The 60,948-nt window shown below is 44.7% G+C and overlaps 1 protein-coding gene across 3 annotated transcripts; it reads right to left on the bottom strand.

The window, feature by feature from the left end:
- Positions 1–10,585: 10,585 nt before the first annotated feature.
- On the bottom strand, positions 10,586–40,752 carry mocs1 (molybdenum cofactor synthesis 1). 3 transcript variants are annotated; one of them, XM_068027777.1, is made up of 11 exons: positions 40,525–40,752; positions 37,512–37,644; positions 36,565–36,732; positions 32,381–32,545; positions 28,436–28,497; positions 26,668–26,779; positions 25,112–25,224; positions 20,806–20,916; positions 19,348–19,468; positions 18,363–18,410; positions 10,586–14,492 (listed from the first exon to the last, which is right to left on the bottom strand). In XM_068027777.1, the coding sequence occupies exons 1-11, from the start codon at positions 40,696–40,698 to the stop codon at positions 13,582–13,584; spliced, it is 2,118 nt and encodes a 705-aa protein (XP_067883878.1). In that variant the 5' UTR covers positions 40,699–40,752; the 3' UTR covers positions 10,586–13,581. The 3 variants fall into 3 exon arrangements, with proteins under 3 accessions (XP_067883878.1, XP_067883879.1, XP_067883880.1); XM_068027779.1 differs by having other exon boundaries at positions 14,403–14,492; positions 18,348–18,410; XM_068027778.1 differs by lacking the exon at positions 18,363–18,410.
- Between the last annotated feature and the right edge of the window lie 20,196 nt (positions 40,753–60,948).

Here is a 60,948-nt window from a genome sequence, read left to right as displayed (position 1 = left end):
CCTTTCAGATGTTAACGCCTCTGCCTCAATAGTGCCAGTAGTAAAAGATTTCATGTTCCAAAAACACTATGTGAAATATATTTCTTTGAACCTTCATTCCTCAATGTACTCCTCAGTCTGTGCCCCTTATTACTGATTCAACAACCAGTGGAAACATCCTGTAGGATCTCTAGATACAGGAATCATAGAATCGCCTCCTTCTTTGCTGTAACTATTCGGCCCATCATGTCCATACCAGCTCTCTGCAAGAGCAACTCAGCTAGTCCCACTCCCCTGCCCTTTCCCCATAGCCCTGACTTTTTTTTCCTTCAGGTGTTTATCCAATTCCCTTTTGAAAGCCATGATTGAATCTGCTTCCATCACACTCTCAGGCCGCACATTCCAGATCCTAACCACTCACTGCGTAAAAGTTCTGCCTCATGGCGCCGTTGGAATAGGTCATTTAGTCCCTCAGGTCAGCTCGGCCACTCAATTAGATCATAGCTGATCTGGAACTCCACATCATTTACCCGCCCTAGCTTCATTTCACATGATGAAGGTTCTGATGAAGGGTCAGTGACCAGAAACGTTAACTCTGCTTCTCTTTCCACAGATGCTGCCAGACCTGCTGAGTATTTCCGGCGTTTCTTGTTTTTATTTCATTCCGCTTTGATATCTTTACCCAACAAAAACATATCGATTTCAGTTTTGAAAGCTCCAATTGTACCAGGATCCACAGACATCTGGGGTGACAATTCCAGATTTCTTCAAGGTTTTCTGCAGTAAACTGCTTCCTGACTTTCCTCCTGAATGGCTTAGCTCAAAAGTTAAGATACTGGCTGCTCGTTATTGATTCCCCACCAGAGTATCTACCCTATAGAATCCTTCTATCATTTTAAACACCTCAATCAGATCACCCCTCAATCTGCTAAACTCAAGTGAATACAGGTCATGTTTACCATCACAGTATACCTTCCGATAGCTTGTATCAACTGCTCCTGAACTTTTGAAGTAAAAATTAGTCTTCAGTTGTAATGCAAAATGGGTGGATTTGCATTGATCGCCAAAAGTACACCCCACCTGAGATTCTACCGAAAGATTCAGTCGACTAGGCCTATGTTCCCTAGAGTTAAGAAGAATGAGAGGTTATGCCATTGAAACTTGTCATTGTTTCCTCTAGCTGGGGAATCTAGAACTAGGGATCACAGTCTCAGACCAAGGAGGTCGGCCATTTAGAACCTAAATAAGGAGGAATCTCTTCACTCAGAGGGTTATGAACTTTTGGAATTCTCTACCACAGAGGGCTGTGGTAGTCATTTGTTGAGTATATTCAAGACAGAAGTTGACAGATACTTGGATACTAAGGGAATCTTGTGATATGGGGATAATGTGGGAAGGTGGAGTTGAAGTAGGAGGTCAGCCATAATCTTATTGAATGGTGGAGCAGGTTCAAAGGGCTTAGTGGCCAGCTACTGGTCTTATTATTCTTATGTGGATGGAGCCAGTGCAAGCACTACCCCTGGCATTCATGCAGAGCAGTGCAAGATGTTATACTGGGTTACACAACAGAGCCAGTGCAAGTGCTGTGTGCAATTACCACCATACTAAACGGGATTGATTTCGAACAGATCTAGCAGCTCAAAACAGGGCATCTATGAGGCGCTGTGGGCCATCAGCAGCAGCAGAATTGTATTCAAGTCCAATCTGTAACCTCATGACCTAACCTATCCCTCACTCTTAAATTACCACCAAGCCAGGGAATCAATGAAAGCAAAATACTGCAGATGCTGGAAATCTGAAATAAAAACAGAAAGTGCTGGAAATAAACAACAGGTCTGGCAGCATGTTTGGAGAAAGAACACAGTTAATGTCTCAGATCTGTGACCTTTAGACCTGGAATGTTAACTCTGCTTCTCTCTCCACACGAGCTACCAGACCTACTGTGTATTTCCAGCACTTCCTGTTTTTTAAGCCAGAAGATCAACCCTGTTTCAATGAGGAGTGTAGAAGAGCATTCCAGGAACAGCACCAGGCATACTTAAAAGTAAGGTACCAACCAGATGAAGACATCAGAAACAACATGCTATAGCCAGAGCTAAGCAATCCCACAACCAATGGATCAGATCAAAGCTCTGCAGTTGCCACATCCAGTTGTGAATGCTGGTGGATAATTAAGCAACTAACCAGAGGAGGAGACGACTCATAAGCATCACCTCCTCAATGGTGGGGGAGCCCAGCAAGTTAGTGAGAGAGACACGGCTGAAGCATTTGCAACCATCTTCAGCCAGAAGTCCCGAGTGGATGATCCATCTCGGCCTCCTCCTGAGGTCCCCAGCATCACAGGTAACAGTCTTTAGACAATTCAATTCACTGCAAGTGGCATCAAGAACGTCTGGAGCAAGACGTGGAAAACATTCAGGTTTGGGATTATAAATGGTAAATAACACTCATTCCACAAGTGCAAGGCAATGCCTATCTTCAACAAGTGAGAATCTAACCATCTCCCCTTGATGTTCAATGGCATTACCATCATTGAATCCCCATCAACATCCTGGAGGTTACCACTGACCAGAAGCTGAACTGGACCAGCCATACAAATACTGTAGCGACAAGAGCAGGTCAGAGGCTGGAAATTCTGTGGTAAATAACTCACCTCCAGACTTCCCAAAGCCTGTCCACCATATATAAGGCACAAGTCAGTAGTGTGATGGAATACTCTCCACTTCCCTGGATGAGTGCAGCCCCAACAACACTCAAAAAACTTGTCACCATCCAGGATAAAGCAACCTGTTTGATTGGCACCCCACCCACCAACTTAAATGTTCACTCCATCCCCCACTGGGGGCATAAGATTTAAACCTATAGTGGTCGCCACACTACCAGAAGGACGTGGAGGCTTTGGAGAGGGTATAGAGGAGGTTTACCAGGATGTTGCCTGGTCTGGAGGGCATTAGCTATGAGGAGAGGTTGGAAAAACTCAGATTGTTTTCACTGGAACGACGGAGGTGGAGGGGCGACATGATAGAGGTTTACAAAGTTATGAGCGGCATAGACAGAGTGGATAGTCAGAAGCTTTTTCCCAGGGTGGAAGAGTCAGTTACTAGGGAACATAGGTTTAAGGTGCGATGGGCAAAGTTTAGAGGGGATGTGCGAGGCAAGTTTTTTTACACAGAGGGTGATGAGTGCATGGAACTTGTTGCCAGGGTAGGAGGTGGAAGCAGATACGATAGCGACGTTTAAGAGACATCTTGACAAATATATGAATAGGAAGGGAATAGAGGGATACGGGCCCCGGAAGTGCAGAAGGTGTTAGTTTAGGCAGGCATCAAGATCGGCGAAGGCTTGGAGGGCTGAATGGCCTGTTCCTGTGCTGTACTGTTCTTTGTTCTATTACATACTGTGATTGATCAGTTCGTCTAAGTATAGTGTGTGACAGAGACAAACCTTTCTCCTGTCAGATACAATTATGAGTTGTCCCCTCAAAACAGGTATAGGATGGTGTCAACAAACAAGAGGAAGAATTCATTGGGGGAAAAAAAAGGAATAGTACCGATCCCCAACACCAAAATTTGCTGGAAACTATTCTCAGCAATGCTGGAAGATGCCAGTCCACAGTGATCAGACATAGACAAGCTCACAATCGGCTCCACTTGCCTCACTTTAGATTGCTCACAACTCAAGGCCCCAGAAAGAGTTAAACCAAAATCTGCAAGCACAATAATTGCATTGAAATTGTGGACTGCTATAGGTTTCATTTTTACTTTTTTGCCTTTTTACTTTTGTGTATGCTGAGACAGTTTGACCTCATGATATAATCCCTTCCCTTCATTCAATGGCCAGATGAGGGAACAGTGCTGAATTCTTGGTCTGGTGATACCTTGCGGAACAATCCATGGAGACTTGGAGAAACAGATTTACTGAAGGGGTTAAGAGAGGGCAAAGCTGGGTTATGAGTATCTGCAGATACCAGTCAATACAGTTGAGCCTTTTCCCTTTAAACACTGATAGAAACATTTCTCCCAAACCAACACCTTGCTTAAATATCTTGCCTGATCTTAATGGCCATTCCTTATGTATCTTGGCTCTTGCTCCTCAATAACTAACTCAACATCAACTACCCAGGTCCCAAGAAACATATCACAAGCCTGCAAGTGTAGAGTCCACAGGGAGAGGGTTTCCACCAGATGATAGAGCGTAATGAAATTTCACTGCCATCTTTCAATTCATCAAGCTGTCTCCAATGGGATTTTATTGCAGAAAAGCTGCAATATCAGCAATAAACTATCTTCAGAACCTCTTTAAAGGATTTCAACAAAGTGAGGGAACAGTTCTGCATTGCCTGGTTTGCCAATGTACAAAAGACATGCATTCATATAGCAGCTATCGTGACCTCAGGATGTCCTAAAGTGCTCTACATCCAACTCCACTTTTGAAGTGGAGTCACTGTTGTAATATAGGAAACACAGCAACCAATTTGCACATTGCAAGGCCCAACAAACAATGACGGGAGGATGACCAAATTATCTGTTTTTAACAATGTTGGTTGAGGGATAAATATTGGCCAGGATACCGGGGAGAAGTTTCCTGCTCTGCTTTGAAAGAGTGCCATGGGATCTTTTACATCCAGCCAAGAGGGCCACGGAGCCCCAGTTTAACATCTCATCTGAAAGATGGCACCTCCAGCAGTGCAGCATTCCCTCAATACTGTACTGGTGTATCAAAAAGAAAGTTTATAGTGCAGAAGGCCATTTACTTTATCGGTGCTAGTTCTTTGCTGCACCAATCCCAAATAAATTCCACTGACCTGCTCTCTCCCCACAGCACTGTGCATTCCACCCCTTTTACAGTTACAGAGCTTAGAGCTGGCAGCACGCAGCCAGGTAAAGCAGGAGGTGCAGGAAACAGATCCACTGATGGTCAGAGGTGAGGGAAAGCTGATTCACAAGTGGTCCGCAGGCTATACAGACTATCTATGTGGACAGTAACAAAACAGATTGCAGGTTTCAAAGCTTGGATAGGCCAGGAAGTCATAGTTTAGCTTCAGTTTTCTTAAGGTACGAGGTATCACATTGTCCATCCATTGACTATATTACGGGGCCTATAATGAGTGATCTATGCCACACCACCCATCTGGTGATACCATCCAAGACAATCTTCTAACTCCTGGAATCTAAAGTAGCTCTTGGCAAAGCAGACTAAGACCGAGAGAGATTGGAGCAAGTGTAAAGAAATCTACAAGGATGATACCAGAAGTGAGAGGTAATATCTATCAGGAAACGAGGACCCCTCTCTCAAGAAAAGGTTAAGTTAAGAGACGGACTGATAAGAGATCCTTACAATTAAAAAAAAAACATAGAAGTGTTTCCGCATGTAGGGGAATTTAAAACTAGGACTATATAAAACTATAAATCCAAAAATAGATATATTAGTAAGTATTTTATATAATCAGGAATTGAGGAGAAATTTAATCAGAGTGGTAAGAATATAGAACTCGCTCCCACATGCAGCAGTTGAGGCAAATAGTACAAATGCATTTAAAGGGAATCTCGCTAGGTGTATAGGGAAGATAGAACCAGCATATGTTGATAGAGTGTGATGAAGTAGGGTAAGAGGATGTTCGTTCAGAGCACAAAAACAAGCACAGATCAGTTGAGCTGAACTGTCTGTTTGGATACTATAAATACTATGTAATAGTGCAATAAATGATTTCTAAAGGGCAGATCGTGCTTGATCTATAATATTCTTTGTAGAAATAACAGAGGGTAGGCAAAGTGGATGCAGTTTATATGAATTTTCATAAAGAGATCAAAATCAAAAAAGATGCCACATAAGAGACTTCTAGCAGAGATAATCACACTCTGAATTATGGGGTTAGAATCATAGAAAGTTTAAGGCACAGAAAAAGGCCACTTGGGTTCTGAGAACCAGCACTGGAAAACCACCAGTAATGGGACAGACGGCCCAACCTTGGTGGGAAGAGGGGTGGAATTCCTAAACCAGGAATTTGCTTGGTTTCAGCCTATGGCATCTTGGGAAGCCATTATAGGAGGACGAACAAGGCCCAGCTCAGCAGCATTAGTGGGGCCCAATCATGTAGCAGCAGAGACATGGAGGAACAGATTGGGAGGCAGATTTTGGAAAGGTGCAGAAGTAACAGGGTTGTTGTCATGGGTAACTTCAACTTCCCTAATATTGATTGGAACCTCCTTAATGCAAATAGTTTGGATGGAGCAGTTTTTGTCAGGTGTGTCCAGGAAGGTTTTCTGACTCAATATGTAGATAGGCCGACTAGAGGGGAGACTATGTTGGACTTGGTGCTTGGCAACGAACCAGGCCAGGTGGCAGATCTCTCGGTGGGAGAGCATTTCGGTGATAGTGATCACAACTCCCTGACCTTTACTATAGTCATGGAGAGGGATAGGAGCAGACGGGATGGGAAAATATTTAATTGGGGGAGGGGGAATTACAATGCTATTAGGCAGGAACTGGGGAGCATAAATTGTGAACAGATGTTCTCAGGGAAATGCACGACAGAAATGTGGAGGTTGTTTAGGGAGCACTTGCTGCGACTGCTGGATAGGTTTGTCCCGATGAGGCAGGGAAGGGAATGGTAGGGTGAAGGAACCTTGGATGACAAGAATGTGGAACAGCTAGTCAAGAGGAAGAAGGAAGCTTACTTAAGGTTGAGGAAGCAAGGATCAGACAGGGCTCTAGAGAGTTACAAGGTAGCCAGGAAGGAACTGAAGAATGGACTTAGGAGAGCTAGAAGGGGACATGAAAAAGTCTTGGCGGGTAGGATTAAGGAAAATCCCAAGGCGTTCTACACTTATGTGAGGAACAAGAGGATGGCCAGAGTGAGGGTAGGGCCGATCAGGGATAGTGGAGGGAACTTATGCCTGGAGTCGGAGGAGGTTGGGGAGGTCTTAAATGAATACTTTGCTTCAGTATTCACTAGTGAGAGGGACCTGGTCGTTTGTGAGGACAGCGTGAAACAGGCTGATATGCTCGAACAGGTTGAGGTTAAGAGGAAGGATGTGCTGGAAATTTTGAATGATATGAGGACAGATAAGTCCCCGGGGCCAGACAGGATATACCCAAGGATATTATGGGAAGCGAGGGAAGAGATTGCCGCGCCTTTGGCGATGATCTTTGCGTCTTCACTGTCCACTGGAGTAGTACCGGATGATTGGAGGGTGGCAAATGTTGTTCCCTTGTTCAAGAAAGGGAATAGGGATAACCCTGGGAATTATAGACCAGTTAGTCTTACGTCGGTAGTGGGCAAATTATTGGAGAGGATTCTGAGAGACAGGATTTATGATTACTTGGAAAAGCATGGTTTGATTAGAGACAGTCAGCATGGTTTTGTGAGGGGCAGGTCATGCCTCACAAGCCTTATTGAATTCTTTGAAGATGTGACAAAACACATTGATGAAGGAAGAGCAGTGGATGTGGTGTATATGGATTTTAGCAAGGCGTTTGATAAGGTTCCCCATGGTAGGCTCATTCAGAATGTAAGGAGGCATGGGATACAGGGAACATTGGCTGTCTGGATACAAAATTGGCTGGCCCATAGAAGTCAGAGGGTGGTAGTAGATGGAAAGTATTCAGCATGGAGCTCGGTGACCAGTGGTGTTCCACAAGGATCTGTTCTGGGACCTCTGCTCTTTGTGATTTTTATAAATGACTTGGATGAGGAAGTGGAAGGCTGGGTTAGCAAGTTTGCTGATGACACGAAGGTTGTTGGAGTTGTGGCTAGTGTGGAAGGCTGTTGTAGGTTGCAATGGGACATTGACAGGATGCAGAGCTGGGCTGAGAAGTGGCAGATGGAGTTCAACCTGGAAAACTGTGAAGTGATTCATTTTGGAAGGTCGAATTTGAATGCGGAATACAGGCTTAAAGACAGGATTCTTGGTAGTGTGGAGGAACAGAGGGATCTTGGGGTCCATGTCCATAGATCGCTCAAAGTTGCCACCCAAGTTGATAGGGTTGTTAAGAAGGCGTATGGTGTGTTGGCTTTCATTAACAGGGAGATTGAGTTTAAGAGCCGCGAGGTTATGCTGCAGCTCTATAAGGCCCTGGTTCGACCACACTTGGAATATTGTGTTCAGTTCTGGTCGCCTCATTATAGGAAGGATATGAAAGCTTTAGAGAGGGTGCAGAGGAGATTTACCAGGATGCTGCCTGGACTGGAGGGCATGTCTTACGAAGAAAGGTTGAGGGACCTAGGGCTTTTCTCATTGGAGCGAAGAAGGATGAGAGGTGACTTGATAGAGGAGTACAAGATGATGAGAGGCATAGATAGAGTGGATAGCCAGAGACTTTTTCCCAGGGTGGAAAGGGCTATCACCAGGGGGCATAATTTTAAGGTGATTGGAGGAAGGTTTCGGGGAGATGTCAGAGGTAGGTTCTTGACACAGAGAGTGGTGGGTGCGTGGAATGCGCTGCCAGCGGTGGTAGTAGAAGCAGATACATTAGGGACATTTAAGCGACTCTTGGATAGGTACATGGATGATAGTAGAATGAAGGGTAGGTAGTTACTTAGATCTTGAGTAGGTTAAAGGTTCGGCACAACATCGTGGGCCAAAGGGCCTGTACTGTGCTGTACTGTTCTATGTTCTATGTAAAAAAACTGTAGGAGGACCTGGATGGAATACTGGACGGACAGAGAGGCGACAGCCACAGGTCAACACAAAGTAACTTAAGCTGCTCGACATTCTGGAAGAATAAGGAAATACACCTTAAATATTGATACTGCATCAGTTCAAATTTTAAGCAAGTAAAGCAGGGGTGGGGCAAGAGATAACAAACGAGGTGTCCCCTCAACACTCGCTTTACTTGCTTAAAATCTTTTACATTTCTTATATCTGCCAGTTCTGAAGGGGTCACTGACCTGAAACGTTAACTCTGCTTCTCTCTCCACAGATGCTGCCAGACCTGCTGAGTATTTCCAGCGTTTATTTTTATTTCAGATTTCCAGCATCCACAGCATTTTGCTTTTATTTAAGCAAGTGAAAGGTTGGTGGGTGAGAAAAAGAACCAAAGGGAAGGTCTGTGGGACAAGTAAAGAAATTTAGTATACTGTATTCGCTACTCACAATGTGGTCTGCTCTACGTTGGGGAGACCAGACGCAGATTGGATGACCACTCTGTGGAACACCTCTGTTCAGTCTGCAAGCATGACCCCGAGCCTCCGCTCATGTGTCATTTCAACTCTCTCACGCTAACCTCTCTCCTCGGCCTCCTGCAGCGGTCCAATGAAGCTCAACGTAAGCTCGAGGAACAGCACCTCCTCTTCCCATTAGGCACTTCACAGCCTTCCAGACTCAACATAGGGTTCAACAATTTCAGATTGCAACCTCTGCCCCCATTTTGTTTCCTTTTCCTTTATTGGCTTTGGTTTTTTCCTTTGTTTTGATTTTGAACGGCAGCTGTTCATTATTCTGCCATTTACACAACCTCGAGACACATCTTTTCTTTACTTGTCTCATTAAGTCTTTAGCTTTGTACCAATTCTTTTGCCAGTTAATCACGCCCATCTTCGAGCCCGAGTTTTTTCCATTCTCCCCACCTTTCATTTGCTTAAAACCTATTATATTTCTCATTTTTCCCATTTCTGATGAAAGACCATTGACCTGAAATATTAATTCTGCTCCTCTCTCCCACCGATGCTGCCTGAACTGCTATTGCCAGTTTTTAATATGTAACATTGTGCAGTTTTGGTTGGACACCCCATTGTAGGGAGGATATGAAGTGACTGGAAAATGGGCTACATAGCAGCACTAGAATGCTACCAGGAATGAGGAATGTTCTGAAGTTAGCACTTTCTTCATTAGAGATGAGAAGGCTATGGCCTGATCAGACAGGGATCTTTCCATGTTTAGAAAGGTTTGTGCTGCGGCAGATTGTTTTCACTGGTTGGTGAGACGATACCAGTCACAAATTTTAAGTCATGGTGTCATGCAGGCCTGCACCTGCCAAGCATGAGGCATATTAATTCTGCCACATGGGCATTAAATTTCTAACTATTGTTAAAGTGAAGAAAGGACTTGCTTTAAAACAGTTGCCAGATCTTGGCTGGAAAGACATTTGCATATTAACAGACAGTGCTTGGAAAGGACAAATGACCGTTCCCTGACACATTCGACCCACAATGGACTTTTGATCACCAGACGTTGAAAGTGGGGGAGCTATGGTCAAACCAGCTAGTCACATGACTAACCTGCTGGGCAACCTGGACTGAAATAATCTCTCCTGGCTGGCTTGCCGCAGCCCCTCCCATCTCTTTCTCACAGAACTCCAAAGCCACTGAAGACACATGAACCCCAAGAGCGAACAAGGTTTAAAAACAATACCAGGCCCCAACGAAAAGCAAGATCTACCTACAATAAAGGTCACTATAGTGAGTTCAAAGAACCATAGCACAAAAAAACTTCCTCAGATATTGCTTCAAACTTTTCCACTTTATTTCTTGTTTTCTTTCTGTCTCTATCTGCATGTGTGTATTGCATATGCGCGCTAGCATGGGCACATCATGTATCCATCAGCATTAACCGAATTAAAGTTTAAGTTTAAATAAATTTCAACTTTTTTTCTTTAAACCTAAGAAAGCCTGTTTGTGCTGGTTTCTTTGCCTTATAATTGGAAAGCGGTGAACAAGGATTCACCAAGGGGGAGCTAAAAACAGTGTGCTTAAAAATAAAACCCTGTTGTGGTAAGACCAGGTGAAGGCTGAAAGGGAACCCTAGACCTCTTTCGCACCTGGTCATAACAAACTAAAGGGTGATTAGGAAAAAAAGTCCATAGAACAGAGTTAGAATGTGGAGTTGTCACATTGTTGATGCAGAGTCCATAATTTTTTTGGGAAAGAATTGGATAGTTTCTTGAATAAGAGAATATCAAAGCACATGGGAAGCAAGGAGAGAAGGACGAGTGTACCTGTTGCCAGAGCAGCTGTACATTCGGCAATAGGGCAAAGAACTCTGATCAAAGGTTTTTCTCTGATTCGTGCAGACAGGGTCTGCTCTTTCTAAATCATGTTTGTGTTCCTGGCACAAGACAATGTCCCAGCCATCAGTTGAAGATCTCTCACCCAGTGTTGGCCTGTGTGCGCATCATTGTTTCAGATACATTAACAGTTTAGATTGAAGCAGTATTTGAGGCTGTAGCCTTTACATTGGCAATGTACAGACTCAGTAATCAAGATAGGACGAGACTAATGACAGCTCTAAAGCATCTTGATTGGCACTGCATCAGAACCATCACACACACTAACATGGCACATGCCATCAGTTAGAAACACTCATCCAGTCTTCTCGTCAAAAAAACCCAGCATTTATCACTCATCCATAGTACCCCCGAGAAAGTGGTGGTGAGCTGCTTCATTGAAACACGACAGCTTGTTACAACCAAATGGACAGTTACCAATGAACATTGATTTAGGACTGGACTTACATACAAGCCAGATCAAGGAGAGCAGGGATCCCCACACTAACCAATCTCTTGTTAGAAACTGACGTAGAGATCTACTGAACACAAGAATGGGGCTGGACTGGGAGACAGTTCCAAAAGTCAAATAGCCTCAGGGCTCAGTTTCACATAAAGACAAATGGGCAGCAACATACAGTAATGAAGAGCTTCTCATGGAACCCTAAACTTAGCGTGGGTCAATGCTTTCAGAACTGATTGGAGGGCAGGAAAATGGGATGCTTTTTATCTGGCAATAACAGAATGAGAACTTGAAGACAAGATTAACAAGTTACCGAACTCATGATGTTATTCAGACCTGAATTTCTCTCTCAATTGCTCGGAGGCCTCGTGACCAAATGATGAGACAACTGCCTTTGTATTACTCTTAGTTATTTAATTAAAAGACAGTCTGAAGACTACAATTCCATTTTGATCATTTAGTGCTCCACGCACTTGTCTTTTAAGCTATCAGTCAAGACCTGGATGTATGGCAGGGAGTGACAGCTCCAAGCTAATTGGAGTTCATGGTCCCAGTCACACCTACATTTTTGAGATACAACTCAAGCAATTAGTACTAGGATTTTAATGAGATGGGGTAATAGTGGGAACGTGAAATTTTCACATGTTGGGATGGCGGTCACGCAGAATTATCACTGAATCTCAAGTTGCCCACTCTTCCGATGATGTACATTGACCGTTCCAAATTGGAGTTCTTTTTGCAGGGAGTTTCCAAGCTTTGGAGCACTAGGGTCGGACCAGCGGTAAGGGAAACATGATGCCGGTATCCTGATAGAGGCATATAGTGCAAATTGAATCAAATTGCAAACATGATTGGTTGCACATTGTGTACAGACAGAACAGCAGTATTTCATACAGACTTATGAAGAAAAAAATGGCTACTCCAAGGACCCCATGAATGGTTTGGAGTTGGCTCAGTGAAGTTGAAAGCGATGCAGTGACTCTGATAGACTCGAGAGGCCGAGCTCCTGTCAAACAGCAGCAATCAACATATAAATGCCACACATTTAAAGGCAATAGAGCAAATTGTAGAGAAGCTAAGCATCCGGGCTTCATCCATTCAGTAATGCCAAAAATGCTCGTCTCCTGCCACTGCTTTCATCCTCCTCTCTTCGACCGTTCACTGAGGACACACTATCTCAGCATCACCTTTGACCTTTAAACCCTCACCTCCCCACCAAGACTGCTCACCCACCTGTGCAACGCTGGCTGCCTCTTCGCCTACTTCAACAGCTGCCAGCACCACCCCATCTCATTCTATTGAACCTCGAACTTGCACTTGTGTCACCTCAATTACTCCCGCAGTCTCCTTCCACCATCTAGCCTCCAAAATGTCCAACTCAACCAGAATGCAGCTGTTCGCATCCAGTCCCACACTTGTCATTGCCACTGTCCCACTGGCCTGTAAGGCATCCAAATGAAAATCCAGTCACATCCTACCCAGCAAAGCAGCCCCTCACGCACCAATCCTCCAACTCCAGCCTCCTGTGCAGGCCCCTGTCCACTTTTGCCTTACCAGCAGTGGCCAATTTTCCCATTGCCTCTCCTCTGGGCACTGGAACCCCTTGGCTAAGTATTCCCTATATTAAAACAGTGGCTATACTTCAAAGGAGTATTTCATTAGCTGTAAAGTGTTCTGGGGCACCTTGAGATCATGGAAGGTGCTGAATGAAGTCTCTCTCTCTGGTTCATTCTCCTTCTCTTCCTTTTAAAAAAAACTTCAAAATACAGCAGTTTGACTTTGTTTGCTGTCACCTCTCCCACTTGGCTTGAAATCCACTTCTCTGCTATTTCTTTACACAAAGGGCCCTATGATACCTTGTGCACTATAAGGTGCTATAGGATTAAATGTTGCTGGACTGAAAAGATTTCGGATCCGGATTCCTCTTCTGCCTGCCCACTCAATACACTAAACAAACTGAGTGACTATACTGCAAAGGCAAGAGAGAGATACAATAAGTTGAAGGCAGATGGTTGACTTTCAATTCTAGAGTTGCATGAAACAGCAATGAGACTCCGCAACTTTAATTCAAACCCTTTAAGAGGATTTTAGACGCGATTGACGGCAATGTGAATGTGTGAATTCTGGCATGGCTTCGGGTCTAATGGTGGAAAAGCTTAACAGGCGTTAATTGGATCACCGCCAGCGCGGTGGAAGTCACCACGCTGCCCGCCCGTCTTGCTGATCAGCTTCACCTCCTCAATCACAATGTTGTGCGTAACCGCCTTGCACATGTCGTAAATGGTCAAGGCCGCCACGCTAGCCGCCACCAGGGCCTCCATCTCCACCCCTGTCTTGCCAGTGGCGCTGCAGGTTGCAGTGACAACCGCCGCCAGCCGGGCCTTGTCCAGCACCAGCGAGACATCCACCCAGTGCAGCTGGATCGCGTGGCACAATGGGATGAGCTGGCTGGTCAGCTTGGCTCCGCTGATGCCAGCAAGCTGGGCGGTCACCAGCGCATCCCCCTTTCTCAGCTGGTTGGCCCTCAGCAACTGGTAGGCCAGCTCGCCCAGCCGGACTACGGCCTGAGCCACAGCCGTGCGCTGAGAGTTGGGCTTGCAGCCTACATCCACCATGATGGCTCTGCCCCGTGCGTCGATGTGAGTCAAGCACTCGGCCTCCTTGCCATTTTCTGCTCTGCCCTCGACGGTGGGTCCACTGCCAGCCAGGCCCGGCCCACAGTCTTTCGAGTCGATCGCGCTCTCTTCCCCAGTCAAGCAAGGCCGTGCACATTGACGGGCCGCGCTCCCCCGCACGCCAGACCCTGCGACAGTGCTAAGGCACTCAGAGCTCCTCTTGGCAAGTTGGCCACTGTCAGTACAGTATGTTCTAAGCACAGGCCAGACAGTGCTGACTGTGGCTCCCACTCCGCCATGAAAAGTTGGCAGGCCTCCCTCACTCGTAAACACATCATTCCGGAATGTTCTTCCCATCGGAGAGGGCGGTGAGCTGTTCCAAATTGGCTGTCGGTCTGGTTGGATCAAATTTATGACTCCCTGAGCTGTACTGGAAGGAACAGGCTCTCCTCCTGGAAGCACAAAAAGAATTGAGAGAAGACCAGAAAAGCAAAGTAAAATATCATTAACTGGAAGAGAACGCTTCTCTATCTAAAAACTGATCACGCTATGCAGTGCAGAGCTGAAGCGTTTCGGGCCTTCTGTCACTCGTGGCAGTTTAGGAGTGCGCGAAGATACTTTGGGGATGGCGTGCAGAGTGTTGTGTTGTTGGATGTGCCGCCTCATCTGCACTTATCTTACTGCTGCTTGCGGGAGCTTGCGGTGCACAAACTGTCTGCTGTGATTCCCCACAGTGACTACACTTCTGAAGTACCTCATTGGCTGTAAAGTGCTTTGGGACATCCTGGGGCGATGAAATGTACTGCAGAAATGAAAGTTTTCTATTCTTTTGAGGCCCCCTTCACATTAATTTACATTCATCTCCAGAAGAAGTAAATGCGCACAGTCAAGTTAGATCGAAGTAGAAGGCATTCGACACACTCACAGGAGGACAGGGGAAAATATCACATGCAACAGACAGAGACAAAAGCAGCCACTGGAGTAGCTAAGAGAAGTAAAAGACGGCGTGCAATTGTGGTATTAGAAAAAGCTCTTTTGGCTACATTAGGAGTAAGAAACTGTTACAATATTCGACTGTCAGAGGGGTTTAGAGAGAAATTTACTAGATTAATGTTTCCCTTATTGCCCCTGCTTTTTTTTTGCGTCTTCCTGAAGTTTACATGGCTGCAGGGTAGAGGGAGGGGAAGGAATTGTCTTGCCAGCCTTGACAATACTGGACAGGCTCGATGTGCCAGATGGCCCTTTCCTGCCCGTCATATGCTCATATCTGGTGATCTTACTGAAAAGTGCGCGCGTGGATGGGATCAGGCCCAGAGGAGATGGATTTCCTGTGTGAACCGATGCTCACCGGCTATGTTCCCACTTGATACAAGTACATTAAAAGAAAGACTTGTTCTTTCTATAGCACTGTTCACAAGCTCAGGTTGTCCCAAAACACTTTACAAAAGAAAGTGCACTCACTGTTGTCATGTAGGGAACGCGTCAGCCAATTTACACACAGCAAGCTCCCAGAAATAACTCTGCAATAAGTGACCAGATAATCTGCTTCAGTGGTTTTGGTTGCACAATAAATATTGACCAGGACATCCAGGGAGAACTCCCTTGTTCTTCAAAATAGTACCAAGAGATCTTTTGCGTCCACCCGAGGGGGCAGACAGGACCTCGGTTTTACATTTCATCTGAAAGACAGCAGCTCTGACAGTGCAGCACACCTTCAGCGCTGCACTGGAGTGTCAGCCTAGAATTTGTGCTCAAGTCTTGGGAGTGGGACTTAAATCAACAACCTTCTGACTTGGAGGTCAGTGTGCTACCAACTATGCACACGTACGCACATGCGAGCAATAATTTAAGAGAACCGGCAAAAGAACCCAAGGGGAGATGGGAACAAAATTTCTTTTTTTTTTTTTACATAGTAAGTTGTTATGATCTTGAACAGACTGCCTGACGGGCTGGTAGAAGTGGTTCAAATAATAAAAGGGAACTGGATAAATACTTGAAAAGGAAAAAAAACTGCAGGGCTCAGAGGAAAGGGCAGGGGAGTGGGACTAATTGGATAGCCCTTTCAAAGAGCCAGCACAGGCACGATGGGCCAAATGGCTGCTTTCTGTGCTGTAGTATTCCATAGTAATAAAGCAGTTACTCACTCAGCTAGTGAAGTGTGAACAATTACTGATTCACGGTCTCCAAGACCTCTGTTTCTATCACAGGACCTAAATAGACTGTGGGGATAGTGCAGAGCATGGGGAATTGAGGATTTAGATATAACATTAAAGCACGCGAGAGTCTGCTGCTGAAGAGATTCGTTCATTTCCTTCTTTTTGCCCAAAGAAATTTAAAAACAAAATTTAAATAATACCTAGCCAAGCCACAATGTCACATTCCCTTCCCATATCCTCTTGCTAAAAATAATAAATAAAAATATTTGGCTGCAAACTGCTGAGCCTGGATCAGGCGATCCACCCGGGGATTAAGCATATGGACAAATTTGTGTTACATCTCAAAATTATTTCCTGCCTCAGCAAAAAGGCAGCAAATTCCTGGGATCCATGCCAAGGCTCACCTGCTGAGATGCCTTTGAGAAGCGCCAAACAATAGCAACCATGCTCTCAACGGGATGCTAAACACCATATTACTCTGAATTACATTCTTCCCCTTCATGGAGTAACCCATTCTTTGGGTCTGTTAATGGAGGTCTGTGGGGGTGGGGTGAAGGGGCGTGGGGGGTGGACAGGCAGGGCATTAGGAACCAGGAGTAAGACCACTCAGGGCCTCGGGCCTGCTCCGCTATTTAATTAGATCACAGCTGATCTGATACCTCAACTCCATTAGCCTGTCTTTGCTGCATAGCAATTGATATCCTTATCCCAAAAAAGAGTCAATCGCAGATCTGAAAGCTTCAATTGTCCCACAGCATCCACAGAGTTTTGGGAGGGGTCCCACTTTCTGGAATAGAAGCGTTTCCAAATCTTGCTCCTGAATGGATGAGCTCTAATTTTTGGATAATGTCCCTTTGTTCTTCATTGTCCCACCAGAGGAAATAGTTTCTCCACAAAGTATGTGGGGGAAGGGGCAGTGGAGGGTAGTAGGCTGGGGAAAGAGAGATGGTGAGCTCAAAGACCACTACCAATGCCCTTTTGGAAGGCTGCTCAGGGGCAGGAGGCTGAAAGCCCCCATGTACTTTCCATTTGACTCCTTTCTTCATCTCCCTCTTTCAGTATGTGCAACTCTCAATATGCAAATCAGAGTCCATGACTGGTCCACATATCCTTCCTTGCGCTACGTTCCTCTCACTCATCACCCCAGTCCTCAGTGACTTATACTGGCTCATCACCAAAAGCATTCAGTTCGAAAATCTGGACCTCGTCTATGAATCTTTCCATGGACTTTACTCACACCCCATCTCTGCAATCGCCTCCTGCTCCATGTCCCCTTGCCAACACCTCATTCCTCTGCCCATGGTCTTCTGTATATCATCATCACCCTCTCCTTCCACACACCATCACTGGCAGAGGTTTCAGCTGCCTTGGCCCTGGTGTTTAGCTCCCTCATTAGAACCCGCCATCTCTCTGCGTGAATCTGCTTAAAGTTTGTCACTGTAATCTAGTCTTTGGCGCTGGTCCCTAACTTCCCCAGTCTTGAGAATTCTCTTTTTAGTTTTCAAATCCCTCTGTGGCCCCACCCTTCCTTATTTCTGTAAACTCCCTCAGCCCTACAACCCTTCAAGATCACTGTGCTCCTCCAATTCTGGCCTCGAGCATCCTGACTTTATTTGCTGTACCACTAGCAGCTGTGCCTTCAGCTGCCGAGACTCTTAAGCTCTGGAATTCCATTTCTAAACCTGGACTTCCCTCCCTAAAGCTCTGCATCTCTCTCTCCCTCTAAGACGCAACTTCAAACCCACCTCTTTTGACCAAGCTTTTGGTCACCTGTCCTCATACTGCTTTCCATGGTTCGGTGTCAAATTGCACCTTAGAATAGGCATTAAAGGCACTATATAAATGCAAACGTGGTTGGCTTGTTTTTATTACGCACTGGACATTGGGTTTTGTTTTACATTAAAACTGCCATGCAAGCTCAACTGTGATTGTGTCTCAGCCTGTCTGGGTGTTGGGTGGCAGTTGGCAGTGGTAGGGGGTAAATGATGGGAATTATCTACAATTTATCACAGCCAGGAAATGGCTTCCAAATCCCAGAAGCTCCTGCAGATGCCCTCACTTGAAAAAACAGGCACAGAAGGAAGGAATCACGATGAGAGAAGAGGAGGAAGACTATGCTTATTCGTAAATTAAAAAGTTAATAGTACGTACTGCTTCATCACCCACCAATCAGGATCATGGGCCTGTTTTTCATCTGTGATATGTTGAACATCCCTGTAAAGGAAGCAACAGATAAAAGGTGGAAGTGAATAACTAAAATTGCCTGTCTTCCAATAACTGACCTGAAAACTTGTTATCCTCATCTCTAGCTCAATTATCGATGAAAAAAAACCTATCATAAATAAGTGGTTTATAAACGAGAATACAGTCCTTTTTGTTTGAAGAATCTTCCAACACAGAATGAGGTCATTTGGCCCATCATGCCTGTGTTGTCTCTTTGAAAGAGCTATCCAATTAGTCCCACTCTGCTGCCTTTTCCCCTTAGCCCTGTGTTGTTCCTCATCCAAATCTTCATCCGTAAGTCTGGAAAGTGTCAGTGAATTATCTGCCTACAGGAGTGTTTGAACAGTCCCAACGGTGTCCTCCCCCAAACAGTCATCTATGGTGCAGCCAGCAGGCCCACTCCCCAGTCTTAATTTACATTAACCTCAGGATCTCCTAGTTGAGAGTTCAACATTCAGATCTGAACCTCTGAAATGATCAATTAGTTAAATATTACTTATAAAAGAACATATTCCCTGATCATCCCAAGCATGGATTAGCGATTTTAAACTCTGGAGATAGGTGACTACGGTACCCTATTGGTTATGTGCCTGTGCCAGCTTTTTGACAGCTATCCAATCCCCTACTCTTTCCTCAGAGACCTGAACATTTTCCCCCTTCAAAGTATTTATCCAATTCCCTTTTAAAAGTTACTATTGATCTGCTTCCACCATTCTTTCAGGCAGTGTATTCTAGATCGTAACAAACCATCACACAAAAAAAATCTAATTTTCCCCCACTAGTTCTTTTGCCACTTGCCTTAAATCTTTGTCCTCTGGTTACTGACCTTCCTGACACAGCAAACACTTTCTCCTTATTTACGTCCCATAATTTTGACCCCGTTTTGAACCTCCCTTCTTGGAACAACAAGCAGCACCTGTAACCTTACCCGCGTGCTGCTGCTTCTTCCTGCTCACTGCGGCCCCGATAATCTCCAGCATGTCTTCTTCTGTGGCTCCGGACCGCAGCACATCCCTCAGGGATACTTCAGTATTCCCGAAGAGGCACACCTACACATCAAAACAAAACAGCGTGACTGTGGAAATCTAGACAATTCCCTGGAGACTCAGTTTTAGCAGATCTTGCCGTTTTAGGTGACCCTCATCTCTGGAATTCCAGACCTGTTTAAATTCAAATTCCGGGGCTGGGGGGAGTCAGAGAAATTGAGTGAAATCAGCAGGAAGCAAATCTGAGTTAAAACTAAATGGAAAGTGCACAATCAGAAAACTCGGGGCCTTAAAATTAAATGCAACAGCTTTGGAAGGTAGAAAATAAATACATCGGGCAAATAATAAACACTAATGACTCTCCTCACTAAAGTATTATAAAGTACTTAGAGCACTGAAACAGGCCATTCAGCCCGTTTGGTCAATGCCAGTGTTTATGCTCCTCCACGAACCACACTCAGCATATGTTCCAATTTTTTCTCCCTCCTGTGCTTAACTAGGTTCCCCTTAAATGCATCAAAGTTACTCGCCTCAATTCCTCCTTGTGGTAGCGAATTCCACATTCTAACCACTCTCTGGATAAAGAAGTTTCTCCTAAATTCCCTATTGCATTTATTTACTATCTCATATTTATGGTCCCGCCAACAAGTGGAAAAATCATCTCTACATCTACCCCATCAAACTTTTTACAGAACATTAAAGACCTCTCCAGTCACCACTTAGCCTTCTCTTCTAGATTCCCGACCTGTTCATTTTGTCCTGATTGGTATAAGCTCTCAGTTCTAGTCTCGCTAGAATGTGGAAACCACAACGGATCACAGTATTCCAAGTATGGTCTATCCGAGGTTTCGGAAGCAGAAAATATGGGCATGGCTTTGAATGAATCACAAAAGAGGGAGATGACGCAGATATTGTGGTTAAGGAGGAGAAGAAGTGTGAAATATCGGATGCGATAAACATAGAGAGACGTAATATTAAAGTGAAAGTGGATAAATTGTCAGGCTCTGATGTAATGCATCTCAGGCTAAGAGAAGCAAAGGGGAGGTGGGGGGTGGAAAAATAGCAGAGGCTCTGACCAATCCTCACTGGCTACAGATGTGGCGCTGGAGGACTGGTGAACTGCTAACTTTTATGTAAATAGTGAACAACATTGGTCCCAGCACCAATCCCTGTGGAACACCACTTCCCACCTATTGCCAGTATGAGTAAGCCCTACTACTCTGTTTTCAGCTATGTAGCAGTTCCTCATTATCAAAACACTTCACTTGGAGCAGCTCCAGATGGGAATCGGGGGGTGGGGGTGGTGGTCATGGAAGCTCATCATTTTCAAGATGCAGGCCTGAACACCTACCTGACAGGGAGGGCAAACCAAAAAGGCTTGGTGTGTCCAGGGCTCTTACCTTTAGATTTCCATCGGCAGTGATCCTTAGCCGATTGCAGGAGCCGCAGAAATGTTTCGACATGGAGGTGATGAATCCAATTCGGCCCTGGGAGTCGGGCACCTTGTAAGCCTGAAGGAAAAGGTCTGGAGATTATTTCCTCATGGGGAGTCAGATCCCTCTTTTCTTTTGCTTTTAAGGATCACCCACGGACAGGATAAAATAATGCGCATGTTCTGGGTCAGAGAGAGGGAGGGGCAGCTTCGGGTCCGCTTCAAAAGGCCTCCAAAATGATTGGGCTGCAAAACAAAAATTCTCCAGTGTTCCCCTCGACTGATTCTTGCTGGGTAAGCTGTCCCTAGGTACCTTGCCCGAGAGACTAGTCTTTACTTGAGCACCTGAACAGTGTAAGTGGTAGCGAGCTATTCCACCATGGGGGAGAAGGGGAATGGGATCCCCATCGTCCTCTTGCTCAAATGAACGACCATGCAAACTAATCCACGCGAGGCACCGGGATCAGCAACAATGATTAAAATTGGGCTGGAGGAGGGGCGAGGGATTTGAAAACACGGGTGAGAATTTTAAAATGACTGGGAGCCAATGTAGGTTTGAGTAATAAAAAAAAAAAAAAAATCTACAACCGGCTAACTTCAAACCCCAGTACAGAAGCTGTATGGTGTCAGGCAGGAGATCCCGTGTAAGCGAATTTCCTCATTTCTAAGCTCCAATTATTAAAAGCCGATTTAAAAACTCAGATGTTATTTGATATTTTTCAAATTTTTTTCCCACTCAGTGAAAAATCGGGGCTGGGGTGGGGGGGGGGGGGGGGGGGGGGGGGGGGGCTAGAAATTGGGAGCCAATAACCTGGGTAAGTTCGGTGGAAAAATAAAAGCAAAAAATCAGCTTCTATTTTGATTACGAAATTTCAGGAAGAATTTGGCTAAAAGTAACAGCCCACAATTATTTCTAAGTTGACCAACTCCAACTTTATGGGCGTTGACTGCAGCTCCAATAGTTCTGGGTTTTTATTCAATTTATTTCTGAAGCCGATACCATAGTGAGGAACAAAAAGGACTCTGCAGAGCAGGGAGATTTGTTAAAAATACAATGCACATTTGCCCCATCTTTAAAACTGCACATTGCTGCATGCTTGGTTCAGTATAGGACTCTTACAGTACTGTCAAGTTGAGCGCACAATCTAGCTTCAATGCAGTGCTGAGGGAAGGCTGCACTGCCGGAGGTAAAAGATCCTACAGGTCTTATTTGAAAAAACACTGGAGGAACGTGACCAACATTTATCTTTCAGTAAACGAAACATAAGCAGATCTAATCGCCTTGCTGTGTGCAAATTGGCTGCTATATTTGTTTGTAGGTCAAATCTAATTACTCATTGGCTGGGAAATGCTCTGGGGCATTCAGTGGATATGAAGGCCTCTGTGTAAAAGCAAGTACTTGCATTCTTTTTCAGACTGCTGAAAGAATCACCTTAAATTACCTGCGGGCCAGAATTTCACTCCGAGCACAAGAAATAGGATGAGTAGACTACGTGGCCCATTGAGCCTGCTCTGCCATTCAATACGATCATGGCCGATCTTAGGCTTCAACTCCACTTTCCAGCCCGCTACCCAGATCCCTTGATTCCGAGAGATCAAAATTCTACTGATCTCAATCTTGAATATATTCAACAATGGATCATCCACAGACCTCTAGGGTAGACAATTCCAAAGATTCACAACCATTTGCATGAAGTAATTTCTCCCCCTCTCAGTCCAAAACGATCAGCCCCTTATCCTGAGACTGTGCCCCCGTGTTTTAGATTCCTCGACCAGTGGAAACAATCTGTGTCTACCCTATCCAGCCCCTTCATAATCTTGTGTTTCAATAAGATCGCCTCTCATTCTTCCAAACTCCAGAGAATATAGTCCCAATTTACTCAGCCTCTCATCATAGGACAACCCCCTCAACCCAGGGACCAATCTAGTGAACCTTTGCTGTACCGCCTCCAATGTAAGGAATATCCTTTCTTAAATGCGGAAACCAAAACTGCACACTGTATTCTAGATGCAGTCTCACCAAAATTCTACAATCTTGGCAAGACGTCATTATTCGTGTACTCCAATCTCTTTGCAATAAATAGCTGGATCCTGGAACATGCAGTGACATCATCAGGCCTGTTGCGTGTTAGTTGCCATTACGTTACTGGTATGACGACTTCACTAATCCACATGCATTCCAGGATCCATGTAAACCAGAGAGAATCTGGAGGAAACCTGTTTTCACCCATCCACCAACTAGGGGGAAAAAAACTGTAAACTTAGTGATGAAAATGATTTTAAAAACTTTATTTTTAAGATCCGATGTCAACAGTATGGGAATTGGAATTGATTCCACTTTTTTTTTTATATACAGCAAGCATTTCTAAATCAGGAACTTCACAAGCGCTACAGAAAAAAAAGCTTTTTTTTAAAAAAAAAGTCAGATGTGGCTGATGGTATTTACTGCTTGCCCTTAGAATATTAAGACTCAATCACATTGTCTGGCTAGGGGTGACAGGTTCCTTCACTGAAGGATGATCTTGAAGCAGGAGTTTTTTTTTTACAACAATCTGACAGTACTAGTCATTTTAGCCAGCGTCAGTCCACAAGTGACCATATTTATTGAATTCAATTTCAGAACTTGCCATGGTGGGATTTGAACTCGCAACCTCCTGCTTGTTAACCACTCGGCACTTGCACCAGAAAGTACGCTTCCCCCCCAAGAACCTTGCATCCAAGCTCAGTGCATCAGTGTTTAACTGATTTGCTACTCCTACAATCCCATACTGTATCTGATCGACAGGAACCTGGCCTCAAGCCCATTGCATTTGGCTGAGGGGTGTGGGTGCGTGGGGTGGGGAAAAAGGGGTTAGGACTTCCCTAAACTCATTTTGGCTAATATTTTTGTGGGTCGTAGGGAGAGGTGCCTTCGCTCTGTTAATCTGGTATTAAAAGAGAAAACAGCAAACTTCTTGAAACCAATACAAACATATTTGGAAATGCACTGCAGCGCTCTCAGCTCTCAAGGAGAGGAGCATCATAGAAACAGGAGGAGGCCATTCAGCCCCTCGAGCCTGTTCTGCCATTCAATGATAACATGGCTGATCTGCATCTTAAATCCTTGGTTCCATATCGTTTCGTAACCCTTGGCCACCAAAAATAGACAGGTTAAAATCTTGGCATCGGGAGTTTTTTTTAAACCGAGCATAAAGAATCGTTTGCCTTTTCAGATGCTGACAGACCTGTAGTTGCAAAATTGGGAGATGCCAGAGGATTCTGTACAAGAGGTTTATTGTACAAAAGACTTACTGTGACCTTGAGATAAAGTTTCCCTATTAATAAATATATTAGGCCTCTTGTTTAAAAAAAAAGTAGAGAGTGCGGTGAAAATTTATTGGTGCAGTTATGGGTTTTAGACTTTTTGAACATGCCCAGAATTAGAACAGCAGGTACTTTAACAGAACTGGTCAAGGTCCTGCAGAGTGAATGGGTGGCGAACCTAGAGTATGGAGCTGGTTCAGAGCCTGCATTCAACCAGGTGGCAGGATAGGGATAAAATAATCAAACATGCTCGGAGGACAGAGCAGGCTGTTGGGGCTGAATGGCCTATTCTGGCTCAGGAGCAGGTTTCACTGCTTTCGGCACGCTGTGACTTGTGTGCTGGTTATCATTTTTTAAAGAAATGGAATTGGAAAGGTAAAAAAGTCTTGTGTTTATATAGGGGCTTTCACAATCTTAGGACATCCCAAAATGCTTTAAAGCCAATGAAGTACTTCTGAAATGCAGTTCTATTGTGATGTAGGAAACATGGCAGCCTATTAGTGCACAGCAAGCTCCCACACACAGCAATGTGATAATGATCAGATAATCCATATTTTGAGATGTTGGTTGAGGGGTAAATATTGGCCAGGACAGTGGGGAGAACCCCCTTTGCACCTCTTCAAATTAATGCTGTGGAATCTGTTCCATCCACCTGTGAGGCCTTAAAGTCTCATGCAAAAGTTTGCTCTTCCGATAGTGCAGCACTCCCTCAGTACTGCACTGGAGTTATCAGCCTAGATTGTGTACTCCAGTCTCTGGAGCGGGACTTGAACCCACAACCTCTGACTCTAAGATTACAACTAACATGTCGAACAGATTGATGACCGCATTAAAATAGGAATGAATGCAAACAAGGTACTGTATAGAGGAAATTAAACCTGCAGTTGTCTCAATCACTTTTTAGAAATGTAGGTTTTGCCCACTTGAATACCCTCCTCCCTGACTGCTTCATCCGGAAGTTGCGGAGTTACCTTTGCGGTGTCGGAGGCTCCTGAAGGCAGCTTCTCCAGATCAGGCCACCTCTGTTTAATGGTGCCCAGCATCTCCTGGTAGCTCACCATCTTCTTAAAATTCCACTTGTTACCTAGCACAACAAATGTCAAAAAGAAAAGGAGTTGTAAAAGTGAGACAGCGTCAGAGTCGATCCCAGGCAATTTATTTTTTGGGCTAGCCAGATGCAGAGGAATCCACCGTCCTCAAGCCAATCGACTGAGAAACTTACACAGGTAGAACTGATGCTTGTGGTGGAGAATCCATTCATAGCCCTGGTGAAACTGGGCCAGTCTGCACCCATAGTGTTGGCCTTTTACCTTGTCCTAGGCCAGCATTTTCAGTCTCCATTTCTATCTACCCCAACCAACTCCTTTTTCATACAAACTGCATCTTACAGCAGGAGGCGGCTATTTGGCCCATCGTGCCAGCTCTTTTGAAAGAGTTACCCAATCAGTCCCACTCCCCAGCTCTTTCCCCCCAGTCTGCAAATTTTTCCCTTCAAATATTTATCAATTTCCTTTTCAAAGTTATTATTGAATCTGCTTCCACCATCTTTTCAGGCAGTGCATTCCAGATCTCCCCTCAGCCTTCTCTGTTCCAAGGAGAACAACCCCACCCTATCCAATCTTTCCTCATAGCTGCATTTTTCCAGTCCTGGCAACATCCTCATAAATCTCTTCTGTACCCTCTCTAGTGCGATTACATCCTTTCTGTAATGAGGTGACCAGAACTGCACACAGTACTCAAGTTGTGGCCTAACCAATGAGTTATACAGTTCCAGCATAACCTCCCTGCTCTTGTATTCTATACCTCAGCCAATAAAAGAAAGGATTCCATATGCCTTCTAAACCACCTTATCGACCTGTCCTACTACCTTCAGGGATCTGTGGACATTCACTCCAAGGTCCTTCACTTCCTCTATGCCTCTCAGCATTTTCCCATTAATCGTGTATGCCTCTGCCTTGTTTGACTTCCCTAAATACATCACCTCACACTTCTCTGGGTTGAGTTCCATTTGCCACTTTTCTGCCCATCTTCCTGCAGCCTACAGTTATCCTCCTCACTACATCTGCTGGAGCAACAGCTCAAGTTGTACAATTAGCCTCAATGCTACGGAGGGAAAAGTGGTCCTTGGTTCTGATCGCTTGTCAATTAGCTCGCTAGGAAGGCTGGTGCTTCTGAACTTGATTGGGGTGGGTGGTGGGGAAGAGAGAAAAGGGGAGGTGGGGATGTTTAACAGCTTAAGAACTGTGAAAATGGGCTAACAAAAACAGTTCCAATCACAACGGCATGAATGTATTCTTCACGTGACAATAAACTTTTTGGCAATGGGAAGAATTAGATTTTCAATTCATGGCAGACGGGTGGGGGGGGGGGGGGGAACATGTCCCATTATAAAGCTCACCCAGCAGCCCTGGTGGCACATCAACCAGGAATGCTGCGTCAGCCCAGCACTGTGGTCAGGTCAATCAAGCTTCGCTGCACTGACCCAGTCCCACACGCTCGAATAATTTTTACTCTGATGTATACGCACCATCGAATGGCATGTACTCAATAAACCGCACATCCAGAGGCTTCTTCTCGGTCAGCTTGACAAAGTCCAAGAGCTCATCCTCATTCAGACCCCTCATTACTACACAGTTCACCTAAGCAAAGGTTGAAGAGGAAAGGTCAGTTGCTGTGACTTCCATTGTGTTTACACTGTCTTTCAAACAAGGCGTTAAACTGAGGGCCAAGTCTGACCTCTCAGTTAGTACGATTCTAAGAAGAGCAAGGGAGTTACGCCCAGTATCCCAACCAATATCATTTAAAAACGCATTATCTGGCCATTAGCTCATTTTAACTTCTGGGAGCTTGCTGTGCACAACTGGCTGCACCATTTCCCACATTACAACAGCAACCACACTTCAAAAGTACTTCATTGACTGTCAAGGGATTTGCGACACCCTGGAGATCATGAATGCAAGTTGTTTTTTGCTGTTTATGCTAGACCACAGTGTACCTCGTGACTGTCGTCTCCAGTTGGTTACTGAACCAGTAAGTAACCTGACACTCTCAGTCAGGTTCAGGTTAATACCAAGCCACCCAGTAAAACAAAAACAAGAAATGCTGGAACCACTCAGCAGGTCTGGCAGTATCTGTGGAAAGTGAAGCAGTGTTAACTGACCCGAAACGTTAACTCTGCTTCTCTTTCCACAGATGCTGCCAGACCTGCTGAGTGGTTCCAGCATTTCTTGTTTTTATTTCAGATTTCCAGCATCCGCAGCATTTTGCTTTTACCTAGTAAAACAACCCTGAGCCTTAAGCATCGGCAGCTGATGAATCCAGAACAGGTCTAACTTGTTACAGGAACAAAGAGTAAAATGCAAGCTCGCCTCCCAGGTTCAGCTTTGGTTATGGAATGGGAATGTCTACCAAGCTAGTCCAATCCAATCAACTGCTCAGATAGCTGGGTCAGATTTGGGGAAAGAGCCTAAACACACCTGGCATCGTGACGTTCTTTTTGCCCAACCTCTCTATTTCAGATAGAGATTTAGACAAATGCCCAACCTCTTTCAGTTGCTGTATGCCCTGCACCCTTCCCTGGCCGAGAGCACCTTAGGTGCTCAGGATGAGATGCTAGGTGGTCACATGTCAGGATTAGAAGACAAGAGGAAAATATCACAGATGCTGGAAACCAGAAATTAAAACTGAAAGTGCTGGAAATACTCAGCAGGTCAGGCAGCATGTGTGGAGAAAGAAGCAAAGTTTAACGTTTCAGGTCTGCGACCTTTCATCATTATTTAGAATTAGGAGAGTTAGTTTGCTGGGAAAGGAGAAGGGATCTAGTCATACTGGAGGGGGACCCATGAATCTAGGTCTTTTGAGAAATAAAAGGTTAAAAGAGAGGACTCCAGAAAACGATGCAGCTGAATAACTTTTGCTATAAATCTTTACTGTGCTTGTATTATTGATTCTGTTACAATAATATGTCAATTGTCTTGTCAATATACTGTATTACATTTAGCATTAACTTCACATGGGAAACATTGGATTTTTGGTGGAGTATTTACAATCAGGAAGCAATCAATTTATAAAAAGCCTCAAGAAATGCAGCGACACTCGAGTCAGCCTCACACTGGGAAAGCAAAGCAAAGATTACCAGCTCAGTACCCCATGTGATTAAAATAGTGCTGATTAATTTACTACATTCTCTCTAATTGTTGAAAAGTTGAAGTGAAAGGTCAAAATTCATACTGAACAACCCCAACAAGGCTGATAAGAGCACAAGAGCAGATAAGGTAAAACTTCAAAACACTTGCCTTAACTGGATTATAGCCTAAATCGATAGCTTTGTTAATACCCTCCATCACCTTGTGAAAACCTGAGTAAAAAGAGAGAACAAGGAGGTTTACATGCATCTTGATAGCGCATTAAACAGCAAGAAACATCCCAGGGCACCGTGCTCCTAGATGTGAGAAAACAGACACGGGAATGGAGTGATTAGGAGGGCCATCTAGAAGCTTAGTCAGATAGATACGCTTTGAGGTACGGAGTATAGTAGCACAGTGGCTAGGTTACTGGACCAGCGCTGCAGAGGCTTGGACTAATGCTCCAGAACCATGAGTTTTAATCCCACCATGGCAGCTGGGGAATTTAAATGCAGTTATTTAAATAAATCTGGAACAAAAAAGCTACTGACGATGACCATGGAACTACTGGATAGTGATTAAAAAACCAACTGGTTCAATAATGTCCTTTAGGGAAGGACATTACCTGGTTTGGCCTGCATGAGACTCCAGACCACAGCAATGCTAACGCTGAACTGCCCTCTGAGCAAAGCACTCAGTTGTACTCAAGGCAGTTCACCACCACCTTCTCGAGGGAAATTAGAGACAGGCAATAAAAACTGGCCTGGTCAGCGATGCTCACATCCCTAGGTGGTTAGGCTGAAGGCTGGGTGTTTGAGGAGAGGTGGGAGAGTCAGGGGGCGATGCACAGAAGGCTAGAGTTAGAAGACCAGAACATTCGGATGGGGATACAACGTTAGAGCAGCTTGTGGATCTAAGGTGGGACAGGTCATAAATGGGGGGAGTGAGAAGAGGGAGCCAGTGAAAGACAGGGTAAGAACAAGAGCTGAAGAGTAAGTGGGACTTAGTGTAACACAGAATAGATATGGCAAACACGACGTGGCAGGAAAAGAGTTCTGGTTTCAATGGCAGAGCAGCCTCGGTAGGGGCAGAAGCAGATGGTAATTTGCCGTCTCGGCAATGGGTTCGGCTCAGGAACCAACGTGCCAACATCCTGGTTTAGTCCGACAAGTATGAAATGGATTCAGCAGTAAGGGGCGGGTTTGCTTTGGTTTCTCTGACGTTGAGCTGAGAGACGCTTGAGAGTGCCTTGAGATCTTTTAGGTTCACCTGAGAAGTTAGTCGGTGTAACATCTTAGCCAAAATAGGGCACCTTCAACAGTGCAGCACTCCCTCAGTGCTGCACTGCGAGTGTCAGCCCAGATTCTGTCTTCACATCACTGGAGTGGGAATTGAACCAATAATCTTCTGACTCCAGAGGTGAGACATGACTGACACAAAAAGCGTGCTTTTCCCTTAACACAGTCAAAATTAAGAGGCAGATATTGGAGAAAGGGGACAGATTATGGAAGAAAGGTTCAAGTGCTGTTTGGCGGCCGGTCCAAGTTTTACAGCAGACTGGAGACCGAATGCATTCACTGTTGCCATTGTTGGGCTTCCAGCATCACCCTGTGGCAGCTGCTTGTAACGTCAGCACAATCACGAGCTTTGAAAAATTCGAGATCATAGTGAAACTGCAGAGCCGCTATAAAGGGTCAGGTAAATGATCACTGAATGAATAATGATTGCAAACATTTGAGAATACAAGGCTGTTTTGACTATTGAAGAATGGGTATTTGGGAGTGATTACAAAGGCTGGAATCTGATTTGGGGGGACAGGGGAATTATATTACAAGAACTCTTGTGCTATAGTGTTAGATGGGAATAGCTGGTATCACTAAAGGGGGCACACACACTACAATTGTAGTACCAGGGTGAAGTAGTTTGGTTTCTCATCAAAACTCCAATTAGAATGTGACTTCGGCCCCAATATAGAATCAGGGCATGTGCCAGCCAATAGAAGACGACCCCCTGAAGGAAACATTTTCACTCCTCTTTACTGCCAAGTAGGTTTAGGCCTTGCCACCCAATGTGCACTCAGTGCATTTAGCCTCTTTGCTCTGCCACTAACTTGCAGTGAGAGAGTGCAGTCAGTATACCCAAAAACAATAAAAAGACAAACTTGTGTTTGATTAGGGGCTTTCACAATCTCAGGAAGCCCCGTCGCACTTCATAGCCAATGAAGTAATTTCTGAGGTGTTGTCACAGTTGTAATGTAGGAAACGTGGCAGCTAATTTGCACACAGCAAGATCCCATATACATCAATGAGACATTGACCGGAAAATTTATTTTAGTAACTGAGGGATAAACATGGGCCATCATATCAGGGAGACTTCCCCTGCTCTTGCTCAAAAATACTTCCACGGGATCTTTTACATTCACCTGCAAGAGCAGACAGGGCCTTCACTTAACAGCTCATTCGAAAGATGGCACCTCTGACACTTCAACACTCCCGCAGTACTGCACTGGAGCTTCAGCCGAGATTATGGGCTCAAGTTCTGGAGTAGGGCTTAAAGCCGTGACCTCTGACTCGAGGTGAGAGCACTGAGTGATACCAAAGTCAGAGGAATAGTGAGAATGACGCCTCAAAGGCCTGGTTCTGCACTCAAAATTTGCTGCACCTTTCCCTGCCAATATTTTCCCCCTTTTCACTTGTTTCCTTGAGCTCAGTTCTACTGTTGCCTGTTGCTCCTTTCAGTAGCTCAATGAAGTGATCACCATCGATGACTGACCAGACGAGCAGCATAGGGGCAATATCGCAAACAGCATGGGGGCGGTGGGCAATGGCAAACAGTGGTGACCACAGTCGAGTTCAATTTGGTGCACATATGGATCCTGACAGCAGGGATCAACTGGAGCAGAAGCCCAAGCTGCCAACCCTCTCCCTATCACTACGGCAAGAAAGCCATTTGTAGCTTTCCACACTCAGATCAGCTGACTCACCAGAGACAGAGGATTGGTCAAAGTCTTGGGTGAAACTCCACATCAGACCCAGTCTAGACGCAGCATCGCCACTGACACCCACCCGGCCCCATACTCCCCCCCCGCCCACCGCCCCATACCCCACCGCGACCCACTGTCCCCTAAACCCCCCCGACCCATATGCTTCCACCCCCCACCCCCCTGCCGCCCCATAAACTCCCGGCCCCTCATCACCCCCCGCAGCCCCACCATCACCCCATACCCAAGAACAAGTTTTTAATATAAGTTAACCTGGGACTTTCCTGGGAAACTGTAGCTCAGCTCAATCCAATTGCTGAGGAGCTAAACTTACACTTTCAGTCAACAAGCATCAACAGTGAGCCTACAAATATAAATACTGTGATTGCATTTGTCCATCAGACCTGTAACAAATGGAACACTGGCAGTACAGTAGTGTAAAGCACAGGGCACCAATCCCCCATCTGTTGACCCAGGAAGGGTGGTGAGAAGTTGGGGTGGGATTAGATGGTAATGATTCTCCCCCGCTCAAGTTGCTGACTTCAATCACGATGCTGCAGGACACTGGACCAGGGTAAGAGCCAGGCACCCACCTGAAGGGGGTGGGGGAAGAAAACCAGAGGTGGCCGCCGCCTCCAAGCAACGTGCTCTGCCGAAGCATGGCTCAGGGCCTTGCATCAGGCTGTCTAACCATCTGCCTGGTGATCCAGGAAAAGGGGCGTGAAAAAAGATATTAACATTTTCCAAAAATATCGCTCACCTTCCCATTTCATTCTCCGGCATTGACATCCAGAAGGAATGAAGGCAAACAAAAAAGTCCGGAGATAGCAAAAGCACCAGCAGCTGCGGCCCTGCACTCGTCTGGGCCAAGTTGGGGGATCGCAAGCAATTGGAGGTTGCAAGTGGGGATAAATGTGGACGGGGGTGGTTTCCTGCTCCCAACTGCTGCATGGTGACCCATGGCTGAAAGCACACATTGGGAGAATGACAGAATCAAGTTTGCTCCTTCCCGTTGGTGGTCACTGTCTGAGGCTCAATCACAAAGAACAACCACTCGGAGCAAGTTATTTGGAAGATGTCTCTAGGAATCAGCACCCTGGGCAGAGCGCGATACCTGCGGAGTCGGAATTCCATACCTCTTCTACGTGTGATAAACTCAAACTTGGCGGGAACCAGTGTATCCAAGCTGACGTTAATCAGATTCAGACCAGCTTCCTTCAGGCTTGGCAGCAGCCGGGCTAGATTGATGCCGTTGGTGGTGACTGCGATGGTTTTGAGCTTTTCCAGCTTCCGTAGTTGAGCTGTTTGGGGGTGGGGGGAACGGGGGGTGGGGGGGTGGTGGTGGTGAAGAAAACAAACAGAGCCATGAGAAAAGTTGGGAAACGCCCAGTTGAAGAGGTGAACTCTTTTCAAAATAACTAACTTGCATTTATCTAGCGCTTTTAACGTAATAAAGCATCTCCAGTAGCAGCGTAATCAAATAAAATCTGACACTGAGCCACGTGAGCAGTTATTAAAACAGGTAACCTAAAGCTTGGTCAAAAAGACAGGTTTTACGGAAGAGTTTTAAAGGAATAGGGGTGGAGAAGGTGGAGGGGTTTAAGAGAGGTAATTCCGGAGCTTCGGACCTCGGCTGAAGACTCAGCTGTTAACTATAAAGCGATCAATATCGGGAATACTCAAGAGGCCAGAATTGGAGGAGTGCTGAGAAAGAGTTAGATATAGTTCTTAGGGCTAAAGGGATCAAGGGGTATGGGGAGAAAGTGGGAACAGGGTACTGAGTTTGGATGATCAGCTATGATTGTATTGAATGGCGGTGCAGACCCAAAGGGCTGAATGGCCTACTCCTGCTCCTATGTTTCTATGTTCTATGTTTCTATGACTGTGTCTGATGATGTCTACGGACAGCAGTGTTATACATGTATGTTATTCGAGAGCAACAAGGGCAGTGGTTATGGCCTGATGGCTCTATGCTAAATCGGCCTTGAGGAAAACTGCCTGCTGATAAACTGGAGTGGTGTTTAAAGATAAACAGCCTGTTCCTTTAAAGTAACAAAAAGGGAGCCAAGCCAAAAAGCAGACCATCTACCTGCTCAACTGCATCCTCTAGAGGAAAGGCTGCAAATAGCCACATTCTGAGGTCAATCAGGAGCTTCTATTAATGCTGCTCAGAGAAGTTCAACGCTAGACTGGGGGAGGGGAGGGATTTCAGAGTCTAGCAGAGGGTCCCAGGGTATAGCAGCATTAGAGAACCTGGTTTAGCAACATTGGGAGCTAGTCCTGGGCTCATGGGGAGATGACATCTGGGCACTAGGAAAGTCCCAGGGTTTTTTTTTTTAATTCTTTCACGGGATGTGAGTGTCGCTGGCAAGGCCAGCTTTTGTTGTCCATCTGTAATTGCCCTGAACAACTGAGTGGCTTGCTGAGCCATTTCAGAGGGCAGTTAAGAGTGAACCACATTGCTGTGGGTCTGGAGTCACATGTAGGCCAGACCAGGTAAGGACAGCAGATTTCCTTCCCTGAAGGGCATTCGTGAACCAGATGGGTTTTTATGACAATCGATGGTAATTTCATTTCACCATTACTGGGACTAGTTTTCAATTCCAGAGTTTTTATGAATTAACAGGTGGGATTTGAAACCAAGTCCCCAGCGCATTAGCTTGGGCCACTGAATTACTAATTCAGTAACATTACCATTACACCACAGCCTCCCCTGGGGTAGTGATGGGATCAGGACACACTGGGGGAGGGAGGCCAAGATATCCGACAGCACAGGGAGTGTAGTTACTGAGTGGAGGTCCCAGCACACAGAAAGGATGGCAGTGGAGAGGTCTGGGTCCTGGAAAAGCATCTGGGAGCATTGGGCAACCAAGTGTCTAGCAGTACTGAGAGGCAGAGGCTAGCAGCCTTGTGAAGCAGCCATAGGGGGAAACCTTTTCCAGGGCCAAGTTCCCCATCACATTCTCACCTGTCTCAGCGACAGCTCATCTTGTGATGTCAAGTGACCCCACCCCCACCACTCGCCACTTTTTTTCTCTCATCTTACCCAACTCCTGTTTCTACATTTCTGTCTTAGAACACGATTAGCAAGCTGGCACATCCTCTGTAGTCTTTAATTAACTATAAATTTCCATTAATTACCTCAAAATGTTCAAAATTAATTGTTTACAATAGCTTCCAAGTTTTTACATTTAAAAATGGTTCGGGAGAGATTTTCTTTTTAAAGTTTAATTGCATTTTGATAGCACTTTTCACACCCTCATGATATCCCAAAGCGCTTTACAGCCAATTATTTTGCTAAGTTTGCTGATGACACAAAGGTAGGTAGGACAGTATGTTGTAAAGTGGACATAAGGAGTCTGCAAAGGAATATAGATAGGTTAAGTAAGCGGGCAAAGATTTGGCAGATGGAGTATAACGTGGGTAAGTGTGAACTTGTCCACTTTGCCCGGAAATAAAGAAAAGCAACATATTATTTAAATGGAGAGAGATTGCAGAACTGAGATGCAGAGGGATCTGGGTGTCTGAGTACACGAAACACAACAGGTTATGCAGATACAGCAAGTGATTACGAAGGCAAATGGAATGTTGTCATTTATTGCAAGGGGGAATGGAAAACAAAAGTAGAGATGTTTCACTACATTTGTCCAGGGCATTGGTGAGACTACATCTAGAGTATTGTGAAATAAAAACAAGAAATGCTGGAACCACTCAGCAGGTCTGGCAGCATCTGTGGAAAGAGAAGCAGAGTTAACGTTTCGGGTCAGTGACCCTTCAGATTTCTAGCATCCGCAGTATTTTGCTTTCATTCTAGAGTATTGTGTACAGTTTTGGTCTCCTTACTTAAGAAAGGATATAATTGTATTGGAAACAGTTCAGAGAAGGTTCACTCGACTGATTCCTGGAATGAGAGGGTTACCTTATGAGGAAAGATTGGACAATTTGGGTCTGTATTCATTGGAATTTAGAAGGATGAGAGGTGATCTTATTGAAACATAAAAGATCCTGAGGGGACTTGACAGGGTGGCTGTCGAAAGGATGTTTCCCCTCGTGGGAGAGCCTAAAACTAGGGGGGCAAAGTTTAAAAATAAGGGGTGTCCCATTTCAGACAGAGATGAGGAGAAATCTTTTCTCTCAGATGGTTGTGAGACTGGAACTCTCTTCCCCGGAGAACAGGGGAGGCAGGGTCATTAAGGCAGAGCTGGACAGATTATTGACAAACAAAGTAGTCAAAGCGTATCGGGGGTAGGCAGGAAGGTAGAGTTGAGTCCACACAGATCAGCCATGATCTGAGGGAATGGTGGAGCAGGCTAGAGCAGCCGAATGGCCTACGCCTGCTCCTAATCCATATGTTCGTATGGATGTACATCAGAACCACGAGAGTCAATTTACGCACAGCAATATCCCACAACAGCAAGGTGATAATTACCGGCTAAACTGTGTGGTTGATAGTGGTCGAGCAATAAATATTGGCCAAGACACCAAGGGGAATAACTCCCCGGTTCTTCTTAAAAAACAGCACCATGGGATCTTTTACAGCTGTCTGAGAGGGCAAACAGGACCTTGGTTTAACATGTCACCCAGAAAGTGGCACCTCCAACAGTGTAGCACTCATTCAGTACTGCACCAAGAGCGTCAGACTTGATTTTGTGCTCGTCTCTGAAGTGGGACTTGTACACGTCAACGCCCAAATAAAAGGTAGGTCTCAAAGGGTGTTTGGTCCCTAGCAAATAACAAATAAAAGGCGGCAAGGGAATGTTATCAGGTAAATCATCCCAACTTCCATGCAGCAAGTGGAAGGGTCTCAATAATAATTGGTTGCATAGTTCCATTTGATAACTGCACATTGAGCTCGGCGCTCAGCGTACAGGGGGTTGCAGATAAAGGCCAGTGCTCCCTCACTGACTGGTGCAGTGTGTTTAACATAGGAATGTTCTTTGAGCAAGACGTCATTCTCCTCGCCAAATAGTGTTTCACCTGTGGCTCAGTGGGTAGCACTCTTGCTTCTGAATCAAGTTGTGGGTTCAAGTCCCACTCCAGAGACTTGTGCACATAATCCAGGCTGACACCCCACTGGAGTACTGAAGGAATGCGGCACTGTTCAAAGAGCCATCTTTTGGATGAGACGTTGAAACCGAGGCCCCGTCTTCCCTGTCAGGTGGAGACAAAATATCCCCTGGTACTATTTTAAGGAAAAGCAGGGGAGTTATTCTAGCCAGGCGGACTCTCCAAATCCTACTCTTAGCAACCTTGGATTTCCCGAGACGTGAAGTTATCAGTGACGATAATCTACACCATTTGAATTCACGTCCAAACCTACCAACAATTTGCACCAGATCGGGCCTGATGAGTGGTTCGCCACCCGTCAGTCGGATTTTATCCACTCCTTCCCTCACAAAGAGCCCGGCCAGGGTAACGACCTCCTCCGTGGTGAGCAGCTGCGACTTGGGGGTGAGCTTGACCCCATCCTCGGGCATGCAGTACTGACCTGGACGGGTAAAGCAGAGACTGCCAGTCAGCAGAGACACCAATCACCAATAACTGGGCGAAGAGGCAGGATAACAGCCCGCCCTCCAATAGTACAGGGGAGGAAAGATAAAAGTTACATCATAGCAGGGTCACATGGATACTGAGAAACATAGAATCACAGAGCACAGAATTTGGAAATTCGGCCCATCCTGTCTGTGTCAGCACTTCAACGCGGCTGTCCAAATAATAGTGGGTTCATATATTCTGTCACATTCAACATGCTTTGGCCCTGTGTCCTAATGAAAGTCAGTGCCTGTGGAATTGTGCTCCAGTGAATCATTACCAAATAACGCTGGCAGTTCGGACCCTCCCAGAGACACAAATCTTCAGAGCTCAGGTCACTCAGGTAAAGCAGGCCACTGGTGCAGCCCCAAAATAAAACAGGTGTCAGCCCCAAACTGAAAAAAGCAGCCCCACCTCATCAAACCCACCAATTTAACCCCTTCCTGCTCACATTAGACCCCTCTGTGGGACAGAGCAAAAATGGAACCTTACACACTGGGACAATACAGAGGAGCATTAATATGTGCCAAATGGTGTTATAGCTGAGCTTAATGGATACTTTAGGAAAAATGTCCTGTTTCCAGCACTAAAATTCATCGTCTGTTCACTCGATCGAAAAAAACTTACAACTTAAAACACCAAAGGACTCGCGGCTGAACCGAGTATCTGATATTTTACGAGGGGATCAGAATCAGCTGGTTCCCAGGGTCATGGAAAGGTTAAAGGTGAACTTACATCGCAGGTTGCACTTTTCAGTCAGTGAGATCCGCAGGTAGCTGTGCTGCCTCCCAAAATTGTCAGTCAGGAAGGCGGAAAAAGGCAGTGGCTCCTGATGGAAATGATACCTCTCCTGTAGGCCCAGCTGGTCCTGAAAAAGAAAAGGAATAGCAGCGTTGTGAGGAGAGCAAACTAGGTTTCATCACTTTCAATGTTCAGTGCAGGGGTGTGGGGGGCTATGGCGGAGGGCCAGAGGGAAGAGAGTGTGGGAAGGGGTCCGTCAGACACATTATTGGAAATGACGATTGAGACATATCAATACTTAAAGAAACATCAAACACTCAGAAAAAGATAAAAGTTGAAATTCACTTTGGTGAGTGGGAGAGATAAACTGAGAATCTTTAACAATCTGATTATGCAGACAGCTTGGAACCGTCCGCATGGTGACTGAATAACCTTTCCAGGATATTGAACTTTGGATTTGTCAAGAGGAGAAACGGGAAACCAAAGGGCAGGATTGCCAAAACCTGACAGATTACTGAAACTGATTATGAAAAAGATCCTTTTCCCAATTCCAGCAGATTCACAAACATTACCAGGGTGCATGTGATGTTTTACCATACAAATAGCTAATCCCATCACGGTCCAGATAAAATGACTGATTTCTCAAAAACAGTAAATAGAAAGAAGTCTTTTCCCTGTTTACCCTCCCTCCTGAAGGTCCTTATCAACTCTGCTAACAACTTTTGTAGCTTTAGGGAGAGAATTCTAGAGTTAAAGGTCGAGGCAGCTGAAGGCACGGCTGCTGATTGTGGAGGGACTAAAATCAAGGTTGTGCCAGGGGTCAGAAATGGAGAAGTGTGCAGTTCTCAGAGGGTTGACACTTTAAAGGGTGACTTCAAGTCTTACTGATGACCGTAGACGGCAAGACAGACGACAAATGCTCAGAAACAAAGCAGTGGCTTTTTGATGAGAGAAATAAAGTCTAACTTTCATTTATATAGTGCTTTTCTGGACCTCAGCCCCTCCAAAGAACTTCACAGCCAAATAAAGTACCTTTGAAATGTAATCACTGGTGTAATCCGGGACTGGTGTCAACACTAGTTATCCTCACTGCAAGCCAACGAGACTCAGCAGACTTGACTCCATGACAAATTGCGTGACTAACATTTTGTTGAGCAACATGGGTAAACAGGACATGGTGAAAGTTTTGGATAAGCTCTAATTTATGGAGGAAGCAGGGTAGGATGCTACCCAGGAGTGCGTTGGAATAGAGTCTGGAGGTAATAAAGGTATGGATGAGGGTTCCAGCATGGATGAGATGTTAAACCGAGGCCACGTCTTCCCTCTGGGTATAGCAATATTGCCATGGAATCTTTTAAGAGGAGGAGAGTTATCCCCAGTGCCATGGCCAATGTCCCTGAATCAACATCACTAAAATCAGACTATCTGGTCATTTTTCACATTGTTCTGTGTGGGAGCTTGCTGTGCACAAATTGGCTGCTGCGATTCCAAAAATACAATAGTTCCAAAAAAGTGTTTCATTGGTTGTAAAGCACTTTGGGACATCCTGAATCATACATAAATACAAGTTTTTTCCTTTACCCTTCAAAGGGAATTTGAAAAAATATTATAGAGTCAGAGATATTTGTGTCACAGAAGGTGGCCATTCAGCCCATCAAGCTCATGCCAGCTCTCCAGAGCTATGCAGGACCCTGCTATTTTTAAGTACACTGGAGTATCCAAAACAATTTCACTGTCTGCACTCAGAACTCAATGCCAACATTACCCCAGTAGCGACCACTCTGGATCTGACATGAGGCTGGAGCTGTTAAAATGGTCACCCTTCCTCCCACCCCTCTTCCTTCAAGGACTCCATTCCATTTGCCCAGTTTCTCCATTTCTGTCATATCTGTTCTGATGATGCAAACTTCATACCAGCGCTTCTGTCTTCCTTTTTCCCCAATCAAGGATTCTCCCTCACACCGTGGTTGACAGGGTCCTCGATCACCTGTGTTTCATTTCCCTAACTTCTGCTCTCACCTCTTCCCCTCCCTCCCAGAACCATGATCGGGTTCCATTGTTCTCACCTTCCAACACACCAGCCTCCATATTCAATGGATCATCCTCTGCCATTTCCACCACCTCCAGCATGATGTCACCAAACACACCCTTTCATCATACCGAAGGGACTATTCCCTCCATGACACTCTGGTCACTCCTCCATCACCCCCACCTCTTCTCATGGCATCTTTCCATGCAAGCACAGGAGATGCGATACCTCCCCTTTTACCTCCTCCCTTCTCACCGTCCAAGGCCCCAAACATTCCTTCCCAATTTTTTCAATTTAGTATACTGTATTCACTGTTCATTATGCTGTTTCCTCTGCATTGGGGAGACTAAAGGCACACTGGGTGACCACTTTGTGGAACACCTCTGTTCAGTCTGCAAGCGAGTTACCTGTCATGGGAGTGGGAGCAAAGTGGAGAATTGAAACATTGCTCCCACTGACCATTCTGTCCTTGTTCCAATGTAAGTTCGAGGAACAGCACCTCATCTTTTGACCGGGCACTTTACAGCCTTCTGGACACGACACTGAGTTCAACCATTATGATCATAACCTGCGCCTTTGCGTTTTTAGACAGCAACTGTAGGTAATTATTCCACTTGTCCTATTGCCCTGCATTCATCCCTTTAAACATTTAATCACGCACAGTCACCATCCTTTCCCACTCAAGCCTCTTGCATGTTGAACTTTCGTCCAGTTCTGATGAAAGGTCATTAACTTGAAACATTAACTCTTTTTCTCTCTCTCCAAATATGCTGCCACAGACCTGGAACATTTCCAGCTTTTTCTGTTTCCATTTCGTTTAAATAGTTAATTGCAGTGAATTTAAAAAAGCAAAATCTGGAGAAGAACAGTGCCAGCTGAGCAAGCGGCGCATTGGGGTTAACATGCAAGCAGGGCAGCGAACCAACTCCAGCTCCGATAAACAGCGTACAAGGATATAATAAAACTTTGCAAACTCACTTCTGTAGCGACCCTTTTCGATGCAGGCTCTGGCTGCGGGGCACTGACCACGCATTTTTCGCGGACGGGGTAGCTCCCGCAGTGAAACGGGTAGCTCCAAGCTAGCTTGGCTGCTCGGTGCAAGAAGGCAGCCAGTGACAGAGAATTACGCAAAGCCGCTGCAGCCGGACTCATGTTTGGGAATGATATGCCTCGCGCCGCGGAACAGAACGCCGGCTGGGGAGTCACCTGTCAATCAAAGGGGCTGGAGGTGGGGTGCGGGAGGGCCGCCGCTACGGTACGCATGCGCCTCGCCGCCGCATTGCATTCTGGGACTTGTAGTGTTTTCGGACGCCGATCCCTAGTGAAAGCCATTGATGGAGGAGAGGGTGCGAACTACAATCGGTGCTGGCAGTACTTTTGACCCGTCTCACACAGAGGATGTGACTTTATTTGGAAAGAGGGTTTTTTTTGCTTTGCTTTTTATCTGGCAGAGTTAGGCGAGGCCGTTCACAACCGCACCCCAAGTGTTGGGGCTCAAGATACAAAAGCGGCTATGTGTTGTTAGGGTGATAACGCCGATATGGGCGATAACAAGCCCAATAGTCTGACTTCAATCCTTTATGAAGCTATTAAACTATAGGTGTCCTCAAGCTGCCCGGAGGCATTTTCGAGAGCTGCAATAAGTGATTTGCACAAAATTACACAGGTCTTTCTCATACCTTTAGGCCACACATGTCTGCAAACGCGACATGAAGTCCTGTGACATTGATCACAAGTGGTGGGAGTCAGTTGCCAGCTTCGCCAGAGCTGGCGGGCAGCCATAAAGGCAGGGCTAAAGTGTGGCGAGTTGAAGAGACTTAGCAGTTGGCAGGAAAAAAGACAGACGTGCAAGGGGAGAACCAACTGTAACAGCCCCGACAAACAATTTTTTCTGCAGCACCTGTGGAAGAGTCTGTCACTCGAATATTGGCCTTTATAGCCACTCCAGGCGCTGCTCCACAAACCACTGACCACCTCCAGGCGCTTACCCATTGTCTCTGGAGACAAGGAGGCCAAAGAAGAAGATAGGCCACACATCTGATGTATGGTTAGTCCAGCTAGGAGAGATTACTGAGTCTTTGGTAATTAACTAGGTAACAATAACTAGTGGAGAGAGAAGCAGAGTTAATCTTTCAACAGAACTGGCAAAGGTTAGAAATAGGGTTGAAGCAAATAAAGCAGGGGTGTGGCAAGAGATAACAAAAGGCAAGGTATTTGATAGAAACAAGAAATGCTGGAACCACTCTGCAGGTCTGGCAGCATCTGTGGAAAGAGAAGCAGAGTTAATGTTTCGGGTCAGTGACCCTTCTTCGGAATGATGAAACATTTTTTCATTTTTTTTAACCATGTGCTTGCCCACTTTTTTCATGTTTGTGCTGTGGGCCAGGGCTGTTCTTTTTTCCGTCAATTAACACCCTCTCTGCACTAACGCTTTGTCTTTCAGCACACCATTAACATTGTTTATCCTTGTGTGGTGCAAAAGTAAAACGGGAAAGGTAGCCAAACCATGGCTTACAAAGGAAATTAGAGGTAGCGTTAGATCCAAGGAGGAGGCATATAAAGTTGCCAGAAAAAACAACAGACCTGAGGATTGGGAGCAATTTAGCATTCAGCAAAGGAGGACCAAGGGATTGATTAAGAAAGGGAAAATAGAGTACGAGAGGAAGCTTGCGGGGAACATAAAAACTGACTGTAAAAGTTTATATAGGTATGTGAAGAGAAAAAGATTGGTGAAGACAAATGTAGTTCCCTTACAGTCAGAAACAGGGGAATTTATTATGGGGAATAAAGAAATGGCTGACCAACTAAATGCATACTTTGGTTCTGTCTTCACAAAGGAGGACACAAATATCATACCAGAAATGTTGGGGAACACAGGGCTTAGTGAGAGAGAGGAACTGAAGGAAATCAGTATTAGAGAAATGGTGTTGGGGAAATTGATGGGATTGAAGGCCGATAATTCCCCAGGGCCCGATGGTGTGCATTCCAGAGTACTTAAGGAAGTGGCCCTAGAAATAGTGGATGCGTTGATGGTCTTCCAAGATTCTATAGACTCTGGAACAGTTCCTATAGATTGGAGGGTAGCTAATGTAACCCCACTATTTAAAAAGGGAGGTAGGGAGAAAGCAGGGAATTATAGACTAGTCAGCCTGACCACGGTAGTGGGGAAAACTCTCGAGTCCATTATCAAAGATTTTATAGCAGAGCACTTAGAGAACAGTGGTAGAATCGGGCAGAGTCAGCATGGATTTATGAAAGAGAAATCATGCTTGACAAATCTACTAGAATTCTTCGAGGATGTAACTGGTAGAGTTGATGAGGGGGAGCCAGTGGATGTGGTTTATTTGGACTTTCAGAAGGCTTTCGACAAAGTCCCACATAAGAGATTAGCATGTAAAATTAAAGCGCATGGGATTGGGGGGTAGTGTATTGCGATGGATAGAAAATTGGTTGGCAGACAGGAAACAAAGAGTAGGGATAAATGGGTCTTTTTCCGAATGGCAGGCAGTGACTAGTGGGGTACCGCAGGGATCGGTGCTAGGACATCAGCTATTCACAATATATATTCATGATTTAGATGAAGGAACTAAATGTAGTATCTCCAAATTTGCAAATGACACAAAACTGGGTAGGAGGGTGAGTTGTGAGGAGGATGCAGAGAGGCTCCAGGGTGATTTGGACAAGTTGAGTGAGTGGGCTAATGCATGGCAGATGCAGTATAATGTGGATAAATGTGAGGTTATCCACTTTGTTAGCAAAAGCAGGAAGGCAGATTATTATCCGAAAGGTTATAAATTGAGAGAGGGGAATATGCAGCGAGACCTGTGTGTTCTTGTGCGCCAGTCACTGAAGGTAAGCATGCAGGTGCAACAGGCGGTAAAAAAGGCAAATGGTATGTTGGTCTTCATAGCGAGAGGATTCGAGTACAGGAGCAGGGATGTCTTGCTGCAAGGGCCTTGGTGGGGCCACACCTGGAATATTGTGTTCAGTTTTGTCACCTTATCTGAGGAAGGATGTTCTTGCTATAGAGGGAGTGCAGCGAAGGTTTACCAGACTGATTCCTGGGATGGCGGGACTGATGTATGAGGAGAGATTGAGTCAGTTCGGATTATATCCACTGGAGTTTCGTTTAGTTTAGTTTAGAGATACAGCACTGAAACAGGCCCTTCGGCCCACCGAGTCTGCGCCGACCATTAACCACCCATTTATACTAATCCTACACTAATCCCATATTCCTACCACAATCCCCACCTGTCCCTATATTTCCCTACCACCTACCTATACTAGGGGCAATTTATAATGGCCAATTTACCTACCAATCTGCAAGTCTTTTGGCTTGTGGGAGGAAACCGGAGCACCTGGAGGAAACCCACTCAGACACAGGGAGAACTTGCGAACTCCACACAGGCAGTACCCAGAATTGAACCCGGGTCGCTGGAGCTGTGAGGCTGCGGTGCTAACCACTGCGCCACTGAGTTCAGAAGAGTGGGGTCGGATTTCATAGAAACCTATAAAATTTTAACAGGACTTGACAGGGTAGATGCAGGAAGGATGTTCCCGATGGTGGGGGAGTCCAGAACCAGGGATCATATTCTAAGGATACGAGGTAAACCTTTCAGGACTGAGTTGAGGAGAAATTTCTTCACCCAGAGAGTGGTGAGCCTGTGGAATTGGCTATCACAGAAAGCAGTTGAGGTCAAAACATTGTATGTTTTCAAGAAGGAGATGTAGCTCCTGGGTCTAAAGGGATCAAAGTGTATGTGGCTAAAGCAGGAACAGGTTACTGAGTTGGATGATGTGCCATGATCATAATGAATGGCAGAGCAGGCTTGAACAGCCGAATGGCCTACTCCTGCTCCTATTTTCTATGTTTCTATACCATTTGACTTTGCTCCATGATTGTCAGTTATGTCAGTTATTCTCTGTGACCTTGTCCTATCAACATCTTCCCTTTAGTTATCTCTTGCCCCACCCCTGCTTTATTTGCTTAAAACCTATTACATTTCTAACCTTTGCCAGTTCTGATGAAAGGTCACTGTTAACTCTGCTTCTCTCTCCACAGATACTGCCAGACCTGCTGAGTATTTCCAGCATTTATTTATTTAGAAATACAGCACTGAAACAGGCCCTTCGGCCCACTGTGTCTGTGCTGACCATCAACCACCCATTTTATACTAATCCTACATTAATGCCATATTCCCTACCACATCCCCACAATTCTCCTACCACCTACCTACACTAGGGGCAATTTACAATGGCCAATTTACCTATCAACCTGCAAGTCTTTGGCTGTGGGAGGAAACTGGAGCACCCGGCAGAAACCCACGAGGTCATAGGGAGAACTTGCAAACTCCGCACAAGCAGTACCCAGAATTGAACCCGGGTCGCTGGAGTTGTGACGGTGCTAGCCACTGTGCCGCCCATTTTCTTGTTTTTATTTCAGATTTCCAACATCTGCATTATTTTGCTTTTATAACAACAACTAGTGTTATGAAGGTGCTTCTGTTTTTTGTTAAAAATACTTTTTTAAAGTCAAACTGAGTAAATGTTGGACCAGTTCTTTTTTCAAGAGTCATAGGGACATAGGAGCAGGAGTAGGCCATCCAGCCCATCAAGCCTACCCCAGCATTCAATATGATCATGGCTGATCATCCACATCAATGCCTTTTTCCCATACGATCCTCATATCCCCTTCTGTCATTTATATTTAGAAATCTGTCAATCTCTGTTTTAAACTTACTCAAGACTGAGCTTCCACAGCCCTCTGGAGTAGAGATTTCCAAAGATTCACAACCCACTGAGTAAATAAATTTCTCCTCATCTCTGTCCTAAATGGCTTCCCCATTATTTTAAAATTATGTACCCTGGTTCTAGACTACCCAACCAGGGGAAACATCTTAGCTGCATCTACCCTGTATATCCCTTTAAGTATTTTGTAGCTTTCAATGAGCTCACCTCTCATTCTTCGAAACTCGAGAGAATACAGGCCTAGATTCCCCAATCTCTCTTCATCCCGGGAACAAGTCTGGTGAACCTTTGTTGCACTCCCTCTATGGCAATCATATCCTTTCCAAGGTAAGGTGACCAAAACTGCACACATTACTCCAGGTGTGGTCTAAACAAGGTTCTGTACAAGTGAAGCAAGACTTCACTACTCCTGTACTCAAATCCTCTTGCCATAAAGGCTAACATACCATTAACCTTCCTAATTGCTTGCTGCACCTGTGTCATCAAGGGAACACCTAAGGAACTGGTTTGGCAACAATGTTTACTGGTTGTCACATGACTCAACTTAAAAATAGAACAGAAACCTTGGTAATAGGGAAAGAAGTGGGCAGAGAAGTGACAGGCGCCTCTTGATTGAACAAGCCTGGAAGTAGCAGCGCACACCTGAGGGGGCAGAAAACTCACAAGCTTTTGGTTGTAGTGTCAGTGTGTTTTACCTTCCGCAGTGAGATAAAGCCAAGTCTGCTGAAGAAGTGTCAAGGAAGGAGAGGAGACCACAACACAGCTTGCTTTCCAACAACTCTCTAAAAGACCATGAAAGTCCATTGTGTCAATTCATCTCGTCTTCTGTCTTTGAAGAAAGCCTGCCAGATTAATTCTCAACGCCACCTGAAAAGAACTGCTCTAAAAGATCTCAGTGACTTGTCTATGTGCACTCAGATGTTAGACTATATGCCAGTTTTGGAAAACAACATATCTCATCTACTGTTTTCTTAAGGAATGAGCAAGTATTCAGCCTAAGTGTTTTTTTTGCCTGTAACAGAGCTCTGAATTTAAAAAAAAATCCCTTTTAACTTTTTTGGTTAACTGACGTGTGTGAGTGTGAAGGATGAAGGTAAAAAAAGGGGACTTTAAAATTTCAATCTGTGTTTAGTTTCGAGATACAGCACTGAAACAGGCCCTTCGGCCCACCGAGTCTGTGCCAACCATTAACCACCCATTTATACTAATCCTACACTAATCCCATATTCCTACCACATCCCCACATGTCCCTATATTTCCCTACCACCTACCTATACTAGGGGCAATTTATAATGGCCAATTTACCTACCAACCTGCAAGTCTTTTGGCTTGTGGGAGGAAACCGGAGCACCCGGAGAAAACCCACGCAGACACAGGGAGAACTTGCAAACTCCACACAGGCAGTACCCAGAATTGAACCCAGGTCGCTGGAGCTGTGAGGCTGCGGTGCTAACCACTGCGCCACTGTGCCGTCCCTGTGTGTTTATGCTTTACTGGTTAAGAATTGTTTTATAATAAACTGATAATTTTGTTCTTCATTAAAGAAACCTGGTCAGTGTGTTCTATTCTTGGAAAAATAGAGTATAGGATTGACCGTATCGCTAAGTGGGAAAATTTAAAATATATGTTGTGACTTGTGGAGAAGTGGGACTAGAATAAACAGTGCACTCCTCCTGCTTTGGTCGTAACACTAGTTTATTACATATTAGAGAACATCAGGGCACGAGTTGCCAATTTTGGTTAGACATATTCCTGGAGGTGTCATGGCATGTTTTCCTGCCTCCTGCCCCACCTCTGCTATTGGTTTCCCAACATGTCCTAACTCGCACTGCAACACCTTCCCAAGCCAATTGGAAAGTAAATAGACTGTTCACACCCAATTGGATTATTCTGGACTGTCAGTCAAACAGCCTTTTGTTCCCCCATGTCCAATATTTTTTTATCACCAATAAACAAAAGTGTTCAAAGAGAATGGTTTCTCCTGGTAGCATCTGTGGAGAGAGAAGCAGAGTTAACTTTTCAGGTCAGTGACCTTCATCAGAACTGACTATTCTGATGAAGGGTCACTGACCTGAAACGTTAACTCTGCTTCTTTCTCCACTGATGCTGCCAGACCTGCTAAGTATTTCCAGCATTTCTTGTTTTTATTTCAGATTTCCAGCATCTGCAGTATTTTGCTTTTATTTTATGTTTTCTCCTGGGTTGCTCAAAGCAGTGCCATGGAGATAAACCTTTAACTCCTGAAGACTGCAGGGCAATCCTGGAGGATTGGTAACCCGAATCCGGGCTGATTCCTCTCTTGACTGTCGTGGTTAGAGAAGTACAGGCCTATAGACCTTGAAGTTCTCTCTATTTAAATCAATGGATGGAAAGTCTGGGACTGAGGACCCACCATTTCCTGAACAAGTGTCACTGCTCACTGGGCATCAGCCCAGGTGATGAAGATAAAGATTTTTACTGGCTCCCCTCGCCCACCCCAGCACCACCCACATAGAATTCATTTCCCATCTTTAGCAATGTGGCAACCTGGACACTCGGAATGCTGGATAAAAGTTCTTTCTTTCTTCCTTATCAGAATACCAGATCCAAGAGGTTATTACCATCGGGAAAGATTGAAGAGGCTGGCGGTCTTTCCTCTCGAAAAGAGAAGGCTGAGGGGTGATCTTTAAAATTATGAAGGGGGTTGATAGGATAAACATAGAGAAGATATTTCCACTTGACAGGATTGATGGGGAGGTGGGAAGAAAACTCGGGCTGATTATCATTACAGAAATAGAATAAAGCAGATGAATGTGTGGCTGGAGAGATGATGCAGGAAGGAAGGCTTTAGATTGCTGGGGCATTGGAACAGTTCTGTTGCAGGTAGGACCTATACTGACTTCAACAGAGCCAGGGTGAATGTCCTCGCTGGAATTTTGCTCATGCTGTGCGGGAGGGTTGAAACTAACTTTGCAGGGGCCCAATCACCAGGAAATACCAGTAGAAAGGAGAAATAAGGTGCAGAAAGGATTGGGAAAGACAGAGTCAAAATCAATTTAATTCAATTCAGTTCAATTTCAGTTTAATGTCCATACGGAAATTCATTTTGGGTACATTGCTCATTCATTAAAAATACATATGAAAAATAACAATAAAGGGAAAGAAAATTACCCTATCACAAAAGGTCTAACTTGATTAAAATTTATGTTAAAAACTAATTCTGATACATTAAAATTATCAATCAATGAGTCTCATCATGAGTGTGTATTCTCATCCATTCATCAGGCTCCTGTTAAAAGTTCTTATAAAGAAAGGCACAAATGAGTTCAAGAACTGATTTGTCCTGCATCTAAGGGCCTTTTCCCTGAACTCATCCAACAGTAATACTGAGACAAGGGGTGATTCTCACTGTTCACAACACTCTTTACTTTCATCAAAATTCTTTGAGAGCAGATTTAGTCAAGAAAGATCTGCTCATCAAATACTCTTCCAACAATCTCTGTGAAGAATCTCCATTCCTAAGACAGTAATACCAGGAGAGACATCCAAAAAGGATAGCACTCTCAACTACAGACATATAGAAGAATTTCGTAATTGTGGGATCTACTTGAAAGGATTTTAACTTTCTGACAGTTGTATATGTTCCTTGACCATCACATTGCTACACTGTTCCCCCCAATTCAACTTATCATCTGCTTTGACACTGTTATGGCCACGTGGTGTAACGTGTGTGGTTCCCACTGTTCAACTCCCCACCTGACCACGGCAAGTGTATTAAGAGCTTAGCCCCTTGATGTTTTATTTTTCAAATAAACAGACAGCGACAGGTTTTCTTGTAGGTTTTAAGAAAAGAAAGTCACACATTTGCTCGCACGCACACACACAGACACACAAAAGAAGAAACAGATAGAGAAGGGAAAGAGGTATGTGGGTTTTAGTGGGGCAGAAGGGTTACGATAAATCTGTTGAATTCTCTTGAGATTCAAGTTCTAGATAGTTGCAGGCCTGAAATGATTTTTGATTTCTCTCTTGATTAAAGGTTCTGTTGAAGATGATGGGTCACTTCCAGTTCTCTCTACTGTGTAATGTAGATATCAGTGTTTTTCAGCAGGGCATGTGCTTTCTGGCTTGCTGGAATGCCAGCCGTTACAAGTATCTTCACCTTCTGAGTCAGTTTCTCTCTTTCTCTCTCTCTGGCTGTCTTTGTTTTAAGGTCTGTGTCTCGTCTCGCCTCCTGTTAGGAGACACTCTGGTTTCACTCCCATGGTGATCGCACAATGGCCCAGATCGGGTTACTTCACACTCCTTTGTTTTAGAAGACATCTAACTTTGGAATGTTTTTAGGATAGGTGTAGGATAGGCTTCATTTACACTTTTTGGCTTTGAAGATTTGTTCTTTGTCTTTGTCAGACTGTTTGGATACACAAAAGGCTAATCCCCGTTTTTCTTTGGTTGCCATTTTGGACCATTGTTCATTTTTTAAGATAGAAGTTCATTTTTTAAAGACAAAGTCTGTTTTTTCAGAGTGAATCCATGAATGTTGTATCATTGCACTTCCGATTTGTGTGACAATACCTAAATACTTTGATAGCTGGTGACTATTTCCATGTCCACATCATGGATCTTCACGGGAACAGTATCATTAACTGTCTTTTCCCGAAAGTCTATAGCTAGTTCTTTTGTCTTGTTTTAGTTCAATTTAAGAGAATTGTCATCGCACTATTTTACGAACGTCTCCAATGAGTCCCTCCCTCGTAGTTTACTTCGTTATTCCCGACGGGGCCCACAAGTACTATATCATCAGCATACTTCAGAATCATTATGTCGTCATGTTCTCAACAACAATCATTCATGGAGAGGATGAAAAGCAAGGGTGAAAGTATACAGCCCTGAGGAGATCCAGTATTCATTGACATGGTTTCTGAATAAATTCCAGAGAATAACACCCGTTGGGTCCTGTTGTGAAGAAAATCACTGATCCAAAGTCAAAGAGTAGGATTAACATCAAGGTTTTTCAGTTTCTGAATAAGCTTGAATGGTCGCATGGAACTAAAAGCTGAAGAGAAATCAACAAAGGTGGCACAAGCATAGTTGCCTAATAAATCCGTGTGTTTTTGGATCAAGTGGACCAAGGTCAGAACAGCATCATCCACGGACTTGTGAGGTTGATAAGCAAACTGTAACTAATCGATATATGGAACAAGAGGATCTAAAAGACGCTTCGACACAATGCGCTCGAAACACTTCATGACTTTCAATGTAAGAGCAACTTGTCGGTAATCATACAGAGTAGTTTTTTTTGATGAAGAATGTGGTGTGCCTTTGGGGCTGGAAAGGGAGCAGAACTGCTTTAAGACAGCAAGCTCTAAAAAACTGAGTCAAAGAATGCATTCTCGTTCCTCGGGGTACAGCCACTTAGGACCAGAGATCGAGATATACATTGTTATAATTTAATTTTGAACTGGCTTATTGTGGAAACAGACTGTTCTAACTCAGAGAAACAGCTGTGTGTTAGCACCTGAAGGGAGAGCTCGCAGATCATTTCAACTGAAGGAAGAGAATTTAGTCTGTTTATTTATGATTGTCTCTCAAAATTCTAAAAAGTCAAGCCAGAACAGAGATCTCTGATAATTTAAACTCAGGAAGGGAAGTTAGACTTCGACAATCTTTTATCCCTTAAAAATTTTAAAGCCAAATTGATTCATTAAAAAGTGGTTGAAAGTTGTTAATTATTGAAATTCATTGCTGGAGAAGGAAAGCATCAATTTCAACTTCTGAATTAGACTACGGACTGTTCTACATTGGACAGCTGTAAGGACTTCAAGCAACCTTGGACTGTTCCACATTAGGCAGGAACGTAAATCTGCAAGGACACTAATATTTTCTATTTTTTAAATGTTATTTATATCTTAGTAGTATTTAAGAATTTAGTTTTTCTAATTAAACAGTTGATTTAAAGACACCTGGTTTGGCTAGCCACACTCGGGGTGGGGTGGGGGTGGGGGGGAGGTTAATAGATGGTACAATTTGGCAGGGTCTTTCTTTAATTTGGAAAATTTAAATGTTATGTTAGGCAATCTGTGGAGGGATGGGATTGAATTAACAGTGCATTTCTCCCACCACAATCAGAATCGTATATTTTGATTGGGGGCTTTGACTGGAGTGGTCGGCTTGTCTGGGATTTGAATCATATATTAATTGGGGCAGTCCAATCATATTTAATTTGGGGGCTTGTGTCTGGGATCAGAATCAGACTAATTTGGGGGCTCGCATTTGGAATCATATTAATTACTCGTCTCAGGAATAACATATTTAAATTGACGTCTAGCGTTTGGCATCATATTTAATTGCTCTTGCGACTGATATTAGAACATTTGGAAACTCGATTGTTGGGAACCTAAATCTAATGCCAAGTACAAAGAAATTAAAAGAACCAGGTCTGTTGTATAATAAGGTACAGTCTATACCATTGTAATGGCATTAGTGGTTGTCGCACAATTTTTTGGAAAGCAGAATGTTTCCCTGAGTGACTTGATAACTTTAACTAAGAACAAATTAAAAGAATTGGCAGTGAAATTGGGGTTGGAATCGAAATAAGGTGCCAAAAAGCAGATATAATTGACATAAAAGCCAAGCATCTGGAATTAGTAGAAGATGATGATGATGATACAGATGAAGGGGCAGATGAGGAGCAAGAAAGGGAAGATGAGAGACAGGAAGGTAGTAGGTCCGAGAGTAGTGCAGTGGAATTGGCCAGGATTCAGTTATAAATGAAGAAATTGGAGCTTCAGCAGGAAAAAGAATTAAGAAAACTTGAACTTCAAAGAGAAAGTGAAAGAGAAGAGAGGGAATTTAAATTAAAAGAAATGGAACTAAGACAAAAGGGTAGTCTTGAATCCAGGGAAAATTTGGGTCAGGAAGAATCTGAATTTAGATCAGCACCCAGCGAGAAGTTGTTTAAATTTATACAGGCTCTGCCTAAGTTCGAGGAAAGGGATGTAGAGGCATTTTTCATATCTTTTGAAAAAAGAGCCAAACAGATGAAATGGCTGAATGAAAGCTGGACATTGCTGCTGCAGGGTAGGCTGGTAGGCAGAGCTCATGAAGCTTATGCCATGCTTCCTGAAGAGGCTTCTGCAGATTATGAGATGGCAAAAAAGGCTATTTTCGCTGCGTATGAGTTTGTCCCTGAAACTTACCGTCAGAAGTTTAGGAACTTACGGAGATTGGCCAGGCAGACATATTTAGAATTTGAGAGGGTGAAGTAAATGAATTTTGGCTGTTGGATACAGGCATTAAAGATAGAAACCACATATGAGAACATTCGCAAATTGATTCTCTTGGAAGAGCTGAAAAACTCCATTCCTTCAGTAGTGAGAACTCATATAGATAACCTGAAAGTTTTGAAAGCCAGGCAAGCAGCAGAGATTGCTGATGATTTTGAGCTTATGAATAAGCCAACCTACTTTGTCTGTCACCCCCATAAATCCGAGAAGGATAGAAAGTGGGAGAGTGAAAGGAAGGCAAGTAGCCGGGGACAAGAAGGAACAGCTGGGAATGCCCCAAGAACAGCTCCTCAGGTCAGAAAGGAAGGTGCTGAGGGTAGAAGTGAGGTTCACAAGCCAAAGTGTTATTATTGCAACAAAACGGGTCATCTTCGTTCAGAGAGCTGGAAATTGTGAGGTAAACCCATTAGGACTTGATGGGGTACGCAAAGTTAGTGCAGAGGAAAAGACTCTGACTGAGAGTATAGCAGACCAGGCTATAGCTTTAATGACAGCTGTGAATATGAAACCAGATACTAAAACTAAAAGGAGTGCAGAGGTTAAGAATAAAATATCTGAGAATTATATGAATTTTTGTCAAAGGGGAGAGTAACTCCGTATCCTGTAAGTGAGGCAGGAAAACGTATCATTATACTCAGGGACACAGGAGCAACCCAAACACTCTTGCTGGGGAAAGAAAAGAGGTTTCCACCAGCTGGTGCCATGAACGCTAAAGTTTTAGTTAATGGAATTGGCGGGGAGTATATACCCATATCTTTGTATAATGTACACCTAGAGAGTGACTTAATAATTGGGATAGTTACTGTAGGTGTTGTCCACAGTTTACCAGTAAAGGGAATTGATCGACTCCTAGGAAATGATTTGGCGGGATCAAAAGTATCAGTTTCTCCTATAGTTGCAGAAAAAAACAAATGAAATTAGGGAAACAGAGCAATTACAGGAACAAGTTCCAGGAATATTTCCTGCATGTATAGTTAACCCGAGCAATGGCTAAACAGGGTCCATTGTTTGCCCACTCACTTACTCTCTCAATGTCTCTTTTCAACTTTCTACTCCCACCTACACTATTTACCGAACCACCTAACTTAGTGTTGTCAACAAATTTAGGTATATAGCTCTTTATTCCTTCATCTAAGTCATTTATAAATATTGTGAAAAGCTGACGGACACCACTAGCCACCTCCTGCATACTTAATTACATCCACACTACAGCTACTCTCTGTCTCCTACCTCCTAACCAATTCCCTATCCTTGTCAATAGGCTGCAACCAGCTTTATGTGCTCTCATTTTTGTTAGCTTTTGAAATCTTCATATAAAAAGGATCCCTTCTGTCATTTGTTCCTTCCTTACTTTTTCTTTGTTAGTTTTTCCCATGTTTTCTGCGTCCACTTTCCCCTGAAATATCTCTTTGTTTTGTTGCTTGGCAGTGGATGTCAAATATTGCATCAGAACAACATGACTTTGCTCCAGAAGTTTCAGAAAGCAGGAATCCCAGGGTGAAATCACCTTACCTGCAGTGACTTGTTTTGTGCTGTTTCTGCTCATAAAGCAAATGGTTGTATGGGGATTAACACATTTTCACTGTGATGAGTTAAACTGACCAATATCACCTTCATTTCCATGGTGGTCCTGAACCAAACATCTGGAAAATGTTGCATTTTACATCAAAATGCTGCATTCTAATAAATGTAAATTATTTTATATATTACAATTATTTTCATTCATAAGGAAAATGTTTTGAAGCAATTCATATACCTTGAGCCAGACTTTAGCTGGTGAGGACACAATGGGCCAAATGGCCACCTTCTGTGTTGTAACGGTTCTGTGATTTTATTAATGGGATATAGAGGATATAAGCATTATTGGTCTTCAGTTTTGAATTGGGGGGAGGGTTTCAAGGTCAGTTTCAACCAATATGGAGGGTCACGATATTCTCATACAATATACAGGTGAAGTTAATTGCAAATCACAGCAGGCATCTGCTGAGTTGCTTCTCTGCCCAGTTAGCATCCCATTCAATAGACAGAATATTACACCCCTTCCCCAGGAGCAAGCTGGGAGGCGGGCATGTGCGTAAAATTGGTTGGTATGGTGGTGAGTGCCATGCCAATCACTACCCGCCTCAGCTGGTATCTTACCAGCGGTGGGGGAGGTGGCAGATGGTCTGCCTGCGCTTAGGCCATTTGAGCTCTTCTCGCCACTGCAGGTATTTTACCAGCAGCAGATGGGCACTTCACCACCTGGGGAGGTTGCCCGTAAAACCTGGTGGCCTCCATGAGGGCTGTGGGGGGGTGGGGGGTGGGGGGGGAGGTGGCCCTTCTGATCGGGCACCATGTGCCCCATGGAGGGCCCTCCCAGTGGAACGAGCTGCCCCCGCTGGAACACCCCCACCCCGCCTTCTCGATTAATGCCTCCGCCCACTCTCATCAGGGACTAGCCGATTGGCTACTCCACTTCCTGGGAAGCAGGCAGCAAGGTAGAAGCTCGAGACAGAGTGTGAGCTTGGGAATTTGCTAAGTGAGGGAATTCAGTGCAGTGAGGGAGGAGGTGCTGTTCTGACCTTTTACAAAAAAGTAGTGGTCTGAGAAAGGGAGCCGGAGACCAGCAGCAAGATGTGAGAGCTGAAGCCCTGAAACATTAATTAGGTGAGTAGACAGGTGAGTTTTGTGTTTTAGTGAGTTTATTTATTTATTTAGAGATACAACACTGAAACAGGCCCTTCAGCCCACCAAGTCTGTGCCGACCAAGAACCACCCATTTATACTAACCTGACAGTAATCCCATATTCCCTACCACCTACCTACACTGGGGGCAATATACAATGGCCAATTTACCTATCACCTGCAAGTCTTTGGCAGTGGGAGGAAACCGGAGCACCCAGCGAAAACCCACACGGTCACAGGGAGAACTTGCAAACTCCACACAGGCAGTACCCAGAATTGAACCCGGGTCCCTGGAGCTGTGAGGCTGCAGTGCTAACCACTGCACCACTTTTAAACAGGTACAGTAGTTTAAACTGGTACTGGGGAGACATATGTATTGCATTAAATCTATACCTTAACTAGTTAAACCAATTAATATAACATAATTGTTGATGTAAAATTCTAACCCTAATTTGTTAAATTAAACATAGTAAAGACGGCACAGCAGGTGATGTGTAGCAGCTGTAGCATGTGGGAGTTGGTGGGCACCTGTGTGATCCACAGCAACCACATCTGCACTAAGTGTCTATAACTTGAGAAACTTCAGCTCAGAGTTGATAGCTGGAGTCAAGGCTTCAGACACTGCGATGCATCAGGGAGGTGTTAAGTTACCTGGATACTTTGTTCCAGGAGGCAGTCACACCCCTTAGGCTAGGTACTTTTGATTTGGTCCGAGGTCAGGGACATGAGGGTGTGCCTGCAAGAGAGGCAGGTATGGGGATTCAGAAGGTAGCACAGGAGGAGCCTCAGTCAATGCAATGGTTGCAAGGTGATCAAGTCTGGGACCTGGATTTTGAAGGGCATTTGACATTTTGGAAGGACAGGAGGAAAAGAAAAGGAGGTGGGGTAGCTTTGTTAATAAAGGATGAGAACAGTACAATCATGAGAAATGATCTTGGTTCAAAAGATCAAGGTGTAGAATCAGTTTGGGTGGAGATAAGAAACAGCAAAGGAAAGAAGTTACAGGTGGAAGTAATTTATAGGCCCCCTAACAGTTTCTACAAAGTAGGACAGAGTTTACATCAAGAAATATTGGGGCGCTTTCAGGAGATGTATAGCAATAATCATGGGTGATTTTAATCTTTACATTGATTGGACAAATCAAATTGGCAAAGGTAGCCTGGAGGATGAGTTTACGTATTCGGGACAGTTTCCTGGAACAATACATTCTAGAACCCACCAGGGACTGGGCTATTTTGGACCTGGCAATGTGTAACAAGACAGGATTAATTAAAGACCTCATAGGAAAGGATCCTCTAGACAAGAGTGATCATAACATGATAGAATTTCACATTCAGATTGAGGGTAAAAATGTGGGTCCATAACTAGTGTCTTAAACTGAAAAAAGGTAATTACAAGGATATGAAGACAGAGTTAGCTAAAGTGGACTGGGAAAATAGGTTAAAAGGTAAGATGGTAGAGAAGCAGTGGTAGACTTTTAAGGAGATAATTCATAACTCAACATTGAGGAATAAAGACTCTACCAGAAGGATGCACCATCCGTGGCTAACTAAAAAAGTTAAGGCTGGTATCAAATTGAAAGAAAAGTCATATAATGCTGCGAAGATTAGTGGTAGGCCAGACGATTGGGAAAATTTTAGAAACCAGCAAAGGATGCCAAAAAAAAAGAGGGAGAAATTGGAATATGAGAGAAAACTAGCAAGAAATATAATAATAGACAGTAAAAGCTTCTACAAACATATAAATAGGAAAAGAGTAGCTAAAGTGAGAATTGGTCTCTTAGATGGCGAGACGGGGAATTAGTAATGGGAAATGAGGAAATGGCAGAGGCTTTGAATAAGTATTTTGTATTCGTCTTCACTGTAGAAGACACAAACAGCATCCCAAGAATAGTAGAAAATCAGGAGGCAAACGGGAGGGAGGAACTTAAAACAATCATTATCACTAGAGAAAAAGTAATGGGAATATTAATGGGACTAGAGAGAGATTGAGGAGACTGGGCCTGTATTCTCTAGCATTTAGAAGAATGAGAGGTGATCATATTGAAGCATACAAAATTCTTATAGGGCTCGATGGAATTGATGCATGAAGGATGTTTACCCTGTGTGGGGGCGGGGGGTGGGGGGGGGGGTGGTCTAGTACCAGAGGACACAGTATCAGAATAAGAGGTAGACCATTTAGGACTGAGATGAGGAGGAACTTCTTCACTCAGAGGGTGGTGAATCTTTGGAATTTTCTACCCCAGAGGGCAGTGGAAGCTCAGTCATTGAGTATGTTCAAGACAGAGATAGAGAGATTTCTAGATATTAATGATATCAAGGGATATGGGGATAGTGTGGGAAAAAGACGTTGAGTCATGATCTAGTTTAATTTCCTATATTTTTATAAACCTGACAAGTCCCCTGGACCTGATGGCCTGCATCCGAGGGTTTTAAAGGAAGTGGCTGCAGAGATAGTGGATGCATTGCTTATAATCTTCCAAAATTCCCTAGATTTTGGAAAGGCCCCAACGGTTGGAAAACTGCAAATGTAACACCTCTGTTCAAGAAAGAAGGGAGACAGAAAGCAGGAAACTATAGGCCAGTTAGTCTAACGTCTATCATTGGGAAAATGCTAGAATGATTAAAGAGGTAGTAGTAGGACATCTAGAAAATCACAATACAATCAGGCAGTGTCAAGATAGTTTTGTGAAAGAGAAATCAGGTTTGACAAATTTATTGGCGTTCTTTGAGGATGTATGAAGTAGGGTAGATAAAGGGGAACCAGTAGATGTGGTGTATCTGGATTTCCAAAAGGCATTCAATAAAGTGCCAGATAAAAGGTTACTACAAAAGATGAGAGCTCATGATGTTTTGGGTGATATATTATCATGGATAGAGGACTGGCTAACTAATAGGAAACAGAGAGCCGGGATATATGGGTCATTTTCAGGTTGGAAAACTGTAGCAAGTGGAGTGCCACAGAAATCAGTTCTGGTGCCTCAACTATTTGTGATCTATATTAATGGCTTGGATAAAGGGACTGACTATATTGCAGCCAAATTTGCTATCAATACGAAGATAGGCAGGAAAGCAAGTTATGAAAAGGATACAAAGAGTCTGCAAAGGGGTATAAATAGGTTAAGTGAGTGGGCAAAAATTTGGCAGATGGAGTATAATGTGGGAAGATTTGAGGTTGTCCACTTTGGCAGGAAGGATAGAAAAGCAGGATATTATTAAAATGGAAAGAGACTGCAGAATGCTGCAGTACAGAAGAACTTACCTGGCAGGGGAGAGACCATGATCATTGGCCTTGGATCCTGTTCCAGGTAGGTTTTGAGTAAAATGGCTGTAACCAATTCTAGAGCTTCAAGCCAGGGGGTGTGTAACATTGTTCAAGTGGTGGTGAAGGATAATGAAGGAGGTACACTGGTTGACCGCACTTTCTTCATTAAGAAAATCCTTATTGGTTGCTGTGGATCCCAAGCTACAGACATCTTCCGCCTGCAGGACTTCCCCAGCAGTAGATGTTTTGACGTGGCATTCACGAATGTGGCGGAATGCACCAAGTTTCTGAAGGTATTCAAGGAGAGGGGAAACCAGGCACTGCTGTCTATCCTCACAGTGGAGCCACTCTTCACGCTGCCGTCGCAATGCGACCGGGTGGTGACAGTCCACCTCTACAACCCCCATGTTCCTGTCATGGATGTACTCACCTTCCTCGCCAGGTACATCGAGGGGGCCGGCAACAGTCAAGGACCCGTTTGGCATTTGGACCAGCAAGCGGCAGGTCAAGGTGATCTTGAATGTCGATGCCAATGGAGCCATCATCCATCCTCCCTTCAGCTTTGCTATCGGGGGAAGTCGAGGCTTCTTGCTCTAACAGGGGCAGAGCGGAGTTTGTTGTATCTGTGGCAAATCTGGTCATATGGCGGCCAACTGCAGCACACTCATCTGCAAGAGCTGCAAGAAGAAAGGCCATCAGACCAAGGACTGTAAACAGAGTAAGTGCTGCAACCTGTGTGGTGGGGCAGGCCACTTCTACAAAACCTACCCCAAAAGCTGCTTCAGTTACGCATAGGCGGCAAGGTCCAAGGAAAGGCTGGGAGAAGGAATGGTGAAAGTGTCTGGTGATGGGAGGGAGACAAATAATCCTTCCCGCAGCGAGGGAAGTCTATCTGAGAAGGAGAGGAAAGGGGAGGCAACTACAACCAGCGACCCAACACCTACCCCGTGCCCAGAAACTCCTCCTCTACAGACAGAATCAATGGAGCAGGAGGCCGCAGATGGACAAACCTGTCAGTGGCAAGTGGTAAAAAGGAAAACCACAAAGAAGAAGCCTCCAAAAAAGGAACAGGTCACCACCCAAGCCAGTGGCAAGAAGAGGCTACTGTCTGAGACAGACTACAGCAGCTCCTCCTCATTGGATGAGGATGGGCCGGAAAGATGGCACCTGCAAAAGAAGCAGCAGAACTCAAAGAAGCTGCAAGAGCAAGCCCCGCAGCTCCAGGGCACTGGAAGCTGTGACGGGCCCAGCGTGCCCCAACCCCAAAGCGCCGAAACCAGCGAGATACGCAGCGCACCCCAGCTCCGGGAGACTGAGAGCAGCGAAGTGCCTGGTGCACTCCAGCTCCGGGAAGCCAGGAGCAGAGGGGAAAGACATCAACAGCAGAGGACAGCCCAAACCTTGCTGCCTACAAGACTCCCCTCGATGTCACCCCAGTGGAACAAAACCTCCATGAGTAACTAGGAGGGGTTTCTGAGCCCAACGAATGTGAAACAGCTTGTGTACACTATGGGTATGCAGGAACATACCCAAGGACTAGGACTAGCAAGGACACCTGGTGTGATAAGCAACACCCAAATTTAAAATTGTTATAAAGATTGCTTCGATTAACATACGTAGCGTTAAATCCACTACGCGATGTGTTTTAATCTTGGACTACCTCACCAAGGTCAAAGCCGACCTACTGTTTCTGCAGGAGTGTGGAATCCCGCACCTCAGCACCTACAGGCAATGGCTGCGATGGTGGTCCCACGGGCCATTGATTTGGTCAGGGGGTAATGATTCCCATTCTTCCGGCCTAGGTATTCTGCTGCGGGGAGGTAACTTCACCATCTCCGAAGTTAAGGAGGTGGTGAGCGGTCGCCTCCTCGTAGCGGATGTAATATACAACAATGTTCCACTCTGGTTAATCATCGTGTACGGTCCGGTTCAATGCAGTGAGCGGCTGACCATCTTCCAGCAGCTACCACTGCTGCTGGCAGCATCCAGGCCGGTCATCCTAGGCGGTGACTTCAACTGCATCATTGATGCAGCTGGACGATCTGGCAATGATGACAGCAAACTGGATGCTACGTACAGATTCCTAATGGAAACAGTAAAAGATGCCAAACTGCACAACGTCTTCAGCAAACCTGCAGATGGAGCGCAGCGTAGATACACCTGGTCAAGACCAGGCAGGTCTGCCTGTTCCAGGATTGATTTCCCGTTTGTGTCCCATGCTTTCACGGTCAGATCCACTGACATCAAGCTGGTGTTCTTCTCTGACCACTGCCTCCTATTGGCTGATTGTCATTTACAGGATGACCAGCGGGTTGGCAGGGAGTTATGGAAGCTGAATGTTACACTGCTAACCCCAGAGAACATTGAGGAACTCAAAAGGGATTTCAAAGGTTGGAGAACCATGAAACCTCTCTTTGAGTCTCCAGTTCACTGGTGAGAAGTGATCAAGGAGAACATCAAG

Source organism: Heterodontus francisci, chromosome 3 (assembly GCF_036365525.1).
Source record: "Heterodontus francisci isolate sHetFra1 chromosome 3, sHetFra1.hap1, whole genome shotgun sequence".
NCBI classification, from domain to species: Eukaryota; Metazoa; Chordata; class Chondrichthyes; order Heterodontiformes; family Heterodontidae; genus Heterodontus; species Heterodontus francisci.
The sequence above is the reverse complement of the archived record's forward strand: the minus strand, read 5'-3'. Positions and strand labels throughout refer to the sequence as shown.

What these genes read in the sequence shown, in the direction of transcription:
- mocs1 (XM_068027777.1), bottom strand. Translation starts at nt 40,698, where the DNA reads ATGAGTCCGGCTGCAGCGGCTTTGCGTAATTCTCTGTCACTGGCTGCC. An exon ending in GTTTATCACACGTAGAAGAG is followed by an intron (nt 28,498 to 32,380) that starts GTATGGAATTCC and finishes CTTTTTACTCAG; the next exon opens with GTTTTCACAAGGTGATGGAG. An exon ending in GAAGAAGCAGCAGCACGCGG is followed by an intron (nt 18,411 to 19,347) that starts GTAAGGTTACAG and finishes CTTCCTTTACAG; the next exon opens with GGATGTTCAACATATCACAG.